The following is a 54,821-nucleotide window of genomic DNA, read 5'->3' as shown; positions in this document are numbered from 1 at the left end:
TTGTCCGGAGAAGACAAGGTGAGCGCTACCATCAGTCCTGTGTCATGCCAACAGTAAAGCATCCTGAGACCATTCGTGTGTGGGGTTACTTCTCAGCCAAGGGAGTGGGCTCACTCACAATTTTGCCTAATAACACAGCCATGAATAAAGAATGGTACCAACACATCCTCCGAGAGCAACTTCTCCCAACCATTCAGGAACAGTTTGGTGACGAACAATGCCTTTTCCAGCATGATGGAGCACCTTGCCATAAGGCAAAAGTGATAACTAAGTGGCTCGGGGAACATTGATATTTTTGGTCCATGGCCAGAACTCCTCAGACCTTAATCCCATTGAGAACTTGTGGTCAATCCTCAAGAGGCGTGTGGACAAACAAAAACCCACAAATTCTGACAAACTCCAAGCATTGATTATGCAAGAATGGGCTGCAATCAGTCAGGATGTGGCCCAGAAGTTATTGACTCTTTGCATCAACTTCATGTAATTGTCAGGGGCGAAAATCTGATATCAACTTTGGAGGGGACAATTATATGAAATTTTCTCAAGACGCAATTCCTGAGGGGGACACCAAAAGTAGTGCTGTAACACATAGCCTACATTGTAATATGGTAAATGTATATTGAGGAACCAAAGAAATAAGGTGTTTTCCGTACTCCTAACTACCGGTACCCAAAACTACACAACTAATCACAACAGCAATACCATTGCCTTTAACAAATCTTAGTTCAGTCACCAGTTTAAGTTGAGAGTGGGGGTATCCATGGCATTTTCCAATTATGTTCCTATTTTACAAGTCAAAAAAATTGAGAACCTTTCATAATGTTGCCAAACAAAGACTCAACAAACTTACCTGAGACTCCCTGTCTCTGCCAGTCTGTCCCTGCATATCTGTCCCCAACTCTGCTGTCTGTGTGCCATCTGTTGCCTGCTCTGCCTAATGACATCATTGTGAAACATTTCCATTAGAATTTCATTTCTTTCTTATGAACATTTTATCAACTAGTCTTTGAGATATTAGGCTACTAGGGTTCTTACTTTGCGTTTTGGTGTACTGAAAAATACTCTGATGTCCGTCTTTTATTTTTCTGCCATTTTTCTACCTGGCTGGCTGGCTGGCTGGCTGGCTACACACACACAGTGTGTAGGTTATTTACAGTAGGAGATGGGCTTCTATCATCTTATCTTTTATCATTCTATTTGGGCTTCGATCTAAAAGGTAGCTAGCAAATGTGAAACGGATTAAAATGACAAGAGTTGACAGCTGTATGAGTTCACCATTTACACAACATATGCTGCAACTTTTTGTAATTTGAATAGTTTGTTTCATATTGGCTGGCTTCCAACAATAGCTGAATTTGCAAAGCTAGCGAGCACCAATTCCGTTTCAGTGGTGTTTGCTATAATCTTTGCTACCCGGGTTAAATAAAGGTGAAATAAAATAAATAAATAAAAGTTCCCTTGCGACAATTTAGCTTTTGCAACGAGACCATTAAATATATTTAAGACAATGGTAGAAGAGAGTGTAGTTCTGTTCAGTTTGGACTTCAGTTTATCGCTAACCTTATCACAGGGACTTTGAAGCACTAACTTTCATCATCTGCATGCTGATCTTGGAATAAATTGACGATAGCAAAGATTCCATCTTTGACGAGGCCACATAAATGGAATAGGTACTAGCTAGCTTAATAGTTAATATTTGCGCGCTAGCTCTGCATATTCAGCTAGTGTGTGTGCGCGATTGACTGGATTAACCTCACGTCAGTTACGTTCATTGAGTGCCTTTCAGACAGTGGATACGACCCCTCTGTTACCTTGCCAACTAAGGAACTGGCAGTGGATCAAACCATTGTGAGGCAAAGGGTGGGGGGGTCGCAATCTTTTGAAACTTAAAAACGCGCTTTTAAGTGTCTATAATCAGCACAATTGCTTTCATTGCATATTATTAATATTATTTAAATTACATAGTTATGTTTCAGTGATATATTGGGGGGGACAAATCATATTTTTCCCAGGATGGGGGGGTCGTGTCCCCCCTGTCCCCCCCGGGATTTCCGCCCGTGGTAATTGTCAATAAAAGCCTTTGACACTTATGAAATGCTTGTAATCATACTTCAGTATTCCATAGTAACATCTGACAAATATCTAAAGACACTGAAGCAGCAAACTTTGGAAATTAATATTTGTGTCATTCTCAAGACTTTTGGCCACGGTTGTACACTACATTCCTGAAGAAAATAATGTACTTTTTACTCCAAACATTTTCCCTGACTCCCAAAAGTTCTATTTTAATTTTTACAGGAAAATGGTCCAATTCACTTATCAAGTGAACATGGTCATCCCTACTGCCTCCGATCTGGCGGCGTCACTAAACACAAATGCTTCATATGTAAATTATGTCTTGAGTGTTGGAGTGTGCCCCGGGCTATGCGTCAATAAAAAATGAACATTGTTCCATCTGGTTTGCTTAATATAAGGAATTTGAAAGGGTTTATACTTTTACGTTTGATTCTTGAGTACATTTTAGAAATTCCATTGACTTTTAATACCTAAGTATATTTGAAACCAAATTGTTTTAGACTTTTACTCAAGTAGTATTGTACTCAGTGACTTTTGTCATTTTCTATTAAGGTATATTTCCTTTTACTCAAGTATGACAAGGTGCACCTTGTGCTGTGGACAATAAAAGGCCACTCTAAAATGTGCAGTTTTGTCACAACACAATGCTACAGATGCCTAAAATTTCAAGGGACCATGCAATTGACAGGCAGACTTCAGAAATATCCACCGGAGCTGTTGCCATGGAATTGAATCTTCATTTCGCTACAATAAACTGCCTCCAACGTCGTTTTAGAAAAATTGTCAGGATGTCGAACCGGCCTCACAACGCAGACCACGTGTAACCGTGCCAGCTCAGGTCCATCACATTCGGCTTCTTCACATTGGACCTTTGAGAAGTAGTTTTTTGCTAAAAAAAGCCATTCTCCCATTTTAATGGAAATCTAAGGTACTTAACTGTTACCAAGAAATGATTTGATATTGATCTAAAAAAGTCTGCACTGGGCATTTAATTAATATCCAGGCTGGCTTTGTGAGATTTGGTGCGTGACTGCTTTGCAGACGGTCTGGAACGCGGCCGCCTTACGCGCCTACGCATTTTCGCGCTGTCAGTTTAGCAGCGACAGGCTACCGCACAGTGTCAAAATTATTGATGGCGCAGGAGGCGGACGAAATAGATATAATGATTAATTATCAAGGGGGTTTCGAAAAAATAGACCGGAAAAACAGCCGTTATCCTTATTGTATCGTTTGGACACCTATTCCAATACTGTCGTGAGTAGCCACTTTTCCGGTTGTTTTCTTTCGCTCTCACCATCCGAAATGGAGACACTATTTACGTGACAGATCATGTTGATAAACATCGATGGTCATGTAGGCTATCACATCAAGTTGGACATTTAAATCACTAGCTTGCATTATAGCTAGTGAATTTCCAAATACTGTATGGGCTGGAATTAAAATGCCCATACCGTTAGATGCCCTATAATATACAAGCACTCTTTATTCCCAGGACCCCCCAATACAGTGCCGTACCTCTGTTTTGTTCAGGTGGTTGCTCCCCTTCATTGGTCACATGGGGATCTGTACTTCTGCAGGCGTGATAAGAGACTTCGCTGGATCGTACTTAGTGTCTGTGAGTATATGCAGATCATGCATTATGACAGTAGGCCTACAACTTTATGTGCATAAGCCTAATGTGATTATTGGACCATCTGTTTCGATAGTTCCTCAAAATTTCCCATCTTTCCTTTCAGGAAGATAATATGGCCTTTGGAAGACCAACAAAGTAAGTTGGCTTTGTTCGTTCAATGCTTCGAGCTAGGCCTGGCATATTGTGCTCAAAATTGACATGCAGGCATTGCAGTTACGTAGTAAGGTATCTGCGGCATTGCTTGTCTCTTAACAGGTACTGGAAGCTTGATGTTGATAAGGTGTGTGGCACTGGCTCAGCTGCCTGGGACAAGGCAGTGCACGATGCATCGGAGGAGTACAAATGCAGGCCGGTATGAACATTGACAGTGTCATAATAAGACAGACAGACAGACAGAAAGGTCTAGTAGTGGAATTATATTTCCTTCCTAGGTTCTATTGAACATCTCCAAAAAAAAGGCCTATTGAACATCTTCAGTAAAGGCCTATTGTAAAGGGTAAAGGTACATGTTTTGTACAATGATTGTAAAGGCCCATTGTAGCGATATTGACAAAAACGCCTAGAGTTAGACCTGACTAGCCTTCTTCCTCTGTCTCTTGTAGCACAACCTCTGCTGTGATAACTGCCACTCCCACGTGGCCCTGGCCCTTAACCTCATGCGTTACGACAACAGAACGTCCTGGAACATGGTCAACCTATGCCTGCAGTCCCTTATCCATGGCAAGCATGTCAGGTGAGATACCATGCAATCATGCAATGAAGAGGTACTCTACTGTATGCAACAGAGTATGCTCATTCCTGTCCTAACCGTGAACACAGAACCTTCTGTACAACAATACTTGCCACCCACAAAGCATCATTCTGACTGACCAATCACTCTGTGTGTATGTGCGTTTCCTCTGGATCATTTGACTAACTGGTGTGGAAGGAGTAGAATCAGATATGCTGATGAAATGGGCAGAAGCAAACTATGCAAAACAGCATCACCGAGTCTGAACAAGCAAGCATGCACCTGCCAGCAGGCAACGCTCTGCAGGAGGGACAGAGGAGCTCCAGACACGGGGAAACATATGCTGTTGAGAAACCCCCTCATTATTCTCCCCTGACCCACATAGGGAGCTAGTGTCACTGCTTTGTGCAGCCTCCACATTATCGTCCGAGGGCACCACGTCCTTAAGCAGTGGGGCGCCGTGTAATTCATCATTGCTAGATGTGGCCCCCTCATCACCACATCAACTCTCTGCCGGGGCTCCCACTGCTGGATCGGGGGTGATACAAGGGTGGAGGACGGGGAAGGAGTGAGGTGAAGGGAGTGGGGTAAATCTCTGGGAGATAAGGGAGCTGGTCTGCCCTCAGTGCCCTGATTTCAGTCTTAACTCAATTTTGACCCCCAAAAAAGTGTAGTTACTGCGTTTTGCCTTTGTAGGGCAGTATAGATGACAAATGTCTTGTGTTTTTGAGCAACAGCTGAAATGTGAGGGTTGAATGACTGTCATTACTACTCTCACTGTGCTCTCTCTCTCTCTCTCTCCCTCTGTCCTTCCCCAGCTGTGTGTCGTTCCTCAAGACCTGGCTGCCCTTCCTTATGTTGACTGGAGCCCTCGTCACCTTCATCCTAACGCTCAACCTGCACTGACCACGCAAGGGACACGGAGAGGCAGATGGAGTGGAGAGATAACACAAGGGATTTTACTGCTCCGTCGTAATCATAAAAGTGAAAGGAGAAGAATAAACGTTTCGATGGGATACTTCTTTGTGCAGCACTAATATTCACACTCGTAGTTATGTCCAGCTGTTCTGGCATGTTTTGAAGTGCCTTTTACTAGATTCAGAAAGGAATGTCATATAAATGACTGTTTGGCTGGGGATAGTCATAACCATACATATAGAACTGATATAGCATCTGCTAAATGACGATCATTTAAATGTAAATATATTGTCTAAGGTCATAAATTCAAATTGGTCTCTCTCACTGGTCCCTAAACCCCATTTAACCAGTGTGGGCCACCCTTCACTCTTAAATGCCCCCCAGCTAATACCCACTCAACATCATTTTACTTTGTAATTGTTTACTGTATTTTATCAGACAGTGTTCGTTTTTCATGCAATAAGTTCTCTGAAGCAACATGCTTGGGAATGTTAATATACTGTACAGTAGTCCATAATCATGACCACTCATTCGATAGAATTACAGAAATGATGGGCAATAAGCTATACCATAGGCTAGTAAAGTCAAATCAATTTGTATTTGTCATGCTTCGTAAACAACAGGTGTAGACTAACAGTGAAATGCTTCCCATCAATGCAGAGACAGAAAATATAGAAAAGTAATAATAAATACAGCGTAACGCTAACCTTGCTATGGGGTAGCAGTACAGAGTCGATGTGCAGGGGTACGAGGTAATTGAGGTAGATATGTACATATAACTAGGAATAAAGTGGTTAGGCAACAGGATATATAATAAACAGTTGCAACAGCGTATGTGATCAGTCAAAAAAGTTTGTGCAAAAATTGGGTCAATGCAGATAGTCTGGGTAGTTATTTATTTAACTGAACTATTTAACAGTCTTATGACTTGGGGGTAGAAGCTGTTCAGGGTCCTGTTGGTTCCAGACTTGGTACATCGGTACCGCTTGCCGTGCAGTAGCAGAGAGAACAGTCTATGACTTGGATGGCTGGAGTCATTAACTGCCTGTTATTGAGGTCCTGGATGACAGGGAGCTCGGCCCGAGTGAGGGCGGCACGTAGCCTCGAGCTTAGAACGTTGGGTTCGAATACCGGAACCACAAGGAGAAAAACAAATCTGTCGCTAATTGCTAACCCTAATTGCTCCAGGGGCGCTGGACAATGGCGACCCTGGCCGTGACCCCCCACTCCCTGCGGGTGTCTCAGGGGAGTTGGCATATGCCACCCAAAAAACATTTCCATTACACACTTGTGTGTAGCAGGACAAATATAAGCACCGCCCAAATTATTATATGCACTGGGCCGTGGGCACTACCCTCTGTTTTGTGTTATTTATAGGAACAAATATAAATAAATGTACATAATATGCATAGCCTACTTGTTCATTGTTTATAAACTGTTAAATCATATCACACAAAGACACCACAGAGGTCTACTCTTCTGTGTAGTATAATATTTTTCGTGTCTGTGCCTTTAAAAAACGTTCACTGTTCCTCTCCTTGATTCTGCGCCGGTATTTCAAGTCAAGCTAACAATTCGCCGGTCCTGTTGCTCAGCAGACGAAACATCATTTTCACTCAATGCTGACACAAACCACTGGGCTATCATTTGGCACCATCTAAAGAAAGGCTAACACCTCATTTTACCGTTATACCGGAGTCTTGAGGTTTTTTTTTACTCCTTGATGTGCATGATACGGCGTAATATGACTCACCGTCACCTGCTCCTCCTGCATATTCTGGTATTTCTCAGTTTATAACGTTTCTGCTGAGTTATGCATAATTTGGTAATCCTTGTACTTTTTGGTGCGCTACTCTGTGCGCCCCACCAGTGCTTGGAGTGCCCATCAGGCTGCCAATGCTTTGCTGGCACGCGCACAGTGAAATGCGTTTCCAAGGACCTTCGCGCCATACCACAAGATATTCCAGGATACACAAGGAATGTGATCATCACAGGACACAATATATTCAGAATTGGATCAGAGACATTTCAAGAACTGAAAAATGTCACCAACATCATTTTGAGCAACAATAGGTGAGTAAATATTCTCATCAAAGAGAATTGTATTCTGATGTTTCACTACAGACCAGGGTTCAATCCCAGGCTGTGTCACAGCCAGCCGTGACCGGCCGGGAAGTCCTTGTCCCATCGCGCTCTAGTAACTCCTTGTGGGGGTCCGGGGGTCTGCAAGCTGACCCTGGTTGCCAGTTGTACAGTGTTTCCTCCAACACATTGGTGCGGCTGGCTTCCGGGTTAAGCAAGCAGTGTGTCAAGAACATTTTTACATTTTAGTCATTTAGCAGACGCTCTTATCCAGAGCAACTTACAGTAGTGAGTGCACACATTTTCATTTGATGTATTTGTTTATTTTTTATTTTTTGTACTGGCCCCCCGTGGGAATCGAACCCACAACCCTGGCAGTGCGGCTTGGCAGGGTCGTGTTTTGGAGAATGCATGGCTCTCGACCTTCGCCTCTCCCGAATCCATACGGGAGTTTCAGCATTGGGACAAGACTATAACTAACAATTGGATATCACAAAATTGGGGAGACATAGCAGGAAAAATATATATATGAATAAAATAAAGAAAATTGTGTTCTTGCCATTGCAGATTCAACATTTTCAACCATTGAGACATATGCATAATTTACTAGCCTATACATTTCTGACGATTTGAGTTATGATTCTAAACTACAATAAAATTATTATTCCATGTTCTCCTGAATGCCATCACACCAACTTATGAAATATTTAGATACCCTATTTAAGCATGACAATAATTCAGCAAACATTAATTCCGAGTCCAATATGCGGTTTGGGGACTGTAAACATGGTACATCTGTCTCCCCAGGATCACAGAGGTTGCATCCCACAGCTTTTCTACCCTTTCCTACCTGCGCTCCCTGGACATGAGCTGCAACCATCTGACTCTCATCCACCCTGAAGCCCTCAACATCCCAGGGAGTCCTCTAAAGGAGCTCAACCTTAGCCGCTCCCTCTATAACTACACCTCACTGACTGATCTCACCACCGCACTGCGCTGGGGAGGCCTAGGAGGGTTGCTCAGCCTAGACCTCTCCGGGAACTGCCTGGTCTTCCTACCCCCAGGGATGTTCTCCCACCTCCCTAGCCTGCAGCACCTCTTCCTTGGTAACAACTCCCTAGCATCGGTCTACAACGGCACCTTCTTTGGCCTGCGCCGCCTGGAGCTGCTTGACTTGACCCGCAACTCTTTCAGGGCGTTCCAAGGTGATGCTCTGGGGGAGCTGGAAAGGCTGGGGCAAGCCCCCCGCATCCTGCTGAGCCACAACCCCTATGTCTGCACATGTGAGATCCAAGACTTTGCTGTGTGGCTTAAGAATTCCCAGGCTCAGGTGGGGGATGCAGAAGCCCTGACCTGCACCTCACCCTGGGAGTTTCAGGACAGGCCCCTGCGGGAGCTCGGGGTCCAAGTTATCGGATGCCATGCCACTTCACCACCTCTGGTCGGAATCAGAGACGAGGTGGGCAACCTCTCCCTGCAGACCTCCTACGTCCTCCTGGGTCTGGTGCTGGGCTTTGTGGGCATGGTCTTCCTCTTTGTGCTCTACCTCAACCGGCAAGGTATTAAAAAGTGGGTGGTGGAGACGCGAGATGCCTGCCATGAAGTGTTGGAGGGGTATCACCACCGCTATGAGATCGACACTGACCCACGCCGGGAATACCTCTCAAAGGACGTCAGAGTCGAACAGAAGTCACCGACAAACAGTCGTTTTGGACAGGCTCACTCAGATAACCGCTTATCACAGCTACCCACTGACACCTGTTTAGTTCAGATCCCCTCAGACACACAGCTCAAACCAGGCTCCATCTCGGTGGATTTGTGATTCCTCATTCCCTGGAATGGAACTGGACTGGAGTGAACTTGCATTCAGGGTTGGGTAGGTAACTTTCTAAATGTAATCTGTTACAGTTACTAGTTACCTGTCCAAAATTGTAATCAGAAACGTAACTTTTGGATTACCCAAACTCAGTAATGTAAATCGGTTTACTTTCCCCTTATTAGAAGTAGACAAAAAATTATCCATATACACACATTTGGTGTGTCATCATAGTGGTCTCTGACTTGTGGTCAGACTTGCTCTGGTGGAACTAATTTAAACCTGTTCTTTTATCAATTCTGAATTAAATGTCATTGAGAAAACAGCAAACATCCTTCATGAATTTGAAAGTAATCATCTAGTTTTTCAAAAGCATCTGTAATCTAATATTTTTGACTGGTAACATAACTGATTAAAAGTACATTTTCTTTTGTATTCAGATTACATATAATCAGTTTCTGCCCAACCCTGCACACATTTGTGAGCGACTTACCTGTATCATACATTTCTGTACAATATGTTGAATATAATTACATATGTAAGCATAAAACTGTAGAACAGTTCTACAGTTTATGCTTACATAAGTGATGTAATTACGCTATTTAATGGAGAGCCTATTTTAAGTGTGAACAGCCGGGCTCGTTGTACCTGCATAGCCTTGATGCCTCTCTTGCTGTGGCCACATTTTTACTAACTTGCATAGATTTAACCAAGTTGCTATCCGTCTTTGGTGTTGTATGTATTATTATATTATACTTTGTTGGTCTTATTGACATATCTAGATGGAACCAAAGCAATATAGCCTATCTGAAGGGTCTTGACTGCAAAACTAACCTTGAATGTCTACTCTTTTGGGAAGATTGAATGATTCTACACTGCACTAAGTCATATTTTCATCCTTAACTGACTTTGTAACCAGACGTGACAGGGCAAGAAAGAAAGGGCACATATTTCCAGAGTGTAGAAGTGATATGGTATTGAAGTGATGAAGCAGGATCTAGTGTGGTGTATAAACTCATGTGCATAACTTACCAGTGTTATGTAAGATAATTGAAATGAAACAATTGTAAAAAAAAAAAAACTCTGTGGTGCTCAATAAAAACATGTTGTTTTCAAAATGTTATCCAAAAAGCATTTGCAGTAAGTTTCCATTTAGTCTTAAAGTAACTTTACAACTCTACAGGGAGCTGTTGGAATGACCACTGCTCCATTGCCCCGTTCTGTTACTATGTGCAGGGCTAGTGTGATTCTCCTGCTTAGCGCAGATGGGGAAAGGGAGATGATTAAGTGTGTCTGTAGGGGGGAAAAGTGGGACAAGATGAAGGATGCTAGTCAGAGTTGCACCTGCTAGCTCTGCAGGTTTCGGTGCATCTCTCTATCCTGTGTGTGAGTTCAGTTGCAGGACTTTTATAACTAATGATCGCTATTGACCAAAGCAACACTGACAGTAGATATTAATCTCCACCTCAATACTACTGGCTCTGGCTCTGGTGTGTGTGAGTTGATCTATTCCGTAAGCATATTTTAGTGATCTTATTATATGTCATAGCACGAAACGATGTCTGATGCGTGGTTGCAGTAATGTAAAGTGCAAATGGTTTTTAACAGATTGATTGCTTGCTGCACACCTGTAAAGTATGATCATGTTTTCAAGGATGTCATGTCCATCTTTTTAAATTTGTCATTTATGAAGTGGTATTTTCAGCTAAAAGAACATATGTCATCCCAAGGCAAGTGACGTATTGCACTGATACACGAGGGACAGGCCTCGGTTGCTGTCAAAAGGATGGCGGTGTAAGGAGGACGTGGTACGCACTGGCAGGATTTCTAAAACACCTGGAAACGCTGGCTATCGTCAATAATCCCAGCAAGGTCTACGTGCACTCTCCTGAAGACAGTAAATGGGCTGAGATTAACCATGCACTGAGTAAGGTCAAAGCCAGTCCTCTAATTACATGCACTCGGAGCAGAAGAGGCAGCGCATTCCTCCCGGCTCACTCATTATTTGTTGGAAGAGAGGGTCATAACCTACAGAAAGTCAGCACAAAAAAAGGAGAGGAGATAAAAGGTTCGTAAGCTCAAAGCAAACATGACCTGGAAGCGTTTCGATGGTTTTACGTGACTGATGAGCCCATGTTTTGCTCTATGCTTTTTCAGCTACTGGAGGTGCATTGCACCCTTATTTGAATTGGAAACAGAAATCTATGATATAGACATTGAATGTGTTTAAACAGTTCATCTCACCACACCAGCTAGATTTGCCAGGCAGCTGTTTTACACCAGCAAGCTCCACTCACATCAGTTATTTAATGCAGTAAAGTGAAAAATATACAGAGCTTCTGCCACTTTTAGGCTGAGGCATGGCTATTATTGTGCAACTAGCTCCTATAGTGGGTTTAGGCCAGGGTTTAAAAAATGTACTCTTCAGGAATCCAACCCGTTTGGGTCAAATCAAATGTATGAGGGTGCCCTCTACTGGCATGAGTCTATACTATGTTTCTGTTAGAATTAGTGACCTAATTATATGGTCATTTCTATGGTCATATCTAACAAAGGGATGGCATGTTGCCTTCTGTGACACTGTATTGCAGCGCCACAACAACCCAATTCCAAGAGTCCAATCAAACAAAATGAACATCACAAATCGCCTGAGGGAAGGTTGCTTTTTCAATTTGTACTTCGTTATAGACAAATTACTTTGAAGTTTGACTCCAAAATGAAGTTTGTCAGTATTGTCATCTGGGTGGGTGTTTTTGCTTTACAGATGTTTAGGCAGTTTAAATCCCTGATGCCCCCCTTGATCCCGAAGCAATGGGCCAGCATCCCACCCATCAACATAGACACGCAGCCAGTTCTGAGAAATATCTACGAACGCTGGACAATGACACAGTCCACCACCGGACAAAGATCTCACCATACCATCAGAGATGCTAATACACCCAGGTGTGGAGCCATGTTTGGAGAACCTCTTACCCGACTAACTGAGCTTGGGAGTGGGGAGAGAGCAGGATCGAGCGGACCTGTCTGGAGGAGGAAGGTTGGAGAAATCAATAGGAGGCCGAAAGATGTGTATTTTGGGCCTCTGTTCATACGCTTGGAGAGATCTTCTGTGTGTTGGGTGGCATAGGCCTGACCAGCTTCAGATGGCTTCTACAGGTAGAGTGATGTGAAGGGCACTGGGGGTATGAGGAAGTCTTTGAAAGGCCATAAGATGGCACAATACTTTGGTAGCAACCCACTGGGGACACATTGGTTCAATCAAAATTGTTTCTATGTCATTCCAATGAAATTATGTTGCACTAACATTGAATTGACACCTGAGTCCAGTGGAAAGGCAACAAGATGAATGAAAAACTGCACTTTATATATAGCTTTGTTTTCTACCAAGACTTAAGCAATGCGTTTTCTTCACTTCCTAAGATATTGGACGTGTCAGAGTTTGGTGGACAGGCGAAGCAGAATAGAGTTGAGTGGGAAGTCAAACCAGCATCAACCTCGATTGCTCCACAAAGAAGGGGAGGCACTCACCAACCTACTGATACAGTTGAAGTTGGAAGTTTACATACACCTTAGCAAAATACATTTCAACTCAGTTTTTCACAATTCCTGACATTTAATCCCAGTATAAATTCCCGGTTTTAGGTCAGTTAGGATCACCACTTTATTTTAAGAATGTGAAATGTCAGAATAATAGTAGAGAGAATTATTTATTTCAGCTTTTATTTATTTCATCACATTCCCAGTGGGTCAGAAGTTTACATACACTCAATTAGTATTTGGTAGCATTGCCTTTAAATTGTATAACTTGGGTCAAACGTTTCAGGTAGCCTTCCACAAGCTTCCCACGATAAATTGGGTGAATTTTGGCCCATTCCTCCTGACAGAGCTGGTGTAACTGAGTCAGGTTTGTAGGCTTCCTTGCTCACACACGCTTTTTCAGTTCTGCCCACAGATTTTCTATAGGATTGAGGTCAGGGCTTTGTGATGGCCACTCCAATACCTTGACTTTGTTGTCCTTAAGCCATTTTGTCACAACTTTGGAAGTATGCTTGGGGTCATTGTCCATTTGGAAGACCCATTTGCAACCAAGCTTTAACTTCCTTACTGATGTCTTGAGATGTTGCTTCAATATATCCACATAATTTTCCTGCCTCATGACGCCATCTATTTTGTGAAGTGCACCGGGTCCCACCTGCAGCAAAGCACCCCCACAACACAATGCTGCCACCCCCGTGCTTTATGGTTGGGATGGTGTTCTTCGGCTTGTAAGCCTCCCCATTTCTCCTCCAAACATAATGATGGTCATTATGGTCAAGCAGTTCTATTTTTGTTTCATCAAACCAGAGGACATTTCTCCAAAAAGTATTATCTTTGTCCCCATGTGCAGTTGCAAACCGTAGTCTGGCTTTTTTATGGTGGTTTTGGAGCAGTGGCTTCTTCCTTGCTGAGCTGCCTATCAGGTTATGTCGATATAGGACTCGTTTTACTGTGGATATAGGTACTTTTGTACCTGTTTCCTTCAGCATCTTCACAAGGTCCTTTGCTGTTGTTCTGAGATTGATTTGCACTTTTCGCACCAAAGTACGTTCATCTCTAGGAGACAGAACGCGTCTCCTTCCTGAGCGGTGTGACGGCTGCGTGTTCCCATGGTGTTTATACTTGCGTACTATTGTTTGTACAGATGAACGTGGTACCTTCAGGTGTTTGGAAATTGCTCCCAAGGATGAACCAGACTTGTGGAGGTCTACAATTTTTTTTCTGAGGTCTTGGCTGATTTCTTTAGTTTTTCTCATGACGTCAAGCAAAGAGGCACTATGTTTGAAATACATCCACAAATACACCTCCAATTGACTCAAATTATGTCAATTAGCTTATCAGAAGTTTCTAAAGCAATGACATCATTTTCTGGAATTTTTCAAGCTGTTTAAAGGCACAGTCAACTTAGGGTATGCAAACTTCTGACCCACTGGAATTGCGATACAGTGAATTATAAGTGAAATAATCTGTCTGTAAACAATTGTTGGAAAAGTAGATGTCCTAACCGACTTGTCAAAACTATAGTTTGTTAACAAGAAATTTGTGGAGTGGTTGAAAAACGAGTTTTAATGACTCCAACCTAAGTGTATGTAAACTTCCGACTTCAATTGTAATTGAAAACCCTGAGCTATTGGGGGTCAGAATTTCAAGACCTTTTATACTAAACAGTATTTTATCCAGATTACCAATATAAGATATTCAACTTTTGCTAATAAAATGTACTTTTTGTTTGCTCTAAAATGTGTGTTAAATTGTTTAGGTTTTAAATTACTTTAAAAAAATTATAGTTTGAGGCATTATGATTGGAATAGTATAAAGAAAACTTTCAATATAATAAAATAGAAATGGAAATTAATAAAATGATTGAACCATCTATTTCCATGTATAATCCTCAATTTATGTATTTATTTATTTGTGTATTTTATTTTCCATTTCAGAATTTATTTTCCAATTGATCGGTCTAGGCTAATTATTTATTTTTGTGTTGCATTTTCTATTTCTCTATTTAATTTCCACGTTTAATTATTTCTTGACTGAAATGTATTTATTTCAAGTGACACTGGGCATTCCATATCTCTGATGCTACACATATCAGTAGATCTCTGGTCAGATACTTTGCAAATTGCGCTGACTACTGGATGATAAACATGTCATATGAATAGATATCCGCCTGGTGGCCGACACACTGCAAAATGGCGGAAACGGATGTGGAGCTTGAATATGAGGGCGGTGGAAAAAAGGATGAGTGGACTTATGTCCAAAAGAATGGAAAGGGGAGGAAAGTTGTTGTGGTAAATGTGTCTAGTGCTTCAGAAACCCCATCGTATCTAGTAGGAATGTGTTTTGGGGGTTAACAAGATATCCCCAACTTAGTGGATCCGTGTGGACCCCAACTTAGTGATCCCGTGCGGCTCAGTTGGTAGAGCATGGCGCTTGCAACGCCAGGATTGTGGGTTTGATTCCCATGGGGGACGAGTGTGGGGAAAAACGACCAAAATGTACCCACCCACTACTGTAAGTTGCTTTGGATAAGAGTGTCTGCTAAATGGCTCGAATATAAAAAAATATCAAAACTGGTGAAGAAAGCAATGGGTAAAGTAAAATCACGAGAAGTGGGCTTGTTTTAATTTCTTGTGTATCTGTTGATCAGAAGAAACATCAGTTGGATCTCACTGGAACTGATGAATATGATGTGTCGTGCTTTGATCTTCGAAGCAGGGCACCTGCCATTTCTGGAGTGGCGGAAGAATTTGACTTTGCTCTATGGAATAAGATTCATGGAGTGGTCGATGCACGTACAATTAATTGCGAGGCGAATGGCAGCAAGGAGAAGAGTTTGTCTGTTCTTGTGTTTTTTTGATGAGTTTCTCCCTATCCAAGTGCAGCTGGGATAGACTCAGTCGGTATTAGATAGAACATCGTGGCCCTTCCCGCCTGTGGGGGAAACAACCTGTGGTCACCTAGGTTACCCCATTGGTTCACAGCAAAAACATGACCTCTTTCAAACGCAGTTTTCTGGTTGTCTGTTTGTTTTAGTCAATTACAAAACTATACTGATCAAAAATATAAACGCAACATGTAAAGTGTTGGTCCCATGTTTCATGAGCTGAAATAAAAGATCCCAGAAATGTTCCATACACACAAAAAGCTTATTTATCTCAAATTTTGTGCAAAATGTTGTTTACATTCCTGTTAGTGGGGAGAGTGGGTGCTGATGAGTATTTTGTTCTGTAATAAAGCTCTTTCGTGGGGGAAAAACTAATTATGATTGGCTGGGCCTGGCTCCCCAGTGTATGGACCTATGCCCTCCCAGGCTCACCCATGGCTGCTCCCCTGCCCGGCCTGGTTCCCAAGTGGGTGGACCTATGCCCTCCCAGGCTCACCCATGGCTGCTCCCCTGCCCGGCCTGGTTCCCAAGTGGGTGGACCTATGCCCTCCCAGGCTCACCCATGGCTGCTCCCCTGCCCGGCCTGGTTCCCAAGTGGGTGGACCTATGCCCTCCCAGGCTCACCCATGGCTGCGCCCCTGCCCAGCCATGTGAAATCCATAGATTAGGTCCTAATGCATTTATTTAAATTGACTGATTTCCTTTTATGTAACTCAGTCAAATCTTTGAAATTGTTGTATGTTGCATTCATATTTTTGTTCAGTATACATTTAAGAAAAGTAGAACATGTAAAGATTACTTTGCTACATGCCTGCTCCCTAATGTTCTCACTACTTAGAAAAACATAATATTGTAGGTCAGGGATCGTCAACTAGATTCAGCCGCGGGCCGACTTTTTCTGGAGCGAACGTCGGGGGGGCCAGAACATAATTACAAATATGTTTGTAACTACCGCACGGCAAGCAGTACAGGCGCTCCAAGTCTAGGTCCAAAAGGCTTCTTAACAGCTTCTACTCCCAAGCCATAAGACTCCTGAACAGCTAATCAAATGGCTACCCAGCCTATTTGTATTGCCCCCACCCACTCTTTTACGCTGCTGCTACTCTCTGTTTATTATCTATGCATAGTCACTTTACTTATCTATTTTTTACTTAACACTTATTTTTCTTAAAACTGCATTTTTGGTTAAGGGCCTGTAAGTAAGCATTTCACTGTTGTATTCGACGCATGTGACAAATAAGATTTGATTTGAGACTGCAAATTGACCACAAGAACATAATAATTTAGAAAGGCTTAAAATGAGGGTGTGTTTCGTGTAGGCTTACCCTGGCGTGATGTTTTCATAACCATGCAAATCTCTCTTGGACAAGGTGACTTTTATCAATATTTTCAGCTTTCTTTACTCTCAGACTCTAAAATGCTAATTAGCATCAAAGTACACATCATGCAAAACTACAAATCCCTGCAAGCTCCTGCAAGTCTAACTGACACCTTTGCTAACAGGTATTGTGTTAATTTATAACTTGCACAAGACAGTTCACAGAATTGTCAATTTTTAAAGAAATTTCTCCAATTTATTCATTACTACACTTAGTTTATCCAGAGATTCTTACCGTTGCCTTGATTTGGCAGTCTCGTCCAGATCATCATGGCATTTGTAGATTATGGTAGCCACATTAGAAGCTAATTAGCATTTCATTTTTGGGGGGTAAATACAGGCGAATATATTGATAAAAGTAACCTTATCCTAGAGAGATTTACACGGTTAACAAAACGTCACGCCATGGTAAGCCTACAGGAAACACAGCCCTTAATTTAAGTGTTTATAAAATCCCCTATGGGAAAAATGAATGGTGGAAAAACAATTGAAACCATTTCCCTGTTTGACCACTAGGTTTTATGGGTATTATGACTCATACTGTGGACTTCACCTCATTAGCACAAAGACAGTACAGTATGAAGATAGGCTAAAACTGCTTCTCCAATAGAAATCCCTGATCACACTTGTAGGCGACATCATGGCGATGTTGGCTAGCTAAACTCATGCATACACTACCGGTCAAAAGTTTTCGAACACCTACTCATTCAAGGGTTTTTCTTTATTTTTACTATTTTCTACATTGTAGAATAATAGTGAAGACATCAAAACTACGAAGTAACACATATGGAATCATGTAGTAACCAAAAAAGTGTTAAACAAATCCAAATATATTTTATATTAGAGTTTCTTCAAATAGCCACCCTTTGCCTTGATGACGGCTTTGCACAATTTTGGCATTCTCTCAACCATCTTCACCTGGAATGCTTTTCCAACAGTCTTGAAAGAGTTCCCACATATGCTGAGCACTTGTTGGCTGCTTTTCCTTCACTCTGCGGTTCAACTCATCCCAAACCATCTCAATTTGATTGAGATCGGGTGATTGTGGAGGCCAGGTCACCTGATGCAGCACTCCAATCTCCCCTTATTGGTAAAATAGCCCTTACACAGCCTGGAGGTGTGTTGGGTCATTGTCCTGTTGAAAAACAAATGATAGACCCAAACCAGATGGGATGGTGTATCACTGCAGAATGCTGTGGTAGCCATTCTGGTTAAGTGTGCCTTGAATTCTAAATAAATCACAGACAGTGTCACCACAAAGCACCCCCACACCATAACACCACCTCCTCCATGCTTTTTACGGTGGGAAATACACATGCAGAGATCATACGTTCACCCACACCACGACTCACAAATACACGGCGGTTGGAACCAAAAATCTCCAATTTGGACTCCAGACCAAAGGACACATTTTCACCGGTCTAATGTCCATTGTTCGTGTTTCTTGGCCCACGCAAGTCTCTTCTTCTTATTGGTGTCCTTTACTAGCGGTTTCTTTGCAGCAATTCGACCATGAAGGCCTGATTCACACAGTCTCCTCTGAAGATTTGATGTTGAGATGTGTCTGTTACTTGAACTCTGTGAAGCATTTATTTGGGCTGCAATTTCTGAGGCTGGTAACTCTAATGAACTTGTCTTCTGCAGCAGAGGTAACTCTGGGTCTTCTATTCCTGTGGCAGTCCTCATGAGAGCCAGTTTCATCATAGCGCTTGGTGGTTTTTGCGACTGCACTTGAAGAAACTTTCAAAGTTCTTGACATTTTCCGTATTGACTGACCTTCATGTCTTAAAGTAATGATGGACTGTCGTTTCTCTTTGCTTATTTGAGTTGTTTTTGCCGTAATATGGACTTGGTCTTTTACCAAATAAGGTTATCTTCTGTATACCTTGTCACAACACAAGTGATTGGCTCAAACGCATTAAGAAGGAAAGAAATTACACAAAATAACTTTTAAGAAGGCACACCTGTTTATTTAAATGCATTCCAGGTGACTACGTCATGAAGCTGGTTGAGAGAATGCCAAGAGTGTGCAATGCTGTCATCAAAGGCTATTTGGTGGCTATTTAAAGAATCTCAAATGTAAAATATATTTTGAATTGTTTAACACTTTTTTGGTTACTACATGATTCCATATGTGTTATTTCATATTTTTGATGTCTTCACTATTATTTTACAATGTAGAAAATAGTCAAAATAAAGAAAAACCTTTGAATGAGTAGGTGTTCAAAACCTTTTGACCGGTATTGTAGATACACATCATCAGGTTTAACGGTCGTCTGGCACCGAACTGCGCATGTGCAGGCCGTCAAATCAAACGCACTCCTTCGATATAAAGTCGTTTTTGCCAAAAATGACAACGTGTTAGTTTTCCACTTTCACGAGGTTGGAGTAATAACATGTCCAACTACTACAGACGTTGGCTCGAATCTAGTTTATGCCATTACATTTCAAGAAAATTAACAATTAAGAAGAATGTTCCACTTCTCTCATTAACTTCTTAAACCCCAAACCCCGGCCTGGTCTGTTTGGTCTGTTCTGGGGCGTTCCCGGAAGTTTCGCGATGTTGCACCTCTGGGTTTAGAAACTCTGTGATAGGCATCATGGCATTTAGCGTTTAAACTTCCGGTTTTCGGATTTTGCCTTCAAAATAAAAGTCCACGGTAAAACGCTATGTGTATGATTCGAAATCAATATTTTTTGCAGCTTTGCATAGTGCATAATGTTAAAATTATAATTACATGGGGAAAAACTAAAGAGAATTACTACTTTATATAAGATAAAGAAAACTATAAGGTGGAGCACATTGAGAAATGGTTGGAGCTTAAGTAAATTAATATCAAGAACATAATAATACCCTACTTGTAAAAGAAATCAACAATTACAATTTTAAAAATATATAATTATTTGGATAGTAGGATTCTAGTTCATTTACTGGTACTATTGTTGAAGAATGCAATTTTGTTTAAGAAAAGTAACTGTATTTCTTTTGTATTGAAAAAACAAATTGCACTGTACAGAACAAACTATTGATTGGTCCAGTCTACTTACTAACCAGAGTCCCTAGAATACAAATCAGATGAGTTTGAACTGTGGTCAGCTTAAAATGGTGTGCCTGGACACTATATGGTACATATATAGTACTGTACAGGAAAAACTATTATTTGTGCCTTATGTAAAAGTGGGGTCAGCAGTACTCAGTAGGGTCTGTAGAATCTATATATGGTGTTATTTCATGAGGCTCTAAAAAATACAGAGTGTTGCTGGACTTTTACTCCACCCATTCCAGTGACCACAATGTGAATCACTATATATGGAATACATATTGGCTTTTGGAGCAAAAACTATTCTAGGTGCCACAGTAAAAGTACTGTAAGAAATAATCAGTAGGCTCTGTAGAAAATATATATGGAGTAATTTCATGGGGCACTGAATAATACGAAGTGTTGCTGGACTTTTCCTCTACCCATTCCATTGACCACAATGCGAATCACTGTATATGGAATACATATTGGCTTATAGAGCAAAAACTGTTCTAGGTGCCGCAGTAAAAGTACTGTAGGGAATACTCAGTAGGGTCAATCGAATCTATAGGGTGTCATTTCATGGGCTCTAAATAATATGGATTGTTGCTGGACTTTTATTGTGGTCAAACAGCTTAAACTGTGTTACCTGGACACTGTACGGTACAAATATAGCACTGTACAATGATTGATTGTGTGTCCATAAAACCAGGGTCCAGTCTACACACTACAGTCCCTAAAATACAAAACAGGTGAGTTTGAACAAAAAGCCAGGTCATAGGAAGCTTTATGTTGACATTTGAACAGTGAGACACATATCAGCACCATGGACAGCTACCATTTTAGCACGTTATGTTGTCACTGTCAGGCAAATATGTGGCCCAAAAGCATATTAATGTGATTTCATATTTTAGTCATTGCTAGACCACACACTGGTAAAGATAAAACGTTATTACCTGTCTCAAATAAACTTGGGTGGAAAATACTCAGTTGGGGTTCTACTAACCAACTATGTTCCGTTTTCAGGGGACTGTGTTGAACAGCCTGCTGGTTATTACTCTGTCTTTCTTCTAATGCCTACTTTGAGTCCTGCATGTTAAATGAATTCCAAAAACAATAAATTAATTGACTTTTTTTGTGTTCTGAATATCAGTTGGAAAAACAAAACCCTTAACACTTTTTGTTGTTGCTTACCCTAGCGTGAAATAAAACGCCATTCCATACATGACTTTCATGCACTCTTGCCTTGCGCTAATGGTAGTGCCAAATACTGATTATTGGCAGGTGATTTGTTAAGAAGCCAACTGCTTCAAAGACTGCAACAATGATGGGCTGTCATACCTGTATGACTGTGACACATGTATACGTTCTATTGCTCATGACAACAAGGTGAGATTAAACAAAATAGTACAAACAGAGAATGTAAATGAGGCTCAGGTTCAAAACATATTGCCTGTGGAGAGTTTAAATGAGGGAATGTCAACTATTCAGAGGAGACCCTCAGACTGCCAACTAAATACTGTATGCAAAGTGTACAGACTTTTGAGGATAAAGAACTTGCTTCTGATTTTCATCCGGATGTAGCCAATAGTTCGTATGAGGAAGTGTCAGTGGTGCAGCTCAATCAAATCTCAGACACCCCAGATATTGGGAATGAATAGTACCACTTAGAGACAGAGGGTGGGTTGCACCAACATGGTTTAAATGAATCTAGGATTAGAGCTAATCTAGGTTTTGTAAATCTAGGTTTAAAATTAATCAGAGATGTGTTTGCACCAATTAATTTTAAATCTGGATCAGTAAATCTATGATTAATGGTGGGTTGCACCAACATGGATTAACTCTTAAACTGGGTTAAATCAAGGTTTATCTATTAATCTTGTTGCACCAAATGGCAGCATATCTACTGAGGAGAGACCAAAACGATAGAGTTCCTCAGAGAATAATTAGAGGCAGGTTGAATCCTGTTGAGTTTTATGATAATTAACTCATTAGTAGTAGGATATTTACGTGCCCATTTTGTACAACAACTGAATGGGGGTTTATGATATGCCCAGCCTTGATACGAGTGATGATGTTATGCAACATGCTGTAACGGGCCTGATAACAGTAACATTGTAGTGAAGTTGCATTAACTTTAGTTATAACGTGCATTATTATAGGCATTGATCTTTACAAGTTATTTATGCTTACTAAATAAATATTGGTGGGTCGAGTTGTCCGTCGTCTTCATAGGGGTTATGAAGAGGGGCAAACTGCTGGGGATGAGTCTCGGATATCTTTTGGGTGATAGTATCAATTCACTTGGACGGAGGCCCCCCTCCGGTTCCGGGCTGCTGCATCCTTTTTGGCTTTCACTTTTAAGTTTTTTTTCCCAGCACGCTTTGTGTCCCTCTTCTCTTTAATCCGTGTCGATCCATTAAATCTGTCGCATAAAATGGCCCAGGCGTCATATTTCTTTTTGACAGTCGTGTTGTCTGTCTTTTTATCCTCCAGTAACAGTTATGTTAATAAATTCCTCTATCAGCTCCGACAATAGTTTTTTTCATAAGCGGAGAAATGTGAACTTTTTTTGAAGGGCCATGATCAGGTGGCTAACGGACAAAAATAAATGAATAAATAACGTTAAGTAATGACAATAATAAATAATATTTTATGCATTGTCTAGTCCTGGCAAATAACGGATTTTATTTCAAATCAGCCAACCCATGAGAACATTTCACGATGGAGTTGCAGTAGTTCTAACCTTACATTGTTATTGTTTTATCAAGGAACAGCAACTGTGTGGCCTCATTTGTCAGCTACTCCGTTTCAACTCACGAAATACCTCTTATATTGGTGCAACATGTCACTAATCATAGTTTAAAACCGTTCATCATAGATTTACTGATCCAGATTTAAAATTAAGAAAATTGTCAAACTCTTCAGTCAAACGTAACACTACCTCATGTGTACGGTGTGAAGCATGCTTGCTTATTGAACTCTCTGCAGTACTTCAATACTACAGACAATATTTCTGTTGATATAATGCATTACATTTTAGAAGGAGGTGCACCACTTGAGGTAAAACTTGTGTTACAGTATATACAAGTCAACTTTGTGACTGCTAAAAATGTGTAAGGTAGAGTTCATTCATTTAAATATGGCTACACAGAGAGGAGGAATCATCCACCTGCACTCAAATTGGATGATGGGAGCAATGATTTGGGTCTAAATGCTATTCAGTCTTGGTGTCTTCTCCGTAAGGACAGGACAGCGGAGTCAATCACCACCTTCCGTAGACACCTGAAACCCCACCTCTTTAAGGAATACCTGGGATAGGATAAGGTAATCCTTCTAACCCCCCCCCCCCCCCAAAAAAGATATAGATGTACTATTGCAAAGTGGTTGTTCCACTGGATATAATAAGTGAATGCACCAATTTGTAAGTCGCTCTGGATAGAGCGTCTGCTAAATGACGTAAATGTAAATGTAATTTGATATTTGGTGATCTGGTACAGAAAGATGATAAATACTGGCAGCTGCTTCTGTTACTACTACAAATTGTAAATATTGTGTTTTCTCCTATACTAACAGAGGGCATGACTATCTATCTGAAGCACTTAATTGCGGAACATCATAGGCTTTTCAAGTATTTGTTTCCTGATAGAAATCTGTTACCGAAACACCACCTCATGATACATTATTTGCTCATGTCATATGGAGCAAGGGGATTTTTTTGACTACATTGCCCCCTACTGTCACTTGATAACAGTTTAAGCCAGGGCTGATACTTATGGTTAGGTTGTGAGAAACATATTTGTTTTTAATGTAAATGTCAGCATTTTCCAACAAACCTATTGATTTTCTCATGTCATATGGAGCAGATGATTCTTTTGACTACATTCTACTGTCACTTTATGACAATTTAAGCCAGGGCTGAGACTTATGGTTTGGTCATAATAAACATATTTGAATGTTGAAACAGCTTTGCTTGAGTTTATTGTGAAATTCCAAGTGCTTTTTCAAAATATAATTTCCATTTACTTGGGGGAAGAGTAAATACATTAACACTGAATAGAATAAACACATTTTTATTCTAATAGGAGTCATTGTAGATCAACACTAGTGAGTGTCATTATAACACTCAAAGTGTTGATTACCTCTTAGTGTTAAATGTTTATCAACACCGGCCAGTGTAGTAGAGTGTTAACTTTTTACACTCCTCAGTGTTAAATCAACACTAGAAATGTAACACTATGATCAGTGTACTTTGTACTCTGTGTATAGTGGGACCATATGTACTCGCTGACAGTGTTAAATTTAACACTTAAAGTGTTGATTTAACACTTTCAAATTTACTGTGTATAACGCATGTTAAAACTAATGTTAATGCTACTTCACTACAATCTTACCGTTATCAGGCCCGTTACAGCATATTGCATAAAATCATCATTCATACCAAGTCTGGGCATATCATGAACTCCAATTCAATTGTTGTACAAAATGGGCATGTAAATAGCCTACTAATAATGAGTTAATTATCATAAAACTCAACAGGATTAAACCTGTCTCTAATTATTCTCTGAGGAACTCTCCACAGTAGATATGCTGCCATTTTATCAGGTTAAACCACCTCAAGTGGCTGTTTAGAATTAATCTCCAATCTAAGTTGATATATTATTTTGTATTTATTGAGCAACAGGCTTAAAATTGATCTAGGTTTAAAGTGAAAACTAAACTTAGATTAGAGGAAGGATTTAATTTAACTAGGTTTAATTTAAAACTAGCTTTAACATTTGGTGCAACAAGATTAATAGATCAACCTTGATTTAACCCAGTTTAAGAGTTAATACATATTTGTGCAACCCACCCAGAAAGTTGTGGTAAAGGTTTATCAGAAGAGGAAATATAAAGCTCTATGACAAAATGCAATTAGATGAGCAGCATGTAACTGGAGAGGTTGACGTCGAAATAAGAGGATACACTGAAAGGCAAATTTCGGATTCGGGCATACCACTCCAAATTCAGGCATACCACTCCAAATTCAGGCATACCATTCCAAATAATGGTGTGTTACACTGACTCGTGAAGAATGGGAGAGGGTTCTTTCGGAGAGAAGCGGTAGGTATTTCAAAACGTTCTCATGGGTAGGCCTATTTGCAGGAAAGATTAAAGAGTAGAATCCTTACTGTGTAGTACATTTTCAACATCATACATTTTCAGACATATATATATATATACTTTTTTTTTTTATAGCTCCATAGAGGGAGAAACTTGCATTGTAATTTCATAACACTGCCGCATATAAGGTGCACAAGGAATTAACAGCCAATGCCAACCTCTGCTGTTTGGCTGCTCAGAACAGAAGTGCAACAAGTAGACTATTGACGCCAAACATTGAACTAATACTTTATTTTGAGATACAGCCCATAGTTAGTTGTTGTAGGCTACTTTGCAGATACGTTTTAATCATGCAATTGGAGAGAATGCAATTGGAGAGAATGCCATAACATCTGAACAATGCACAAATAACTTTTGGGATTCTGGTGAAATCAAGTCACTACAATTACTGAAAGAAAAACGTAAAAATGAAACACCGGCACAAATAATCGTTTTTCCAGTACAGTGCTATATTTGTACCGTATAGTGTTCAGGCAACCCATTTTAAAAGGTTTGACCACAGTAAAAGTCCAGCAACACTGCATATTATTCAGTACCCCATGAAATGATACAACATATAGATTGTACAGACCCTACTGAGTACTCCCCACTCCCCTTTTACATCAGCACAAATTATACTTTTTTCTCTATGAGCCCTTATGTAATGCATATACAGTGATTTGCATTTTGGCCAATGTATTGGCCGTAGTAAAAGTCCAGTATTATTCAGAGCCCCATGAAATGACACCACATATGGATTCTACAGACCCTACTGAGTATTCCCTACAATATTTTTTATTGTGACACCTAGAAATAGATTTTGCTCTGGTTTTCTGTTCTACTTGATAACCAATTGCACCCACCTGTTGTGCCAGGTCTAAATCGGTCCCTGACAATGAAAACAGGCAGTGGAGCTAGCTTCGAGGTCCAGAGTTGAGTTTGAGGGCGGAGTGATTCTTATTGTGGGCAATGGAATGGGTGGAGTAAAAGGCCAGCAACACTCTGTATTATTCAGAGCCCCATGAAAAGACACCATATATAGCCTACATTCCACGGACCCTGCTGAGTATTCCCTACAATATATTTTACTGTGGCACCTAGAATAGTTTGTTTTACACGCCAATAATATTCCATATACAGTGATTTGCATTGGGCGTATTTATTTGGCCTTGGAACATGTTTTAAAACACACATGTATTGCAAATGTCACTTAAATATGAACAAATATGAATATTGTTCATGTTTAGGCAATTATTAGTTTATTGACATTTTCTACTATTACGTGGGGGACTTTTATTTTGAACATTTCAGATCGTCACGTCTTCCCTCTGGGTGGGTGTTATAGAATTTGGATTTACCTGTAGCCGCAGGTAACAACCTACACGGGCAGACGAAGGAACAGAACACTGTGGAATTTACCAAAAGAAGCTTCAGTGGATAGGGTTGGTAGCTAGCTTTTTGTCTTGAAATCGGCTGACTTTGTGGTGAAGAAAACAGGTGGAGAGTTGAGAAACCGATACACACAAACTCGACCCAAAGAAAGAACGTTTTCTTTACGGACTTCCGTAATTTTATCGGCGTCAAGAGTTGCCAAAAGTAACCCAAGCGATTTATGCGGTAAGTTAACTTCTCAAATGTTCACCATATGAAGAAGCTTATCCTAATTTCGAACAAGCTTAACTCTAGCCCGACATAAAGTGACCTTATAGATGACATGTTTGTTTTTTGAAAAGTCATATTTAACAAACATCCCAATTTCTTTATTACCCTACAAAGATAGCATACCTGGGTAGCCTACTCGATCAAAACAGACCGAATACACGCACGGAAAATGTATCCAAAACAAAGTCGTTGTGACAATTCCACAGGTCAAATTGATACGCGATTTTGATTGACTTGAAATATATCAGAATTTGACTTTTTCCTATTGCATTCTCTCCAATTGCATGATTAAAACATGTATCTGCAAAGTAGCCTACAACAACTAACTATGGGCTGTATCTCAAAATAAAGTATTAGTTCAATGTTTGGCGTCAATAGTCTACTTGTTGCAACAGGAAATGATTCATGTGACTGGCAAAAGAGATTAGTAGTAAGCGTAATAATTACTGTGTTTAGATATAACTATCAAGTGTTTATATTCCATTGTTCCCATCCTATTGAAAGGTCCCGGGTGCTTTGAGCCATGCCTGGCCACAGCACAGGGGCTCCTCAGAAGTCCCGCCACGACAAACAGCACAGGGGACACAGCACCAGGGCCGACGGCTACAAGCAGGGCCGCACCATCTCTAGAGACAGCACCGCCAGCCAAGAGTCCTACAAGGACCCCCATGCCGACCACAACACACGGGAACAGTATAATGGTGACCACACCCGTCACTCTGAGGGCCAGCAAGGCCGCAGAGGAACCCCCCCAACACGACATGTCAGCGTGCGGGGGTCAGAGACACTGGGGTTCATCCCTGGCTCAGTGGACTCACCCCAGAGCACAAATGCATGTGGCTCCTGTGCCTCTATGGGCTGGAGTGGCTGCAAGGCTCTCCTCTGCTGTGTCCTCACCTGTGGCTTCTGTGGCAGCCGGGATCTCTGTCTGCCTGTCAACAACGAGAGCTCCACGGACCACCCCGGCAAGGCTGACCCTGAGCAGCCCAACCCCCCCAACGGCGTGTCCGTGTCCAACCCCACCTGCGGCATCCCTCTGGAGACCAGCATCAAGCCTTCCAAGCAGCCCTCCAATCTGCCTCCCAGTGACAGCTTCCGCTACAAGGACGTCCGCATCGGGGGCCAGACGGTGGTCTATCCCACCTCGTCGTCGGGCCCCAAGCGGACGCGTACGGGCGGCAAGGGCGACAGCCAGCGTCCCGTCAGCAACACCAGCACCATCTACTCCCGGGAGGACCTGGATCTGGACGACCTGAGCGACAGCGGCACGGACATTGACTCGCTCATCACTAAGAAACTTCTAGAGCTCTACGCGCTGCACCAGATCGACCAACTGGCCAAGTGCACATCGGACTCGTCGTTCTCAAGGAAGACCAATGAGATCAGCGAGCTGATCTGCAGCATTGCTCAGGACTACAACCTGGAGCAGCGGGAGGCAGAGTGCAGGCTGGTGCACGGCGTCATCCGCATCAGCACGCGTAAAGGCAAGAAGAACAAAAACTCCAACTCCCAGGCCCAGGAGCCAGTGCACCAGCAGCCGCGCGCAAACTGGACCAACGACCGAGGGACCCTCCTTCCTGACAGTGGCAATGAAACAATGACGTACACCTTTAACAGCAGTGAGAGTAAGAGGGTTACTACATTCAAAATAACTAGTGCATTTCAGGTATTGAGAGTTTTGAGAGAATAAGGGTGACAAAGTTTTGTCTTTCAATTTAAGTTAAATCCAACAATGAATTCTTTGAATTACAACAATGAATTACTTTCCCATTTAACCACCCACTTTCCCCTATTCTTACTTCACATGTTTATGTTGCATACCAAAACTATAATCATAGTCATAGTCTCCATAGATGACTCTGCTGAAATGCTTTTGGTGCGCTAGTGTTTGTTGTCTCATCTCTTCGGTATCATTGAGTCTCCCTTTTCTATTCATTCATGTACATCTATGTTTGAGTAACACTACATTGTATTTTTACCACAGTGGAGCCTGAGGTGAAAGTGTCGGAGCTGACACGGTCGGACGAACTAGCCAGGAAGATGAGGCACTACAGTGGAATAAGTAAGTACTTCTGGATATGAATTCACAACGTCTCACAGTAGGAGTGCTGATACAGGATCAGTTTCGTGTTTTTATATCATAATGAATGAGATTTCTAGGACATGGGGTACCTGATCCTAGATCAGCACTCCTCTGAGATGCTTTTAGAAAACGTGCCCTAGCCTAGCTAGTCTAGGCCAAACCTGCTCGTACAGTTACATTGTTTGCCACTTATTTTACAGTATTTAGACTACTACTATATCAAGACCCTGTACTTCCCTATACCATAGATGGTTTACTGTATAAGATACAGTGCATTCGGAAAGTATTAAGACCCCTTCCCCTTTTCCACATTTTGTTACGTTACAGCATTATTCTAAGATTGATTAAATACAATGTTTTTCCTCATCAATCTACTACCCCATAATGACAAAGCAGAAACACATTTTTAGAAATGTTTTAAAACAAAAAAACATACCTTATTTACACAAGTATTCCAACCGTTTGCTATTTGACTCTAAATTGAGCTCAGGTGCATCATGTTTCCATTGATCATTCCTGAGATGTTTCAACAACTTGATTGGAGTTCACCTGTGGACATGACTTGGAAAGGCACACACCTCTATATAAGGTCCCACAGTTGAAATGTGCATGTCAGAGCAAAAACAAAGCCATGAGTTGTAAGGACTCTTCCTAGAGCTTGCCGTCTGGCCAAACTGAGCAATCGGGAGAAGGGCCTTGGTCAGGAAGGTGACCAAGAACCCGATGGTCACTCTGACAGAGCTCCAGAAGGACAACCATCTCTGCAATACTCCACCTATCAGGCCTTTATGATAAGAATGGCCAGTCGGAAGCCACTCCTGAGTAAAAGGCACATGACAGTCAGCTTGGCGTTTGCCAAAAGGCACCTAAAGGATTCTGACCATGAGAAACAAGATTCTCTGGTCTGATGAAACCTAGAATGAACACTTTGGCCTGAATGCCAAGAGTCTCATCTGGAGGAAACCTGGCATCATCCCTACGGTGAAGCATGGTGGTGGCAGCATCATGCTGTGGGGATGTTTTTCAGCGGCAGGGACTGGGAGACTAGACAGGATCCAGGGAAAGATGAATGGAGCAAAGTACAGAGAGATCCTTGATGAAAACCTGCTCCAGAGCACTCAGGACCTCAGACTGGGGCAACGGTTCACCTTCCAACAGGATAACAACCCTAAGCACACAGCCAAGACAACGCAGGAGTGGCTTCGGGACAAGTCTCTGAATATCCTTGAGTGGTTCAGCCAGAGCCCAGACTTGAACCCGATCTAACATCTCTGGAGACCTGAAAATAGCTGTGCAGCTACGCTCACCATCCAACCTGACAGAGCTTGAGAGGATCTACCGAGAAGAATGACACATCTGTATTTTGATATTTTTTCCCAACCTTGCAGCGTCATACCCTAGAAGACTTGAGACTGTAATTTCTGCCAAAGGTGCTTCAACACAGAACTGAGTAAAGGGTCTGAATACTTATTGTAAATGTGATATTTCTGTTTATGAATTAGCAAATATTTCTAAAAACCTATTTGTTTCATCATTATGGAGTACTGTGTGTAGATTGAGGGGAGGAAATAGTTTTTTTTAATCAGTTTTAGAATAACGTGACAAAGTGGAAAAATTCAAGGGATCTGAGTACTTTCCGAATGCACTGAATATCTTGAATCTGAGCCAGCATCTATTTACAATATGGTGGGTTCTGTAGCATTTCAGTGTAATTGTTCTAAGCTGGAAATACTCTCCCATATCTGATCCAATACATGTTTTCAGAACAATAACACATTGTTTCCTTGTTGTGGTTCATGGAATGGTTATCTTTACCTGTCCTGGGCAGTGTTCATTTAGGCACCAAACTGAAGAAAATGGACTGGAACAGGGAAGGACTAGCTAGACTTATTAGAAACGCTCATTTTCCATTGCGAAAGGTTTTAAAACGTTTCCAGCTGCGTGCCCTAATGAACACAACCCTGGGTTCTATGCGGCAGGCAGCAGAGGTTGTAGGCCTAACCTCTGGGCTGACTGTTCCGGTAAGTCATGGTAGCTGAGGGGCTCTATGGTCAACGCAGCTGTAGTGCCCAGTGCAGCTGCAGGTGTTTTCTTACCTCTCTGATTACCAGTGGCATACCGTGCTTTTGATGTGACTCCTGGAGAATAAAAGCCTTCGCATTCCTCCTTTTTCCGTATGCTGTTTTCTCTTGGCTATTATACCACCTCCCCCTGTCTGCCACCCTATACACCCCTTGCATCCCATCTCAGTTTCCCCCATTCGCTCAGGGTAGGTGGTGTATGTCGTCCCCTCAGGCAGCGTATCGGGTGACATTAAATTCCTGCCACATAATGGTCGACGGTTTGTTATGGAATTTGGGGAGTAACCCTGATTACAGCTTTATTTTGTTATACAGTGGAGAGAATGGAAGGTGAGGGGGGAGTCTTGTTACACTGCCTTTAAATGGAGGGGCATTGTGGTGTTTTCACACCACATGCATCTGTGGGAGTGTGCCAGGATATCAGCTGTCAGAATGTCATTTTCTATTTTTTTTATTTGATGAAGGGCCAGTTTACTGGACACAGATTTTAAAGCTAGTCCTGGAAATAAAAATGCTCAATGGAGAATATGTAGCTTTTCGATCCAGGACTAGGCTTAATCAGTGTACAGGAAACCGGTCCCATAAGGTATCGTGTGGTTCAGTAACCATTAAAGTGGTAACTTTAAATATTGCTGTAACTTGTAGTCTCTGTTCATTCCAATACTGGCTGGTAAATATCTCTCTCTATTCCGGCCCTCCTAGCTGACTCCTCCAGCTCAGCTACAGCCTACTCTCACTACCAGCATGACACAGAGACTGACTCGTCAGGGGCCCCACTTCTGCACGTCCTCTGAACGTCATGACAAGGTCAACGCAACGTCCAGGGCACAACATTCTCAAGGGCCTCAACCGAACTGGGGCCGGCTGTTGTGTGATTTAAATGTTTGTTGATCAGCCTATTGTTCCTCCAACACTGTCATGCTTCCCTGGAACTGTAGTAGAAGGCCATCTATAGAGACAGAGAGTATCTTAAGTGTGGGACTATTGAAGCCTTTTCACTCTGGTGTGGAATCAGCATGTCCTTCCAAACCATGGAACTGTGAGTGAGGCCTGCTTGAAAGGGGGAAGGGAGAGATGGTGGCACCACTCTACTGGTGCACAATTGGTACATATCTGAAAAACAAGGGGATTTATTTATTTTTTAACAGGGGAAAACTATGGACTTTTTTTGTATTTGCATGCTATGTTGTAAGTTGTTTTTATACCAGTTATGTTGTTGCCTTGCCACTCCAAGCAGAGACACTAAAATCACTCCATGCCATTTTATCTCCGCTCTCAGTAAAGTGACTGACCCTAATGCATAACCGTCCCTGTTTAAGTGTGCATGTGACAGTGCGTTAGGGCAAATTGACACCCTACCATTTGGACCCAGTAGCAGGTTTAGCTTCATACTTTACTTTCAGTGTCAAAGGAGTTACTTTGTACAAAACTTTTTTTTCACAAGTTAATGTTGCTTCTTGGTTTGTGTAAACATCTCTTTTGAAAATGTAAATGAGCATTTGGTCACTTAAAAAAAAAAAAGTCAATCTATAGGTACATTTTTATAAAAATAAAAAAAGGAATGAATCCCCTTGCCTGTTTATGCCAACTTTCTACTGTTTAATTCAACTGTTTAATTCAACTGTTTATCTAATATATGATAATATAGTTAGCTTAAATCTAATAGAGTATGCTTATTGTTTCGGTATGCACATTGGATTGCATCCTAACTTGAGATCGAGTTCCATTGACACCAATGCTTGACTTGAGTTAAACACAGATCTCAAGGATGGATTCAGGCCATTGAGTCTTGAAAATTGCTCTGTGCTGCTCATGTTTATGCACAGATGTGTATTATTGAGGAAAACTTGGGATTTTGTGTTTTTGCTGTTGGGTTAGTTATGCAGCAGAATGGGCAAAAAGAGCTAAGTGTAGGCTTTACATTTTTAAGAGGCCTGTACCGGTTATTTATTATCAAGCTTCCAATCTTTCCTTCCAATGTAATGTGTTAACTTACATTATTTCAGCACTAACTACTCCTGCACACTTGTTTTGCCTGCTCTCCCTGTCACAGCAACATGCTTGTGCAACGTTGTTGGGCTACTTTATCAGCACCTCTGTATTTCTCCCCGTCTCTCAAATTACTGTTGTCAGCCTTCTCTACCCCCCCACCCCCGGTCAGTGTGTTGTCAGCCTATTTCCACCCTCAGAGAAAAAGGAGGAACTCGTTTGACTGGTTTTGACGAAAGAAAGGATATAAAATCCTGCCGTCTGTCCTGAGTAGTTCATCGCAGAGGGGAGCATTATCAAGTAAATGAACCTGATTTTGAGAATTTCTCTCTGTGTCCCGAAGCTCTGTTGTGGTTTTGTTTCTGTTTTCCCTGGCTCGGCCCCCCTCTACGTTCCAGTTCTACCTGTGTGAGGTGTCATGAAATGATAGTTATTTCACAACTAACACCTCATGCCAGGTCACATGACGGTATACATACATTCTCTGTGCCATTCGGTTTAGAGAAGGTATCTTTTCTTGGATGTTGACATGTTGACAAATTTCAACTAGCTTACAAAACTCCCAAGTTTGCCGTGGATAACAGATTTGTGTCATTGAGGTTATCATCTTGACTCATGTATGCCTGATTTTATGTTTGGAAGAATTGAATTGTGTTAGAAACGTTAACCTAATGAAGGTTACATCCGAATCCTCCTTGTCCTGGTGTCAGTTTAAATGACCACCACAAGAGGGAGCAGCGTACCACAAGAACTGAAAATTGTTGCCCTGCTCCAGCTTAAAGGGGAAATGCACCTGCCGATTTGGACTTGTTTTTTTGGTGTGCTCAAGAAATGGTGGAGGCCGTGACTGAAGCCAAACGCGAGCTGGTTTGGATGTGTGGTTGGATATGGGTGTTTCTCGGTTCTGTGGTTGGATATGGGTGTTTCTCGGTTCTGTGGTTGGATATGGGTGTTTCTCGGTTGTGTGGTTGGATATGGGTGTGTGGTTGGATATGGGTGGTTCTCGGTTGTGTGGTTGGATATGGGTGTGTGGTTGGATATGGGTGTTTCTCGGTTGGATATGGGTGTGTGGTTGGATATGATGGTTCTCGATTATGTGTTTGGATATGGATGTGTGATTGGATATGGGTGTTTCTCGGTTGGATATGGGTGTGTGGTTGGATATGGGTGGTTCTCGGGTGTGTGGTTGGATATGGGTGTGTGGTTGGATATGGGTGTTTCTCGGTTGGATATGGGTGTGTGGTTGGATATGGGTGGTTCTCGGTTGTGTGGTTGGATATGGGTGTGTGGTTGGATATGGGTGTTTCTCGGTTGGATATGGGTGTGTGGTTGGATATGGGTGGTTCTCGGGTGTGTGGTTGGATATGGGTGTGTGGTTGGATATGGGTGGTTCTCGGGTGTGTGGTTGGATATGGGTGGTTCTTGGCTCTGCCCTTGCTACACCAAGACACACCTATCTGTCAGAACCTTGCCCGCAGCTGTTTCTCCTCACGCAATCACCAACAAAACCTCCAGTAGGTTGAGTTTAATAAATACAGGCAGGTGTATGGTGAGACGCCGGAGGAAGCTTTGGATAGGTCAGTAGCTTACAGAGTAATATGAGAAGAATGCGATTGCTGAATTTATGTAGATATTCTAAACTTAAGTGTTTTCATAACTTCCATATGTATTAAGAGGTTCATGTAGAATAAACAACACAATACCATAGAAGCAGTGTTCTACTAATATAAGTGTGCATCATTTGTTGTAATTCCCAGCCGATACAGGTACTGTGCCTATTGACAATATTGTCTGGTGGTAATTGGGGCTATCTTGGCAGACATGTCAGAGTGGTTATACTTTCCTGTGTGGTATCCCATATGCAACAGGAGTTTCCTGATCCTGGTGCAGAATACACAGGTCCCCCCCCCCATATTGACTGATACCATTAAATTCCCTAATAAATAAAGACAATACAATTAAAAGTTGTCTAGTAAAATGTTTATCCCAGGTCTCGCCTGTGTAACCGATGTAAAATGGCTAGTTCGTTAGCGGTGGTGCGCGCTAATAGCGTTTCAATCGGGTGACATCACTCGCTCTGAGACCTGAAGTAGTTGTTCCCGGCTTTTGTGGCGTGATGTGTAACGGTGCTTCGTGGGTGACTGTTGTTGATGTGTGCAGAGGGTCCCTGGTTCAAGCCCAGGTTGGGGCGAGGAGAGGGACGGAAGTTAAACTGTTACACCTGTACATGTACGTCAGTCCAGTCATCTTGGAAGTCTCCATGTGCTGGCTCCATACATGTTTCTGTGAACACATACACACAGTCACTTCTATTACCAATGTGTTGTGAAATGTAATGTCATGTTTGTAATTGTATTTAACTGCCTTAATTTTGATGGACCCCAGAAAGAGTAGCTGCTGCTTTGGCAGGAACTAATGGAGATCCATAATAAGTACAAATGGCAGTTAGGTAATATCTGACGTAACTCAGTGCAACTCAATATTAGGATGGTGTTCCTAATGTTTGGTACTGTATACTCGGTGTCTATATTATTATTATTATTATTATTGTTTCATTCACTTCTCTTTTTGACCTGCACTGTTGCAATTACATGTGACTAATAAATGCTTCTAATCTAAAAAAAAACTAAATAAAAGAGGTGAGGCTGGAGGTGATGTCTTTGTTAGAGGTCCTGGGTTCGAGCTTCGGTATGACCCGAATCAGGAGGAAGTGGTACTCGCTAAGCAGGCTGCATGACGTCCTTTCTTTCGACGCCAAACCCACTGCTGCTGTGCGTGGACAACGAGCTCTATTTGTCAGGTAAAACAGCAAATGTAAATGCCTGGAGTTTGCTAAACGACATTGGCACTTGGATTGGAACCTGTGCTATGCTCAGATGACATGAAAATAGAGCTCCGTGGCCACGCACACCAGTGGTGGATTTGGCATTGAAGGAAAGATGCCTATGCAGAAAATAACCCCATAACTACTGTAAAATATGTTGGTGGATCTTCAATGTTTTTTTGGGCTACTTTGTTTCCACTGATCCTGGGGCCCTTTTTTTTATGGTGAACTTTACTTAGTACCAGGACATTTCTGCTAAAATCTGGTTGCCTCTCCCAGGAGGCTGGAACTTGGCAGCAAGTGGATCTTCCAGCAAGAAAATAACCCCAACCACACATCAAAATCCAGAAAGAAATTATTAATTGACCACAAATTTGGCAATGGCCATCTCAGTCCCCGGACTTCAAACCCATTGAAAACCTGTGGTTTGAATTGAAGAGGGCAGTCCATAAGCACAGACGAGGATATCAAGGTTCTGGAAAGATTCTGTATGGGGGAATGGGTTATTTCAAACTCTGTTTTTCTGGGTGAAATCTGAATTTGAGATCCACAAGTGTGATTGCATGGAAGTTCCAGTGAAGCTAAGGTGTTTTCTGAGCCTGGGGTGATTTTACGTCTAGGGCTCAAGAAGCTACATGAACTTAACTTTGTGTAAAATCATACTTTGATGTCAATGAAATACTTGCTTTTGTATCATAGGATTTGGGCCTCAGTGTGTAAAATATAGACGCAACATGTGAAGTGTTGGGCCCATGTTTCATGAGCTGAAATAAAAGATCCTAGACATTTTCCATATGGACAAAAAGCTTATTTATCTCAAATTGTGTGCAGAAATGTGTTTACATCCCTGTTAGGGAGCATTTCTCCTTTGCCAAGATAATCCATCCACCTGACAGGTGTGGCATATCAAGAAGCTGATTAAACGGCATGATCATTACACAGGTGCACCTTGTGCTGGGGACAATAATAGGCCACCCTAAAATGTGCAGTTTTGTCAGACAACACAATGTCACAGATGTCTCAAGTTTTGAGGGAGTGTGCAATTGGTGCAGGAATGTCCACCAGAGCTGTTGCCAGAGAAACTAATGCTAATTTATCTACCATACGTTGTTTTATAGAATTTGGCAGTAAGTCCAGCCTGCTTCACAACCGCAGACCACATGTGACCACGCCAGTCCAGGACCTCCACATCCCGCTTCTTCACCTGCGGGATGGTCTGAGACCAGCCACCCGGACACCTGATGAAACTGTGGATTTGCACAGCTGAAGAATTTCTGCACAAACTGTCAAAAACTGATTCAGGGAAGCTCATCTGCGTGCTCGTCGTCCTCACCAGGGTTTTGACCTGACTGCAGTTTGACGTCGTAACCGACTTCAGTGGGCAAATGCTCACATTCAATGGCCAATGGCACGCTGGAGAGGTGTGCTCTTCATGAATGAATCCCGGTTTGAACTGTACCTGGCAGATGGCAGACAGTGTGTATAGCATCGTGTGGGCAAAGGGTTTGCTGATGTCAATGTTGTGAACTTTTTTTTAAGGTATCTGTGACCAACAGATGTATATCTGTATTCCCAGTCATGTGAAATCCATACATTAGGGCTTAATGCATTTATTTCAATTGACTGATTTCCTTATATGAACTGTAACTCTGAAATTGATGCATTTTATATTTTGTTCAGTGTATATTGTGGAAAATCTTGTAGTACCTCATAACCTTGTAGTGCTCAGGTTTTAATAGTCAAAAGTTGCCTTGAGTCCATATCATTTGTTTAATAGATCCCTCTATTGCATTAGGAGAAATCTGCAAGCCTAAATCCTCAAAACGCATTGAGCATGATCCACACAATGGATGGCATGAACATCAGACTCAAATAAGTAAGGTTTGAAATATGTCACTGTCCACCAGCCAAGAGCTGTTGAAATTACAGCTGTGATAAGTCCATAGAGCACAATGCATTTATCTGGTTTTTGTTTAGTCAGTTTAGTTCACATTGGTCAAAGCAAAAGAGTAAGTTCACGTGCCAACCTTTAATTAGGAGACATCAGGGGGCTGTAGAGAGAGACTTGTGGTACAACTACACTCAAAGAGCACAGAAAGATCATGGCCGGAGATAAACTTCACGTACTGTACTTCTGAAGGAGCTACTGAGGGGCTTTGGATCTAGTGGAACACCCAATATCACTCCCTTCCTCTCCAGTGTGGGAGGTAAGGTCAGCCTGCAATGTGCCACTTTGCATCCTGAAGGTGACTGTTCTTCAACTAAGTGGCTGTTCCACAGAGCTGGATCTCAGAGCGTTATTGAAGTGGACTCATATTGGAAGATCAGTGTTGAAAATACAGGAAGAGTAGAGAGACTGAGAGTGGCTGTGCTCTGGTTGTTCATAATATCATAGCTGAGGATGCTGGACGCTACACCGGTCAACGTTATGCTACGGAATATGGCCCAAAATATGGGGATGGTCCGGTTTATCTCTCTGTCCTTTTGATCGCTTCATCGACACCAGCGCAGATCTAAAGCCTCTCCCGACCTTCCTTTTCTTCACCCCAACATTCTCAGACCAAAGTCCTCTCTCTGTGATGTCAATCTGTGTGACACTGCCCTTAATGGTTGTCATAGTTGGTGTTTACACCAAAATGAGGGACCTCCAAAAAGCTGTTTTTTTTTTCAGGCATGGAGGCGACAGAGCACCATGTCTTGGGCTGAAGTCCTGCTCCTCCTCACTCTCAGTTCTCTCTTAAAGATGCCATGTTCTCTACTATCAATGTATTGATTGTGTAAGTCCTTTACTGATTTTATTACTTTTACTGTTAGCTACATTAAATGATGTTTGGAAGATTTGAACATGCATTTATTATATATATATATGTTAAATGTTTTCTGGAGACATATTCCTAAGCTCCAAAGCCTTTTTCTTGGTTTCGACATAGGGTTTTGCTTTTGTGAATTGCTCAGTAAAAATGTCCATACTCATTTGTGAATACAAAGAAATAAAATCATGTATAATATATCTTTGAGATCTGATAGATCTATCTTTATTGCAGCATAAATAAACACTCTGTACTGTGTATTCAAAGAGCAGTAAGATACTTATTTTTCAGTAACACTGTACTTGTAATATTTTCACCTATATTTTTGTTGTTGTTCAAATGTCCAGTCTAGGGAAACTGAACTACAACCTAATGTTTGACGGTGTGACACTCTACATATGTTGAGATTGTTTTCTTTATTTAGATATATAGAACACTGTGACATTTTTCGTTCATGCCCGACCTTGGCTTCATTAGACTGAAAATATTATTCCTCCTCATATCTTATTGGTATGATAAGGAGAGCTTAGTGACTGTTATTGGCTGTTGAGACGGTCACTATGCAGTTCCGTTGAGGCTGTCTCTCGTTGCTGCGTTGAGCCACTCGGGAGAGGAGAGAGGCAGCAAGATGACGGTACAGGGCACCCAGCTGGTAAACCACCTTCCAAAGTGCCCTCTGTACCAGTGAGGTAATACAGATAAAGCTTGCTGTAACTTGGGTTCAAACACAATATGAATCAGCAGGAACTGGAGCAGGAAGTTGTAAACTTGAGGAGTACTATGTATGCCTTGTCTATGTATGAAAACATCACTGATGCTCCACTCCACTCACTCCCAACTCCCAACACAGATACACTCTAACCCAATGATTAGGGGGGGGAGGATGTGGGCTTCGAATTCTGCCCATATTATTCCAGTGCGCTGCTTATTAGTAGTTACTACTAGAAGAGATATGTTTAACTTGAGCTTGAAGAGCTCCTTGAATGGCAATGCCAGCTGTAATATAGACCTCTTGAACAGGAGACGTTTAATCTACTGTGGCTTGGCTAACGCTGTTTCTATTCTTGTCTCGCAAACCATATTCCAAATTGTAAAGACATAACCCAATAATTGTATCAAAATATATTTATAGAAAATATTCTGGAGGCAGTCCCAGAAATGATTTACATTTTTCATGCAAACATACAGAAAACAAACAATGTATCTAAACGGTATTCTGCAAAATATACATGATTTTAAGGAATGTGTATTGTAGACCGTAGTGTAGCCTGTCTGATATAACCAGTAAAATGTCTGTTATAACTACCAGCCATTGTGACCTCAATTTTCTACCAAAAATGTTGCTAATATACAGTAAATGTTGCTCATTCATAGTTGGATGTAAACAATAGCAAACTTTTCTCATATTTTCCAGAGAAAAAAAATATTTCCCTATTTGGTCAGACATTTATTACTGGGAATAAAGAATACACATTTATTTTGTTTCCCCTTATAACGAGCTCTTATTTGTCAATCTCTTCACCACATGACCAGACACCCCAACTCAGTCCCGGGGACTCAATATCCCTCACAGTGGGAGCCCAAACCCCTCAAGTTCAAGTTTCAACTTTATTGTCCCAGCGGGAAATTATATCAGGTCTCTGTATATCAGCCTTGCAGTAGCTACCTGCTGAAGAGCATATCGACCAGGAAGTCCAGTAGATCTGCTTGGCCAATGACAGGACGGAAGAAGAGCTCGGTGATGAGGTTGGGTGTGATGGTCTTGAGCATGGACGCCGCGAGCAGGATATGAGCAAAGCGGCTTCGGTCCCCAGGGTGGAGTGGTTGGACCACCTCCCTCAGAGCATGCTGAGCCTCCTGCTGTAAGCCCTCCACGAATAGAGCTGCCTTTAAGTCTTTCACATCTGTTGAGGAGGACAGAAATGTATCATGAGTGGACAAGCTACATTTTATACACAGGGGTACAGTACAGTACTGTTCAGTTATATATGATATTGCAATTGATTTTTGTAAACCTACTGGTCAGCTGGATTCACTGAAAGTATTTTATGTTTTGTTGCGTGTGTGGACAAGCCCTTAACAAGTCTTATTTAATGTTTGAATTCTATATGTAGGGAGGTTTATTAGATCATCAAGCAGCTGTGAGGACGTAAAATCCCTACCGAACAAACACTTCCATTGGCTGGTTGAAATATTGAAGTTTTAAGGCAAACCTCACCTGGGTTAAATATCATGGTGCCCTTGAGGTATGCGTACTCCTTTGGACTTAAATCCAGACTCCAGAACTTTTTGAGGCATGACTTGAGTTTGTTCACACCAGCCAATGTGGGCTGCTCTCTTTCCGTCTCTGAGCTCTCTTGAGAATTCAAGAGGATTCTTTTCAGCATGCTATTGGCAGGGGTGTCGATGACGTCAAAGTTCATGCCTTCCTGGGCCAGACCCAAAATAAAGAGTGGCACCCAGCAACTGTGGAGGAGCGATAGTTGATCGTTCTTTGGGAGTTGGTTGAAAGCAGGTACGTTCTTCATAAAGTGAATTGTTTTCACCAGCACTCCCGATGCCTCTTGGCAAATGTCTGCTGGACTTTTCAAGCACACTGTCCTTCGCATCTCACAGTTGCATCTAGGAGGTATCAAGTTGTAGTTCAGGTTGTTGTGGCCTGACTTGGAATTTTCTTGATTGAGGATGTTGTAAAGGATAGCATTTGACTGCCTGTCATTGTAATCTGTACATTGACATGCGTTATCCATTTTGATGAGATACAGAACAAACTCTCAAAAACAAAATGAAAAGCTGAAATACATTCAAATGTTCTTGTCCTACCAAGACAGGCTCTTGTTGAGGTGGCGTGTGGTTGTGCGGATGCCTTACACCGTGCTTCTATTTATAAGGCCAACCCACTGAGCTAAACTCGTGCACCTTGACCTGTCAATACGTCCTCGGCGAAAAACAAAGAGCCCCTAAAGAGCAGACAACTCGACTGACGGCGTCCCCTAAAGAGCAGATAAGGTATTCTTATTGAAAACCAATGGATAGAGCATATCCATATCGGGCGGGGTAAGCCTAATCTGTGTGACTCTGTCATTACTCCAGGCTGTACCAAGCTACCAAGGACTGTGGGAGTACTCAAGCACACTGTATATAGCTCCGCTCATTGCCAGCTCACACCTATGCTGGACACGGGCCAATGTAAACAGGTAAGGGAGCACTGACCTGTCAGCTAAGTCCTTGAGAGATGTACCCAACCTTTAGTTTAGTTCAGGCTTCCAAAGGGCTAAATATACCAAAAACAGTAGGCCTGCATACCCGAATGGATTTCTTGGATAAAAATTACGTTACATTATATCTTACATTGAACAAAAGCTTACAGATTTGTTGTATACAATGCCAGGAATGACAGACGGAATAATAGTGAAACTTGGTGGAATTCAGTGTGGATTTGGAAGCAACAGCCCTTCTGCCCTAAACTCTGATCCCAGTCATGTGTCCCCACCGAATATTCCACACTGACTCAGAAGCCTGTCTCACCAATAATGTGTTTTCTGGGCAAATCGGTCCAGCAGACTTCTCGATACCCAAACTAATACCAGACCCCGACCAAACCAATACGCAACCTTTTGAGACCCACACCAAGAACCAAACTCTTGAGACTGAAATCCAGACCAAGTGTATCGAGAGCCTGACAAGCCCAAGACCAGTTAAAATGTGGAAAAACAAGATCCAGAACGAGACACAGAGCAAGGCCAATCTGAAGGCGTCCCATCCGGTTTCCACAAAAAGCAAGGTGCCCTGACACTTTTGTGTTGTGTCACTACTTTTAGTCACATAACTCTGACAAGAGATATCTTGACCACACGAGTTGAGAGACTAACTATGGTCTGGGACCATGAGCTGAGATCCCGACCTAGACCTGAACATTGATGCTGGGACCCAGACCCAATGACCAATACCAAGACCACATTTACCGTATGTGGCATTGTGTGATCTCAAGACCAAAACCACAAGATCAAGATTCTATCTCTGGTTTCAACCAACTCAACCATTTAAAGTATGTAAATATATTTTAAGCGTTTTGCCAAAAAAAAACATGATTATTTGTCTCTCTGAACTTAAACAATCAATTGATAGATTTTAAACATGTCTGTCATTGAACAACCCCATGCCATTGATTAGATAGTGAAAAACTGGTGGATATGGTTTGTTATCTTTGCAGTGCCTAGCACAGAGGTTTGAACCAGATAAGCTGATTACTTTATTAGTCTGATAAATTAACAGGATGTGAGCATGTGTCATACAGTGCACTTGGAAAGTATTCAGACCCCTTGAATTTTTCTACATTTTGTTATGTTACAGCCTCATTCTAAAAGTGATTAAATTGTTTTTTCCTCCTCAATCTACACACAATACCCCATAATGACAAAGCAAAAACAGATTTTTTGAAATGTTTGCACATGTACTAAAAAAGTTAAACTGAAATATCACATTTACATAAGTATTCAGACCCTTTACTCAGTACTTTGTTGAAGCATCTTTGGCAGTGATTACAGCATCGAGTCTTGGGTATGACGCTACAAGCCAGTCTATTTGGGGAGTTTTTCCCATTCTTCTCTGCAGATCCTCTCAAGCTCTGTCAGGTTGGATGGAGAGTGTCGCTGCACAGCTATTTTCAGGTTTCTCCAGAGATGTTCGATTGGGTTCAGAGACTTGTCCCGAAGCCACTCCTGCGTTGTCTTGGCTGTGTGCTTAGGGTTGTTGTCCTGTTGGAAGGTGAACCTTCGCCCCAGTCTTAGGTCCTGAGTGCTCTGGAGCAGGTTTTCATAAAGGATCTCTCTGTACTTTGCTCCGTTCATCTTTCCCTCGATCCTGACTAGTCTCCCAGTCCCTGCCGCTGAAAAACATCCCCACAGCATGATGCTGCCACCACCATGATTCACCATAAGGATGGTGCCAGGTTTCCTCCCGACATGATGCATTGCTTTAGACCGCCTTAGACGGCTGGGTTCTTGGTCACCTCCCTGACCAAGGCCCTTCTCCCCCGATTGCTCAGTTTTGCCAGGCGGCCAGCTCTAGGAAGAGTCTTGGTGGTTCCAAACTTCTTCCATTTAAGAATGATGGAGGACGTTGTGTTCTTGTGGACCTTCAATGCTGCAGCCATTTTTTGGTACCTTTCCCCAGATCTGTGCCTTGACACAATCCTGTCTCGGAGCTCTACGGACAATTCCTTCGACCTCATGGCTTGGCTTTTGCTCAGACATGCACTGTCAACCGTGGGACCTTATATAGACAGGTGTGTGACTTTCCAAATCATGTCCAATCAATTGAATTTACCACAGGTAGACTCCAATCAAGTTGTAGAAACATCTCAAGTATGATAAACAAAAACAAGATGCAGTTGAGCTCAATTTCGAGTCTCATAACAAAGGGTCTGAATACGTATGCAAATAAGGTATTTTTGTTTTTTATTTTGAATAAATAAGCAAACATTTCTAAAAACCTGTTTTCGCTTTGTCATTACGGGGTATTGTGTGTAGGTAAACAATTTAATCCATTTTAGAATAAGGCTGTAATGTTAAAAAAAATCAAGGGGCCTGAATACTTTCCGAAGGCACTGCATGTGTTTTGGGTAAGGAGGCATAGTAGGGGAACCCTGTTTAACACAACACTATTGCTTCAATATCTTTTATACTTTTTATAATATTTTATCAAGCTAGAGTCTCTGATACACTGTTTCAACTTTCAAATACTGTTTCGTAGCTATCAAAATGTCTAAATCAGAGATTTCCTGCTGAAAGTAGTCAAGGTCAAGGTCATGAGCTGAACAACTGCAATAAAGAGATTGCAGGTGCAGGCCGCCAATGGTATCGCCAGTCACCTGAATGCTTGCATGACTTCCACTTTTAGTCACATAATTCTGACGAGACGGTGCCCATTGGTGTATTTTGAGGAGTCTATCCAAACAGACGAAAAAACATCAACATGTTACGTCTGTGGGATATGAGGGTTATGAAGAACTCTTCATAATAATCACGATTTTGTCGGGGTACACCTAGACCTGAATTTCAGAAGGGGAGGGGATTTGGCCAATGGACTTGGCTGGGAGGATTTTAGAGGAGGGTGTGGAAAGAGGATTCACCCTACCAAAGAGGATCCACCCTGGTTCCACCACTTGCACTAGGCAAAACACCTCAACCTCTCCGCCATAACAAATTGAGTAGCTCGCAGGAGGCCAGCCCTCACCCAAGATGTGGTTGATGCAAGATGTGGTTGCCGAAATACATTGGTGGAGTGGTGTGCATAATCGGTGTGCATCTGACTTGAAATCCATAATTTTAGGTATAGTCCTTATTGAGTAAGGACGATGAGACAAATTGGCTAAAAAGGCAACTGAATTTAAGATAGACAACATTTCTCTGGCAATAACCTGTTACAGTCTGCACAGGGAGGTATGAGATCTGTATTGTGGCGTCTTCTAGGGCTTTTGTAATGTATCTGTATGCTCACGGGCGTAACTAGCTAGTTTAACGAAAACATGGGGATATTTTGCCAGATACATTCTCTACAGGGAAATAGTCAGACATGCAGGTGTCCACTTTCCAGGACAAGCATCCAGGCATTGTAACTCCTGAGGCATGCTGGCAGTTGTAAATGCCTTTGATAAGGCTTGTTTTTTTATTGAGGTGAGGAGCAGTCTGAGACTGGCACGGAGGACGGACACTTATCACCGCAGAGATAGTAAAAATCAAACACTGTCCTTCATTCTGGAAGAATGTCGTAAGGGCTGCGTTCTTCGGTCTTTGGAAAACAAGATCCCGAAAGTGGTACATTTGCTCTGAGACGTGTGACGCAGTGGCCATTGCTGTCACCTGAGGAATGTCTTTGTAACAAGTTTGTTGACATGCTTTATTGCTTTCACACTGTTTTTAATACACCCCAGCCAATGTCTAACGCCTCTACTTTCAGCTTGTTACACTGTTGATACTGTGTTGGAAAAACAGAAACAGTTGATAGTAACAGCAATCATTACTGGTGAGGATGTTAACTGCACAGTTCAAACAAGACTCAAATTATTGTCATGAACTTACTATACAATTGTAATTATCGTGGTATATTTCTTTGTCATATTCAATTTCCCCTGAACAATATCACTTATTAAGCACAAGGGTTGATCGTAAGCTGCGCAGCATCTCTCCTCTCTGCTACCAGGGTCATTGAACTCTAGAGCGGGATATTACCATCCTCTCTGACTCTGTGTGTGACCGGCACAACTCTTATTGGCCTTGATCTACTGTGCATGTCACAAAGGTTCACATGAGTCAACGTTCATATGGGCACCAGAGCCGGTCGGTGACATCGCCGCCTCTTGACAGCATGTCGAACTCCCAAAACGGCATGCTCTCTAATTATCTGAAGGATCTTGTCGATGGACTTGGAGCTCCCTCAAACGTGTACAGTATCACTTACAGTAGGCCAATATCAAATCAAATCACATTTTATTTATAATTTGCGCCAAATACAACAGGTGTAGACCTTACTATGAAATGCTTACTTACAAGCCCTTAACCAACAATACAGTTTTAAGAAAATATAGTTAAGAAAATATGTACTAAATAAACTAAAGTAAAAAAAAAAAAGATTTCAGTATATCTATTCGTATATCATGACACTTGCCTAAAGGATATGATTTTCATTGCTTTACTGATTGGATGACTACTCTTTTTTGCTTTTTCTTATTTTCCCTATAAATTCAGTTTTATGGGAAAATACACGTTTGTTTCAATTCCCTCACAAGTTTGCTGCAGCTTTGGAGACATATGTTGCCACCATTTTATATACTCCAACTCAATTTGAATTTGATCTGTATTCTAACTCTTTCTGAAGTTGAATTCAAAGTTGAGTGACCCTTGTGAAAAACACATTTTATCATCCCAATTATCTATACTTTTCAGACTGAAGTGGATTTGTGTCTCTTGGTGTCAGCACCCAGAAGCCACCTATATTTCTCGTTTTATTGCCTCCAATTCAAAAATACTGCCATAAAAGCAGAGTTCAAGGCCAAGGAGAGGCCTTCCTCTTTGTTGTCTCTAGGTTGCTGAACTGTGATAACCTACAGGTATTCTACAATAGTTGTGTCTAGGGCAAGACTGTAGTAACAAGGAACTCAGAAAGCATTTGATAGTTTATGACTTAGTCACAATTAAAATGGATTTTCATGGCATTGCGTGACATATGTTGTTCTGTTTCATACAGAGCATCCTTCTGGAAAATAAGGTTATGATTCATTGATTCAAATAACCTTATGGATTATTTGAAATATGCCAATCTGTAATAGTTGTTTTATTATACAGTAAGCAACCTATTGTTTCAAAGTCTACGTTGGAGGGACAAATCCTTTAAAATATGACCATCTCATTCAAGATTGCTCAGGATTCTGGGTAGGGATTAGGGTGCAGGAAAAAAGCCTAAATGGGGTACTCTTCTCATCTCAATTTCTGCACTTATCTAAAACACCTAGACAGTTGAGCGCAAATCAGCTGGTGGCCCCCTCAGCACAAAGGAATGAGAAATGATTAGACGACACAACCCTGGTAGCAGTACTGCACACCATCCATATTGGATCTAATCCAGGCAAATACCTACAGTGGCTTGGCATTTTTCCTATGTTGTTGCATTACAACCTGGAATTAAAATGGATTCTTGGAGGGGTTTGTATCATTTTGTCACGCTCTGACCTATGAGAGCTGTTTTTCTCTGGTTAGTTAGGTCAGGGTGTGATATGGGTGGGCAGTCTATGTTTTTGTTTCTATGTTTTGTTCTTGTTTTCTATTTCTAGGTTGAGTTTTGGATGATCTCCAATTAGAGGCAGCTGGTTCGTGTTGTCTCTAATTGGAGATCATAGTTAAGTTGGGGTTTGTCTATGGGGTTTTGGTGGGTAGTTGTTTTCCGTTTTGTGAGTATCACCTGACGGAACTGTTGGCTGTCCTTTTGTTGTTTTTGTTTAAGTGTTATCATTAAAGTAAATATGAGCACTCTACACGCCGCGCCTTGGTCCCCTTTATACGACCCTCGTTACACATTTGATTTACACAACATGCCTACCACTTTGAAGATGCAAAATATTTTTTATTGTGAAACAAACAAGAAATAAGACAAATTAACAGAAAAATTTAGCATGCATAACTATTCACCTCCCCCAAAGTCAATACTTTGTAGAGCCATCTTTGGCAGCAGTTACAGCTGCTCGTCTCTGGGGTATGTCTCTATAAGCTTGGCAAATCTAGCCACTGGGATTTTTGCCCATTCTTCAAGGCAAAACTGCTCCAGCTCCTTCAAGTTGGATGGGTTCCGCTAGTGTACAGCAATCTTTAAGTCATACCAAAGATTCTCAATTGGATCGAGGTCTGGGCTTTGACTAGGCCATTCCAAGACATTTAAATGTTTCCCCTTAAACCACTCGAGTGTTGCTTTAGCAGTATGCTTAGGGTCATTGTCCTGCTGGAAGGTGAACCTCCATCCCAGTCTCAAATCTCTGGAAGACTGAAACAGGTTTCCCTCAAGAATTTCCCTGTATTTAGTGTCGTCCATCATTCCTTCAATTCTGACCAGTTTCCCAGTCCCTGCCAATGAAAAACATTCCCACAGCATGACGCTGCCACCACCATGCCTCACTGTGGGGAGGTGTTGGGTTTGCGCCAGACATTGCGTTATCCTTGATGGCCAAAAAGCTCAATTTTAGTCTCATCTGACCAGAGTACATTCTTCCATATGTTTGGGGAGTCTCCCACATGCCTTTTGGCGAACACCAAACGTGTTTGCTTATTTCATTCTTTAAGAAATTGCTTTTTTCTATCCACTCTTCCGTAAAGCCCAGCTCTGTGGAGTGCACGGCTTAACGTGGTCCTATGGACAGATACTCCAATCTCCACTGAGGAGCTTTGCAGCCCCTTCAGGGTTATCTTTGGTCTCTTTGTTGCCTCTCTGATGAATCTCCTCCTTGCCTGGTTCGTGAGTTTTGGTGGGTGGCCCTCTCTTGGCAGGTTTGTTGTGGTGCCATATTCTTTTCATTTTTTAATTATGGATTTAATGGTGCTCTGTGGGATGTTCAAAGTTTTTGATATTTTTTTATAACCCAACCCTGATCTGTACTTCTCCACAACTTTGTCCCTGACCTGTTTGGAGAACTCCTTGGTCTTCATGGTGCCGGATGCTTGGTGGTGCCGCTTGCTTAGTGGTGTTGCAGACTCTGGGGCCTTTCGGAACAGGTGTATATATACTGAGATCATGTGACAGATCATGTGACACTTAGATTGCACACAGGTGGACTTTATTTAACTTCTGAAGGTAATTGGTTGCACCAGATCTTATTTAGTGGCTTCATAGCAAAGAGGGTGAATACATATGCACGCACCACTTTTCCATTTAAAAATTAAATCTTTTTTTTTTTTTTTAAACAAGTTATTTTTTTTATTTCACTTCACCAATTTGGATTATTTTGTGTATGTCCATTACATGAAATCCAAATAAAAATCTATTTAAATTGCAGGTTGTAATACAACAAAATAGGAAAACTGCCATGGGGGATGAATACTTTTGCAAGGCACTGTAAATGCAGGTATTATGGGTTATGTCTGCTAAATGACGTAAATGTAAAATGTAAATGAAATGTGTTATTACATGTATTACTATGGGAACAACATTTTAGCACCCTCTAGTGTTCTTCTAGGAGAAGCATAGTCAGCCTTTCATGCAGTGTTTTTTTTGTATTACTTACAATGGGGTTACATCAAAATGTATATCAAGCCGTCGTAGTTAAAAATCAATAACTATTTGCATTACTACTTGCAATTATATCATGTTTCTTTGAGATAACTAATCAAAGGACCAAAGAGCAACTGTTGGTTTGTTGCGTGAAATCTATTTATTGACGATATCCTGCAAGGAAGACGGGCAGAGTTTCAGTCAGTGTCCAACATAGTCAACCCTTCCTCTCTCAGTAGAGACAGCTGGGTACAAATGACTAATGAACCTCATGAAAAATTGGAGATGGGGGCTGCGTTTCTAACCATCCATGTCATATGATTTTGACTGTGATGAATTAAGCAAAATTACTGGGAATGTAAACAGTGTACTCAATGCACGGGTATCATTTATCATCTCCTGACCGGATAGACTACCGTATCAACTAAGGCACATGCATTAATCCATTTTCAAACTTCACCAACGAACAGGGATGTGACATGGTTACGGTGATTAATTAACTGACACATTGTGTGTCTGTCTGGAGTGATGCTCCCACTTGTGGGCTGTATACAATTGCCAATGAAATAGAGCAGTGGAATACAGGGACAGTGCAACAAAAAAAAGTCTAGGTAGTGCATTTGAGATCAACTACATTGCAGTCAGACTGTGCAGAACGCTGATCTACATATCACCTTGCATCCCAAATCTACACACTATTAGATTGTGATTCTGCCTCCCTCGCCTTGCTGGAACTGAGCCTCTGCTCACAGGTGTGCTCATTTGATGCCTGTTCTTGAGCAACTAAATTGTCTAAAAAGTAGGCTAGTTTCCTTTCTGCCATCTCATTTCTTCCATCTCTATTGATGTGTAAGAAATGTAGGTCTACAAGTGAAAGCCTGGTAATCAACCTCCATAGTTCCCAGTTGTTTTGAATCTTGGTCAGTGCTGTTTATGATACTTCGGATGTCCCCACCATAATGGCGCGTTCATGTGCTAGGAAACTCTGAAATGTCCGACTTGCTAACTGGTTGTAGTTATACACGTGCTGCGTTAAACAAATCAGTTCAGTTCCGGCTAGCAATGAACGCAGCATTAAACCCAAATCCATCATCCTTTTTTTTTTCTCGTTTTTTAATCGTAGAAAACCCAGTATACATACAAGACGTATACAAACAGACAATGATAACATATGCTAGGCTAGGGGGTACAACAAATTACAGATTATACAAAGATTCAAATATACACACGTATTGATTGTTTTAACAGCTTTCTTATTAGACGAAAATAGAATGGTCTTAATATACTGTTCGAATTCCTTATAGAAAACAAGGAAGAGTGTTTTTTTGTTGTTGTGAATTTACATTTATGAATCTGAAGTTTTCCCATTAGCACAATTAGATTCATGAGGTAAAATTGTTTTTCTTTATCCTTATTATAGTTAAGGAAACCGAGCAGCACATTATCCCATAAAAAAACTAAAGTCATCAAGAATATTAACAATTCTAAAACTATGAATATCTTGCCATAATTTCTTTACATGTAGACAATGCCAAAATAAATGTAAGACTGTTTCTGGATGCTCAACACAAAAAGTACAGTTAATGTTAATGTCTTTTTTGAGTTTCTTCAGGTAATGATTTGCAGGGTAATACTTATCAAATGTATTTATATAGCCCTTCTTACATCAGCTGATATCTCAAAGTGTTGTACAGAAAAACCCAGCCTAAAACCCCAAACAGCAAGCAATGCAGGTGTAGAAGCACGGTGGCTAGGAAAAACTCCCTAGAAAGGCCAAAACCTAGGAAGAAACCTAGAGAGGAACCAGGCTATGAGGGGTGGCCAGTCCTCTTCTGGCTGTGCCGGGTGGAGATTATAACAGCGCATGGCCAAGATGTTCAAATGTTCATAAATGACCAGCATGGTCAAATAATAATAATCATAGTAGTTGTCGAGGGTGCAACAAGTCAGTAACACAAGAGTGTCAGTTGGCTTTTTCATAGCCAATCTTTGAGAGTATCTCTACTTATGGATCATTCTGAAAGAGACCTCTTTGACCTTGTTAATAAGAAGGTATTTGTCTGGTAAGAACCATACTTTTTTCCAAAAGATATTATTGACAAATGTATTCCAGTAAGTTGTGACATAAGGAATGCATACAATATCCCTTTGAAATAAAGCCCGTATAAATCTGTTGTTCTGATGGAGCAAGGAGAAACGCATTTTTTCCTATTGGAGAGTCAACTGGATTAAGCGAGGGTATGTCAAGAAGGTGAGGTCTGGTTACACCATAAACAACATGAGAGTTCCAGATAGAATAGCATCAAAGACTATGGCAAACTCTCTAGGTGTAACAGGGATATTGTAATGAGATAAAAAATCCTCATAATTGAGTAACAATCCTTCTGCATTACAAAGTTGACTCACCAGCAAGATATGATTAGTAAACCAGTTCTTAAAAAATAAAGACTTGTTTCTATACAAAATATCCATATTGTTCCAAATGAAATACCTATGCGGAGGGAAATTGTTTATATATTAACGACCACGCTAAGAATTCCTGTCTATGAACAGCAGATAATTTTTATAGGAATCTTATAAATGTTATTGTTACAAAGTAACATGAAATTGAAGCCACCAAAACGGGAGAAGATATAACGACGGATGAAATTTCAAATTGAAGTGTCCATCATCCATCTAAATCGGAACTTTCCGAGTTGTCCTGAACACCACATCAGCTTGCTAGAGTGACGTATGGTACGTGCTACGGTACGCCACTTGTGACCAAGGGGGAAAAGCGCGGACATTGAGAATACTGGGGAAATTGTAGGTAAGCTGTTAAAACTACCATCATATTGATTACTTAAATACGGGTCTGTAATACCTAAAGCATTGTGGATATTTACAATTTATGTACAGCAACTGTTTAGCTTATAAACACATGTATTTCAAAGGTCGACATTAGCTTCCTTTTTGGGCCTCTGTGCTGCCGTCGTTTTTAGGGCATAAGAGCAAACAAGTCCCACCTCTATGCCGCACTCATTGGACGACAGTGAAAATACTCTTATCTGATAGGACTGGCTTCACGTAACTCAAATTTCTGGCTCTTGTGTATTTTCATGAATATTTTGAACATATTGGTATCGGAATGATGGTTGACACAAATATGAACCAGTCGGAATGAAATAGCTACATCCAAACCGACCTTGACGCTAATTTCCCAAAAGTCGAATATTACTTGATACCCTTGTTCTTAAATTAGAAGAAATACGTTTGGAAGGATGACCCATATATTGAGAAGTTTTACTTTAGCTACTTTTGGCAGCACTCTGGCATTGGTAGCAACTAGCCAGTGGCAGTGTGATAGCCGACCAGCAATGTCTTCAAATTAGCTGACGTTAGTCAATTTGCTGCCAATATATATGCAGAACGTCGACCTTAACTATATCGTACATGCATAACCACCGGACCACCCATGCTAGCTAGCTAGTTAGACCCTCGTGGCTGTAACTGGCTAACGCTAGCTAATGCTAAGCTAGTTAGCTAAGGAGTTACTAGGTAGGAAAGCCGGACTCCCAGTTGCAAGAGCCTAGCTCTGCTTAACACTCCACTCTGTCCAGGGCAACGTGGAGACGTACTGAAAAACGAGTCTTCAGCAGGAAAATAAAGTTTGAATTCATGCAATTATATGTGAAATGTACCCGGTTGGCTGTCAAGTGATTAGCACAGTTCGTCAGATAATTGTACTCCCTAACATGCTCTTATTATTTTACTTTAGTCACATACTGTATTTTCTCACTCCAGTAACCACCTGACTTTCTTCAAATCTTTAAATTACACTGAACAAAAACAAACGTAACATTTTAAGTGCTGGTTTCATGAGCTGACATAAAATATCCCAGAAATGTTTCATACACACAAACGTATTAATAAAAAATATGCACACATTTGTTTACATCTAAGCATTTCATCCTTAGTCAAGATAATCCATCCATCTGACAGATGTGGCATATCACAAGCTGATTAAACAGCAGGATCATTACACAGGTGCACCTTGTGCTGGACAATAAAATGCCACTAAAATGAGCAGTTTTGTCACAACACAATGCCACAGATGTCTCAGGTTTTAAGGGAGTGCACAATTGGCATGCTGACTGCAGGAATGTCCACCATAGCTGTTGCCAGACAATAACATGTTAATCGCTCTACCATAAGCCATGTCCAACGTAGTTTTAGAGAATTTGGTAGCATGTCCAACCGGCTTCACAACCGTAGACCACGTGTAACCACGCCAGCCCAGGACCTCCACATCCGGTTTCTTCACCCGTGGGAGGGGCGGGTGCAGAGGAGTATTTATGTCTGTAATATAGCTCTTTTGTGGGGAAAAACGAATTCTGATTGGCTGGGCCTGGCTCCCAAGTGGGTGGGCCTATGCCCAACCATGGCTGCTCCCCTGCCCAGTCATGTGAAATCCATAGATTAGGGCCTAATTTATTTATATTGACTTATTTCCTTATATGAACTGTAACTCAGCAAAATCTTTGAAATTGTTGCATGTTGCGTTTATATTTTTGTTATTACCATGTAATCTCTCACCAATTTGGACACTATCTTGAGATAAATCAATACTTTGAAGACATGTCCTGGCAAGGCATGTGAGAGGGTGGCTAGACTGGCTACTGGAACAGGTGGTAAGAGGAGCAGGTCAGGTTTAGTTCATTTCCATTTTTTTTTTAAATAAATCATTGCCTGCTTTTAAAGCAAACTTGACCACGCATATAATTCATTTGACCTATTATCTAAATGTTTGAGGAGAGTAGTCATAAAATTCGACGGGGAACAAAAATTAGTTCATGTAATGTCAAGGTGGCGCGAAGTCCCACGTACTTGGGAATTATATTTTTGGCATCAGGTTGAAAAAGATATTGCATAGCAATGAGATTTTGACCAAAATTCTCACAAGCGATTGGCACCCCATCCAGAGAGATGGTGCCTAAATGTAGACTACAGTAGATAGGTCACAAGAAGGGAGAGTGAAATATCTAAGCCAGCTAAGTTCTTAGGAGACTCGTCTGTGTCAACCATCAGCTGTACTAAATCTATTGTATAATGTTTATAAATTAGGTATCTTTGAAGTTAAATAGATTTAAAGGGGAGAGGTAAATAGAATCTAGGCCTAATTAATTGTAATTTTCTTCAATTTATGCTACTGACCACTCACTGCCTTTCCCTGTTTTTTAAAATATTTTTTAAAATCAAATGCAACATCACATGCATGCAACGTCAACCACCTTATCATTGAACAGTTTCATTCTGAAATCACTAGATGGCGACCAATACCTACATTTGGCCAACTTCGTTTTTGAACATGCGGAATGATCTCTGAGTAGCCTACTCCATCTATATCATTTGAAACACA

The 54,821-nt window shown here is 41.4% G+C and overlaps 5 protein-coding genes across 6 annotated transcripts in view; 4 read left to right on the top strand and 1 right to left on the bottom strand.

Moving 5' to 3' along the window:
- Positions 1 to 3,140: 3,140 nt before the first annotated feature.
- LOC106605173 (transmembrane protein 222) lies at positions 3,141 to 6,764 on the top strand. Its single transcript, XM_014200551.2, has 6 exons — positions 3,141 to 3,330; positions 3,607 to 3,691; positions 3,813 to 3,844; positions 3,965 to 4,061; positions 4,312 to 4,442; positions 5,258 to 6,764. The coding sequence occupies exons 1-6, from the start codon at positions 3,209 to 3,211 to the stop codon at positions 5,343 to 5,345; spliced, it is 555 nt and encodes a 184-aa protein (XP_014056026.1). The 5' UTR covers positions 3,141 to 3,208; the 3' UTR covers positions 5,346 to 6,764.
- Positions 6,765 to 6,915: 151 nt separating this feature from the next.
- LOC106605172 (trophoblast glycoprotein) lies at positions 6,916 to 10,336 on the top strand. The gene is made up of 2 exons (XM_014200550.2): positions 6,916 to 7,430; positions 8,247 to 10,336. Exons 1-2 carry the CDS (start codon positions 7,171 to 7,173, stop codon positions 9,259 to 9,261), a joined length of 1,275 nt encoding a protein of 424 aa, XP_014056025.2. The 5' UTR covers positions 6,916 to 7,170; the 3' UTR covers positions 9,262 to 10,336.
- Positions 10,337 to 26,528: 16,192 nt separating this feature from the next.
- On the top strand, positions 26,529 to 32,633 carry LOC106605080 (keratinocyte differentiation factor 1). Its single transcript, XM_014200358.2, has 4 exons — positions 26,529 to 26,836; positions 27,386 to 28,506; positions 28,866 to 28,943; positions 31,748 to 32,633. Exons 2-4 carry the CDS (start codon positions 27,405 to 27,407, stop codon positions 31,837 to 31,839), a joined length of 1,272 nt encoding a protein of 423 aa, XP_014055833.1. The 5' UTR covers positions 26,529 to 26,836; positions 27,386 to 27,404; the 3' UTR covers positions 31,840 to 32,633.
- Positions 32,634 to 39,778: 7,145 nt separating this feature from the next.
- LOC106605079 (nuclear receptor subfamily 0 group B member 2) lies at positions 39,779 to 41,745 on the bottom strand. The gene is made up of 2 exons (XM_014200357.2): positions 40,887 to 41,745; positions 39,779 to 40,572 (listed from the first exon to the last, which is right to left on the bottom strand). The coding sequence occupies exons 1-2, from the start codon at positions 41,416 to 41,418 to the stop codon at positions 40,331 to 40,333; spliced, it is 774 nt and encodes a 257-aa protein (XP_014055832.1). The 5' UTR covers positions 41,419 to 41,745; the 3' UTR covers positions 39,779 to 40,330.
- A 10,380-nt stretch (positions 41,746 to 52,125) lies between these two features.
- LOC106605077 (zinc finger protein 407) overlaps positions 52,126 to 54,821 on the top strand; it is a 158,443-nt gene continuing 155,747 nt past the window's right edge. The window contains exon 1 of one of the 2 annotated variants that reach the window (XM_014200354.2): positions 52,126 to 52,232. The gene's annotated coding sequence lies outside the window, so the exon portion shown is untranslated. The remainder of the gene's footprint in view (positions 52,233 to 54,821) is intronic. The other variant, XM_014200355.2, reaches the window with a different exon arrangement.

This window comes from Salmo salar, chromosome ssa05 (assembly GCF_905237065.1).
Source record: "Salmo salar chromosome ssa05, Ssal_v3.1, whole genome shotgun sequence".
NCBI classification, from domain to species: Eukaryota; Metazoa; Chordata; class Actinopteri; order Salmoniformes; family Salmonidae; genus Salmo; species Salmo salar.
This window is presented reverse-complemented; position numbering and strand designations above follow the sequence as displayed.

Bases quoted from the DNA above. Each gene is read 5' to 3' on its own strand.
- LOC106605173 (XM_014200551.2), top strand. From the start codon at position 3,209: ATGGCGCAGGAGGCGGACGAAATAGATATAATGATTAATTATCAAGGG. The intron at 3,692-3,812 runs GTGAGTATATGC...CTTTCCTTTCAG, and splicing joins CTGGATCGTACTTAGTGTCT to GAAGATAATATGGCCTTTGG. The intron at 4,443-5,257 runs GTGAGATACCAT...GTCCTTCCCCAG, and splicing joins ATCCATGGCAAGCATGTCAG to CTGTGTGTCGTTCCTCAAGA.
- LOC106605080 (XM_014200358.2), top strand. From the start codon at position 27,405: ATGCCTGGCCACAGCACAGGGGCTCCTCAGAAGTCCCGCCACGACAAA. The intron at 28,507-28,865 runs GTAAGAGGGTTA...TTTTTACCACAG, and splicing joins CACCTTTAACAGCAGTGAGA to TGGAGCCTGAGGTGAAAGTG. The intron at 28,944-31,747 runs GTAAGTACTTCT...CGGCCCTCCTAG, and splicing joins GAGGCACTACAGTGGAATAA to CTGACTCCTCCAGCTCAGCT.
- LOC106605079 (XM_014200357.2), bottom strand. From the start codon at position 41,418: ATGGATAACGCATGTCAATGTACAGATTACAATGACAGGCAGTCAAAT. The intron at 40,573-40,886 runs GTGAGGTTTGCC...CCTCCTCAACAG, and splicing joins CACCATGATATTTAACCCAG to ATGTGAAAGACTTAAAGGCA.
- LOC106605172 (XM_014200550.2), top strand. From the start codon at position 7,171: ATGCATAATTTGGTAATCCTTGTACTTTTTGGTGCGCTACTCTGTGCG. The intron at 7,431-8,246 runs GTGAGTAAATAT...CTGTCTCCCCAG, and splicing joins ATCATTTTGAGCAACAATAG to GATCACAGAGGTTGCATCCC.